Source organism: Haliotis cracherodii, unplaced genomic scaffold, assembly GCF_022045235.1.
Source record: "Haliotis cracherodii isolate W230 unplaced genomic scaffold, xgHalCrac1.p SCAF_13, whole genome shotgun sequence".
NCBI lineage: Eukaryota > Metazoa > Mollusca > Gastropoda > Lepetellida > Haliotidae > Haliotis > Haliotis cracherodii.
The window spans coordinates 26,247,278-26,319,366 of NW_027266268.1; the positions used below are offsets into that span (position 1 = coordinate 26,247,278).

The 72,089-nt window shown below is 42.0% G+C and overlaps 1 protein-coding gene and 1 pseudogene across 1 annotated transcript; both read right to left on the reverse strand.

Moving 5' to 3' along the window:
• Nucleotides 1-9,492: 9,492 nt before the first annotated feature.
• LOC139458556 (cdc42-interacting protein 4 homolog) lies at nucleotides 9,493-37,600 on the reverse strand. Its single transcript, XM_071239985.1, has 13 exons — nucleotides 37,539-37,600; nucleotides 34,217-34,267; nucleotides 27,112-27,259; nucleotides 26,384-26,446; nucleotides 25,491-25,595; nucleotides 25,143-25,271; nucleotides 22,337-22,483; nucleotides 21,761-21,976; nucleotides 13,058-13,170; nucleotides 11,977-12,109; nucleotides 10,980-11,128; nucleotides 10,154-10,239; nucleotides 9,493-9,656 (listed from the first exon to the last, which is right to left on the reverse strand). Exons 1-13 carry the CDS (start codon nucleotides 37,598-37,600, stop codon nucleotides 9,493-9,495), a joined length of 1,566 nt encoding a protein of 521 aa, XP_071096086.1.
• Nucleotides 37,601-69,662: 32,062 nt separating this feature from the next.
• Nucleotides 69,663-72,089, reverse strand: part of LOC139458557 (cdc42-interacting protein 4 homolog) — a 22,170-nt pseudogene continuing 19,743 nt past the window's right edge.

Below are 72,089 nucleotides of genomic sequence, written 5' to 3' on the forward strand. Positions count from 1 at the left end.
CCTGGGCAAGCGGAAGAGCACGGTGGCACACTTTAGGGCACCTTCAAACCTATTACTTAACCAACACTTATTGCTTTGTTAGTTTTATAGAAGACGCTGAATTCCGAGAAGCGTCCAACGCGCCAGCCATCTCCCTTTAAAACAGTTCCAAGTTTCTATGTGGCATCGCAGGTACCATCTGTAGGGAATTTACTTCTTGTTGACTCTATCAGGGCTATGACTTTCGACTCACTGTAGATGTGAATTGTCAAACGATTGTTTCACTTCGACTGCTTTATAATCGCCCCAGTGGGCATTCTCGGTTACACTTTGCAAGAGCGGGTGGAGATTCTGTTGTCAGTCAAGGTCCCAGCACTCCAACCGCCGTCATATAGCTGGAATATTGCCGAATGCAGCGTAAAACAACCAACCAACCACTCCATATTTGCAAGAGTGGGTAGAGATGCCATTGTCAGTCAATGTCCCATCACCAAACGGTTTGCAAGAGCGTGTGGATATTCTGGATCAGTCTAGCTTCCAGAACCCCATGTTTGTAAGAGTGGGTAGAGGTGCCATTGTCAGTCAATGTCCCAGCACCTAACGTGTGTAAGAGTGAGTGGAGATTCTGGATCATTCTAGCTCTCAGAACCCAATGTTTGCAAGAGTGGATGGAGATTCTGTTGTCAGTCTAGGTCCCAGCACACCATGTTTGTAGGAGTGGGTGGAGATTGTGTTGTCAGTCTAGGTCCCAGCCCCTGTTTTTGTAGGAGTGGGTGGAGATTCTGTTGACACCAGAAATGGGCTTCACACAGTGTACCCATGTTGGGAATCGAACCCGGGTCTTCGGTGTGATAAGCGAACGCTTTAACCACTTGGCTACCTGAGCGCCCCCGTGTTTGTAAGAGTGGTTGGAGACTCAGATCCTGATGTTCCAGTTCGTAGGTGAGGTGAGGTGAAATGGAGTTTAACATCGCGTCCAAGATTATTGCACTTACATAGCAACGTGCATGCACACTGTGTGTGTGTGAGTGTGTGTGAATGGCGTGCGTTTGTGCGCGCGCTTGTACTAGTCCAGACTGATGCTGATTTATAGTGCTAGCCCACTGAGATACCAAGCCTCAGTTTAACATGAATACCCCACTCAGACACAGTATACTCACTCCGAGCAGATCAGTCCTTGTTTTCGCCCCTTAATGCAGAGCGCCAGACAGGGTAACATCAAGTACCATCTTTTAACGTCATTTGGCATGACAAGGCCGGGAATCGAACCCCGAACCTTCCGCTCTCTGGGCGGACACTACCACTAGGTTCCAGTTAGTAAGGAACATAGGATGACCAGAATGAAACAAAGAGACAAGCAACACGGGCAATATGATGAGGCTGGGCAGTATTTATTATGTACAGAAGTCTAAGAAACAATGTTACAATTATTTACCCTTTATACAGTAAGGTTCCGATTAGTGCTAGCTTTTGATCAGGTCTATATAGAATCACCACGGTATAACAAGAACAGCATTATGCAAAGCCAAGTAGAGCCATCCAGCACAGCCTGTACACTGAAGGGCAAGGATTCTTTACAAATTACAAGTATCTGTCACACTTATACACTGAATACTGCCACCTGTCAAAGTTAGTATATAGATTCAATCATTTTCTACAAATTGTATCAAAAAGACTTTCAATTAGAACCAGTTTACAGAAATTAAACTAAGGATGTCATTTTATCAAGCCTGTAATGACAAACTTGACCACCATCTTTAACAATGGCTGATCAATAGTGGTATATCATGACATGAAATCAAGGAAAACATATTACAGAAATCTGTATGTTACTTTAAAAATCTTAATCGATCTCAGCGAAATAAACTGGTGTAAATTACAAGGTAGAATCAAGAGTTCTCTACAACATTAGTAGTGCTACAACAATAAACACAGAGGAATTTCTTTGGCACTGGTCAAATTGGATGATGGAAGCTTAACACTAACAGCAGCACATGACACTTAGTGTGAATACATGACATCAATGTGTACCCACACAGGACATCGTCATGATACAGCCTTTGGAGAGAGAGCAGATGAACACATGCTGTAAATACCCACAGAATCTCAACCTGTTCAGTGTGGTCCAGCAAATAAATAATGCTTAAGTGAAACGGTAGAAACTAGTGTGTTGGTAAGCTACAATGTCAACCATACCCCTGTTGAGCTGGAGCTGGAGCTTCTACAGAAAACATTCATCTCGGAAATAAATCTGAGAACATTCAGGATTTAGAAAACATTGCACAGCACAATATTTTGAAGAAAAAATGTATTAAAAACACATGTATAGGAAATAATGTAGGCATCTTTTGTGGAAAAGCAATCTTGTAGCATTAGTAACACTTGAAGGAATACTGACAAACAAGTTTGAAGACTAGAAGTGTTACAATGAGTGTAAAGTGTACCAGTAACAGTCAATACAATTCTTACAGCATCCACGGCCTAATAAAGCATCATACCCAAGACAGGCAGATATGTACACATATTGCAGTGTCTGGCGCTATCATACTGTGAATGCCTACACTGGCATTACAATGACATTTCTAACTTGTTGTAATGCATAGATGAATAATTAAGATGAAATTTGATCGATGAAGATCTGCATTTAAGATAAATTTCTTATTGTTTCCATTAAGTGTTAAAAGACTGAAAAAGTTATTGTCTTAACCTTGATGCCCCTAACCTTGACCTTGATGTCTCCTAACCTTGACATTGATACCCTTTGCAGTGGACAAAAGGAGCATCCTGACTGTGGCCTACTTACAAGTACTGATAAACCCCGTTAATCCAGATAATACCACATAGTGGAAAAACATGCAGCAAAAAACAAGCCTTGAGTACAGTATCATAGGAAAAGAGTAATGCCCCTATTTACATAGACCTTCTTTCCCTGAAAAAAATAATAGCAACATGGCAAAAATAGGATGACAATGTTGCTTTGACAAACGCCTGTGTGTTGAATAGACAAAAATCAGACCCAAAGAAGTAATGAAAAGGCTTCTTTCCGTGACCTCCACGTGACCTTCACCTTGCCTCACAAAGCAATTGTCAGTAAAGTCTACCCTTTAACTTCAACATGGACTTGCGTTAGTTATCAAACATTCCATGCTAGGTTCCAGTACTGAAGCTCCAATGGACATTCTAACAAGTGAGTGAGCATGTATGGTAGCATGTTGGCTTCAGTCATGTCCCAGCAATATGTTGGCAGGGGAAGTAAAGAAAGGGTTTCCTATATTAATCAGACCAAATGCCTCAGCCACCAGGCTATCCCACCACTCCAGCACACATGGTTTTGTGAAACAGGACCTATTTACCACAAGGCGTATATCAGCATGAAGCTCACCCACATTTCCCCAAGCTAACAACCATCTTCCTCAGAACCAGGAAACACACAATCACAAATCTCACATTTTGTACCCAATTGTTGCCTACAGGTAATAATCCTGAACAATGTTCATTACTAACTTCTCAACTCTATCCAGTAACACTGGTATTAATTCTATATGAGCAATTTCACTACTTTGAATACACATAATTCAATGCCAGTCAATTCTGTAAATAGTTTTATCCCAGGTCACAAGGAGGCGAGAATGTCAATGTCATGAGAGAAATGCTTAAAAAACAACAACTGGAATATCACTATAAGAGAGACTGTGGGGAGACAGGGAGGTCAGACAGATCCGGAGACTATTCACAATCATAAGGAACACATTATCTAAGTATGAGATCTGCAAAACAGGCTGATTGAAAGATAAAAGTTGATATAAGTTGAGTGTACCTTAACCTGCTTCCCATTGGGCCCATACAGAGGTGGTTGACATTCACTGTGGCCGTCAACATTCACCTTGAACAACATTCAACACGACTGTTGACTTTCACAGGGGTTGTCGACTTTTACCGTTGTTGTCAACATTCACTGTGGTCGTCAACATTCACCTTGAACGACATTCAACACGATTGTTGACTTTCACAGGGGTTGTCGACTTTACCGTTGTTTTCAACATTCACTGTGACTGAGTGTTGTGATATTACAGTGTTGTGAAATGTAGTGGTCGACAGTCACAATTTGAAGCAGACTGTGACATAAAAAAGGTTGTCCACCTCAGATGCACACCCTTGACACACTGACAGAGAAGTGAAAACAACAAAAACAATCAATTTGTTTCATATTTTAAATTTTTGGGGAAGGAGCAATTGTAAAACAAAATTGGTGTGGCCTGAACAGTGTAGCCCCACAGCATGGAGAAAGAAACACTATCCAATCAAAGATCCCGATTTACAGATTAATCATGGCCGTATACAACTGTTTCTCTCCATTAGACTCAGAAGTCCAGGCAATGGGCTAGAAATCACACTAGAACTCATTCCATTAAGTGATGACTCAGCACAATGTCTATTTTTACCACGCAGAACTCTTACAGACATATATTTTCAAAATTATTATTAAATATTATTACTAAGGTTAAGGTTACAATTGAAGACACTGATCTAATAGATAACAGATTGAGCAGTTGCCCTCAAGTATAATCAGAGATGTCTCATTAAAGTAAAGGGTCACAGTCTCATAAGTAATAGGTTGGTGAAAAAACCCAGAACTATCAGCAATGTCCTGAAATGGAGATGAGCTGATACACTTGTTGGAAATGAATTGCTCTCAGACAGTGACATCATAAGGGGACAAAGATACACAATGACTGACAGTGGACAAAGAGCCCTACCAGCAACCATGCTGCATCTCTAACAGAGGCATGATAATGGTAGTTAGAGTGCGTTGATCACTTTGTGGAGTGAGCGAGTATGGTATTGCACCGCCTGTAGGACTATTCCAGCAACATCATGGCGGGGGACACCAGAAATGGGCTTCACACACTGTACCCATCGAACCTGGGTCTTTGGCGTGAGCAGCAAATGCTTTAACCAGGGATGAGAACGGATATTTTCGTTTCCAGCTGAAACTTCTTTGCAAAGGAGCATGGTCCATAATTTGTGGGAGTTTATGAGGGAAAGCCATCAGATTTTAAGAAATTTGTTGTCACTAAGACTTGTGGAAATTTGCGGATCCGCGGACGATTCTCACCCCTGTTTAACCACAAGGCTACCCCACCGTTCCCCCTTTGTTGAAGGGGCCCAAATGGGTTGAGACGGAATAAACAAAGTATACAATAATTATCATTACACATACAAATGTTGCACCTTCATCACAGATCAATGCAGTAGAAAGACCCTACTGACGATTTCAAACAAACAGCAGAAAGCTCTAGCAAACGACTATATACACACTGCTGAGAGGAACGGCTCGGGTATATAGATCTGTTCAGGAGTTCAGCTTCTTGACATCTGCTTTTTGCAAATGTTAGACAATTGCACAACGTGATCAAGTAAAACAAGTTGTAAACATTAGCAATAAAAATAAGAACATTTCGTTCTCTAGGATTTAACTTACAATTTAGCGCAGATGACCTACATTAGTTCAGGTATTCTACATATTAGTGTAGATAACTTACAATTTAGTGCAGGTGACCTAGATATTGTTGAAGTGAGTAAACTTAGACCACAATTTTCATCTTTGACGAAAAGCAGGAGTGTTTTGTACATGATAAGTACCCAAGAATAAAAAACAACTCGTTTCTTCTTCCTCATTAGCTAATTAAGGGTAAGGCTTAATTACGATGCCTCATTCACAGAAATCATGCATTTTGCGAACCCATATTGTTGCATAGCACAGGTAAAAGCCACACTGATGGACAAGCAAGTATTTGCAGGAAGGAAAGGGAAATGTCAGAGTGAGGTCACTGACCTCATGCTTTGTATACAATCAGGAAGGACGATATTGATCTAGGTTATATCGACGTAACAATGTAGGAATCTTTCTCCCCGTATAAACAAATAATATACAGTGATAACAGCTTCTGCAGAGAGTAACAGGCAGGGAGTCTTCAGTCCGCAACTCTAGTGCAGGCAACTTTACAATACGCTTTGTGATATATTATCAGTCAGTCAAGCAGTGGCCCAACTACTCCATGTGGGTGAGTGTTAGAGTGTCAGTGTCGGTGGGTGGGTGGGTTTATGAGTATCTGTGAGTGGGTAAGATAGGTAGTGAGTGAGTGAGTGAGAAGGGTTTAACTTATTATTCTAGCCACATGACAGTAGGGGGCACCAAAATGGGCTTCACACATTTTACCCATACGGGCAATTGAACAGGGTCTTCAGCATGGATGCCCATGAAGATCCGGGTTAGAATAGGTCTTCAGCAACCCATGCTTGCTGCTTGTCGTAAGAGCCGACAAACGGGATCGGGTGGTCTGGCTCGCTGACCTGGTTGATGCATGTTATCGTATACCAGTTGCGTAGATCGATGCTCATGACATCAATCACTGGATTTTCTGGTCCAGTCTCCATTATTTACGGACCGTCGTCATATAGCTGGAATACTGTTGAGTGAGGCATTAAACAGAAACAAAACTTGGCTAGTGAGTGAGGGTGTGTGGATGTCTGGAAGATTGAGTTAATGGGTGGGTGGCAATATTGTGAGACTGACACTGAGTTACATCCAACTTGGCGGGAGGGTGGTACTCAGTGGATGGGTGGAATATGTGTGGGTGGGTCGGTGGTAGGGTGTGGATGAGAGGGAGAGATTGATGGGGGTTTGGGAGTAGGAGTAGGTGGGTGTTTGGATGCTAGTGTATTTTACTTCAACATTCCAGCCACATGGTAGATAATGTCCTGGGCTTGTCATCGCAACACACACTATTGAACACATCTGCTCTGTCATAGCAGCTAAAAACATGCTGATGTTTTAAATGATGATATGTCACAGATGGCTGTCAAGTCAATTTTATTGACAGTGAGAGTGATTATGATTTTCATGTACAAAATGAATTCACTTTCTCGAAATCTAATTCCAAAATCCTTTCAGGTTCTGATAAGTTTACAAACACATAAAAACAAAGCCCAGACACTGTCTGTTGTCGTTCAGAACAAGCCCTCAAGCAAACAATGAAAGTATGACAGGAGCAAGTGTCAGTAAGGTGCACCAACATAGTGATGAAAGAAAGGAGTTTGGTTTGGTTATGGTCAAGTTGCATACATTCAGTACTTGCTGGACAAACCAAGGATCATGATGTTAGTGGATCTGCTATTCCAACCCACACTGAAACTCTCACTTAGACTACACTTAAAAGTGGGTCCAAAGTGTCAGATGGATGTCAAAAGAAACACCAAAGGCAATCCAACAGGGAGTCAAACCTGGACTTTCTAGGTGAAGGAGCAAGTGCATGAACCATTAGGCTACCTTACCAGTACACCAGGACAGGCCAAGGCTGAATCCATCAGGGAGTCAAACCTGGACCGTCTAGGTGAAGGAGCAAGTGCATGAACCATGAGGCTACCCTACCAAACCACCCAATGTCACCAACACAAGACATTGTTGCTACTGGGCTAACCACAAAAGCTGTATGTTACCAGATGCCTGCACTGCCGGGGAGGAATCATTAACAAGCACAAACAGTAATGATTTAAATAATATAGCATCACAAATTACAGCATGATATTATACACAACTGCATCCTCGTCAACTAAGAAGTTATGTGCATGCTGTACATGACACAGAGCTAAAACAAGATCACAAGGGAAGGACAAAGGGCTAAAAGCAAGTCTATGTTGTCGGGATACCAACGTGGACATTCCTCAGTAGGGGATATTCCTGTAGTGTGTATGCTGTCCATATATATTCCTACATTAGACAAATGTCTATCAAGACTGTTGACTTCAGTCAACACAATAAAGGCCTTTTTTCTTAATCAAGTTGTGTAGATACTAAAACAATATGATGTTGTGAAAATGATGTTTTGAAGAATTTCACAACATGACAAGAATTCAACATATTAATCATCCAGCTACATAAAAGCACGTGCTCAATTCAATTCATCGTTACAAAGGTGCCTTCCTTTTTTCAAATTTGAGTGCATAATTCTATCAAATTTCTCGGCCTTCATTGGAAGAGCATCACTACTATAGAGTTACTTCCCCTACTTTCACAGGCTTCTCCAGCAGTCAACAGGTGCCCTTTGCTGTATCCCGACTGAATGCTGATGATCTGTGCAGGCAGCGGCAGCAGCAACAACAGCGTACAGCAAGCCAGCATAAGTACATTAGTATCAAATATATACAACATGAATGACTACATATATCAAACAGATTAAAAAGGTATAAAGTGTACCTTGATCGTTTAAAAAAGTTGATCTGTTTATCTCCAGCCAGAGAATTTGATTGCACGATTTAATCATCAGCGTAACATGAACCTCTCCCCAAACTACAGTCGGAGATGAAGCCGAAAGACAGCCCTTTGATGTTGCAGCATTAATATCCAATCTGACCACCAACACATGGTAAACAGCACACAATGTAAATGCATTGTCAGCAGTCTTCTAATATCTGTTACCAAAGAGCTGCCTTTCAAACATCAGCAAGATTAAACCTTACTCCATTCAAATCTACATCAAGAGGCAACTGTCTTCATTCAATCCTCTTTTGTCCATTATCAATACGTTTCCTCGACAACTGTGTGACTCTTGTATACGTACATTCTTTCTAGAAAACTACAGAACACATTTATATCAAATCGCATCCTTCTTCGGTCTTGCTCAGGGTCCATGATGTTGCGGTCAGCATTTGAAGCAGGTGTTATACATGATGTTGATGAAGCTGGGTGGGCGATGTGTTGCAGGGTTAACTCAATGCAGTGTTGGACTCCGATGGGTAATCTCACCGCGTGAAGTAATGACACCATCAACCCTACCCTACATAGATCTGACTGACCTAGTTACTAGATGAAGCAGATGGACACTGGACAGCAATGGCGTGACACAGCATCATGGACCGTGGACTGTAGTGGGAGAGGCTGAAGCTGCTTCAGGCAGATACTGCCCAGTGGAAGGTATCATCAGTCATCTCCGGTACCCACAAGGTCACAAGGTGAATCTTACTAGCTTACGAACTGATGCAACCCTGTCCCGTACAAGGTCATAAGATGCATCTATGTAGCTTGATAATTGATGCAATCACAAGGTGAATGTTACGTAGCTGTGTAACCGATGACAACGCAAGCTAGGGCTTCTCCATCACCTGATGGGCCTGCGCAGGCATCTGACTGATTGCAAGCATGGAGCTGTGGACTGACCACCTGAAAGATGACCTAGGTTACCTTGTCACCTGATGATAGTACTTTCACACATTCCAAGTCGGCTCTCAGTCTGTTAAAACAGGACGGTGCATTTTCTAGCATGGCTTGATGAAGGAACTATGGAGACGGTCTGTTCCAAACACTAGTGGGATTTGCCCGCTCCAGACACCTCAATGTTCTCCTGGTTATGAAACACGACACTCAATCAGCAGCTTGCATCCTGGAGATCTCGTTTTAACAACCGACAGTGACATCTTTCAGGTCTGTGAACTAGAGTAATGCTATATGGTGTGCTAGACTTGATCCTGATCGTACAGGTGGACCTCTATGTAGGATGTCGGCACGAAGCCCTCGGAGGTATCGTCCCGCTTGACCCGCGTCCACCCGTCGCCCTGGTCAGCCTCTATGATGTTGAACTCTTCATTCTCCAGCATGGAGATCGACCCTTCGCTGCTTCCTGAAAACCACAGCAACAGGGTGAGTTTATTTGGGAGAGGTAATGTAAAGTGAAATGGGGGTAATGTCATGTTAAAGACTATTGCACTTATGTAGCGACGTGCATGCGTGTGCGTGTCTTCCTGTATTAGTCCGAACTATTGCCAGTCTTATAGTGCTAGCCCACTGGGAAACCATGCTGCAGTTCAACATGGACACTCCACTCAGACACAGTATACTGACTCCGAGCCAACCAGTCCTTGTCTTGTCCCCAAACTACTGAGTGTCAGGCAGGATAAAAACAACTACCTTCTTTTAACGTCTATTGGCATGACGTCTCCGGGCAGATGCTGTTTCAACAAGACCATGGAGGCGGTCTTATTTAGGAGGACTGTGTTTTCTGCTGTCTAATGACAGATGGTCAACACGTGTACATAAAGATAAATCAGCATCAAGCTAGTTTGGAACGGATGTTGTGATGAAAGTTGGCATGGGCTTTGCTACAGTTGTAGAACTCACCATCAAAAGGATATAATGCCCGACAGGTTCCGATGATAGGAAACGTTTCAAACTCATCCTCCCCCTCCTCATCTCCATCAATAGGCCTGAAACAGAAGGTCAGTATGAGACGTTAGCAGTGAGAGGGAGGCAGTTTCATATTACGATACAGTGAAGTTTCCACACAGAAACATAAATATCAGAGGTACATATCATATGTAAGGTTCAGCTAGATGTTTGTTTTCTATGGATGTGAAATGAACATTGCAAATATTCAGAGTAACATTTGCATCAACATCAAAACAATTGTTATTGTTGATAATTCTTGGAATACTACCTCTATTACATCACTGCCATAATATTGTATTCAGGCTGCGACCACACTAAAACTAAACAATCAGATTTTCATCAGAAGTCCTCCTCAATGTCAACTATACATCATTAGTCGTATCCCTAATAGCACTCTGGACGACCTCTTCCATGTGCAGAGGCAGGTCATTTCGGGTCTAAATGACTTCATTTCCTTTCTAGATGTCATTTCCGGTCTCTCAAAGGTCATAAAGGTGTCATCTATGACGTCACTTCCGGTATTGGTTCCGGTCGTGACGTCACTTATTCCACTTGTGATGTCACTTCAAGTCAGGAGGAAAGCCCGAAGTGATTCAGGTCTCAGAAGTTACCACTTTGGTGAAACCCACAAGCTCGGGTGTGCTGCTCACAAATCTAGAAACATTACCAGGGCGAACCAGGATTCAAACCCACGGCAAACTGCGGCACCTTAGACGACTGGGCACCCCGTGCCCCCACAACAACCATGATGTGACAGACACTGACAGCATATACTTACGCATACACATTATGCTGCAGGTTTGGTGTTCCTGGCTCGGAGACCTGCTGTTGACTGGCTGGGGTACTGCCATCTGACACACTTGGGGACAGCGACTCGTTAGACGTACTGTGGCGCCGATGTTTACCATCAGCCTCACCTAGATAATTCTGGAACACATAACACAAACACTCATTTCATCACTCAATATGTCCACACTACCTAGTAAGTTGAATGCTGACTTTCGTGGAACCTCGATAGCCTGAAAATAATTCAGGGACAATGTTGAACATGAAACTCATTATTGACGGACACTTGTTTATCCAAACAACTAATTTCAGCAAGCAATTCATCTCTACGAACACAGTAGGTAGATTTACGTAGTCAGTAGTGATGGGTATTGGCCTTTTCTATAGCCATAAATTGCAGTAATGATTCATGTATTGCGATACATACCACAATATATTGCATGCCTTCTTTCACTTGTAATTTGTAACAAAATACTAAAAAAGGTCACATACATCACACTTCCCCTGCAGTTTTTTGACAACTTTGTAGTAGTCCACCATTTTGTTGGATGTTACTCTGACCACAACACAAACGTAATAGACAGATCCTATACAGGAGGCTGGTGGTGAATAATTTTGCTTCTTCGATCACAGGAATCAGATGCTAATTTCATAATTTCAACTGGAGTTGTCACTGATGTACATTTTGCCAACAAGATGAAAATATGCATGATTTTGAAAACCCAATATACACCAGTATTTTCCAAACATATTGTCGGAAGTATAAATACGTAATTCAAATCATGGTATACTGGCAACACCTATAGCAGTCAGACACAGCAAGTAAGGTGTTGGGACAATCCTTAAGAACTCTCCAGTATAATGTTATATGTTTCAGGACCTACTGATTGACGAGAGTGATCTAACTGACGTGTCTGTGTGTCCACCTGCCCCCTGTGTCTGTACTTGGAATCATATTGTTTAAATGGCATCAACGTGTTTTCACTCACCTCAAACTTTTGCAGATCTTGCCGTAGATCATCTATCTTTTGAGCATTTTCTTCTATTTTCTTATCTAAGGTACTTGGATCTCCTAGAGCCGGGTTGTTTGCATAAACATCTTTCATCTTCAACATGCCTTCCCTGTAACAGCAAGCCATGTATACAGTCAAACACCGTTGTGTTGGAGTTGATAGACCTATGTCATTACTGAGGTTCCACACAACCGAAAATGATAAATAAAGAAGGAACATGCAGGGGCAATGCTTTTACTTCGAGACAACAGTAAGTCCCACATAATCTCAAGCTGAATTAGAGCTATCACTGTAACAGCAAGTCCTATATAATCTCAAGTTGAAACAAAGCTATCCCTGTAACAGCAAGTCCTATATAATCTCAAGTTGAAACAAAGCTATCCCTGTAACAGTTTAACTCTACATTACCTCCGTCTGTCCTACCCCCAAGGACTACCACCCTCCCACAGCCCTACAGTTCCTCTCTGCCTGTCCTACCCCCAAGGACTACCACCCTCCCACAGCCCTACAGTTCCTCTCTGCCTGTCCTACCCCCAAGGAATAGACTACCACCCTCCCACAACCCTACATTACCTCTCTGCCTGTCCTACCCCCAAGGACTACCACCCTCCCACAACCCTACAGTTCCTCTCTGCCTGTCTTACCCCCAAGGACTACAACCCTCCCACAACTCTACATTACCTCTGTCTGTCCTACCCCCAAGGACTAGACTACCACCCTCCCACAACCCTACATTACCTCTGTCTGTCCTACCCCCAAGGAATAGACTACCACCCTCCCACAACCCTACATTACCTCTCTGCCTGTCTTACCTCCAAGGACTACCACCCTCCCACAACCCTACAGTTCCTCTCTGCCTGTCCTACCCCCAAGGACTACCACCCTCCCACAACCCTACAGTTCCTCTCTGCCTGTCTTACCCCCAAGGACTACCACAACCCTACAGTTCCTCTCTGCCTGTCTTACCCCCAAGGACTACCACCCTCCCACAAACCTACAGTACCTCTCTGTCTGTGCTACCCCCAAGGAATACCACCCGCCCACAACCCTAGAGTACCTTTCTGCCTGTTCTTTGGCCATTTCCTTCTTGATTGCATCAATCTTCTGCTGCAGCTTCTTCCGACGCTGATTGGGAGGCAGGTCACTGAAGTCTTCCTTTGGGTCATCCACCTGAAGACAATCAAACCAGTCATATCTCACTCTAAACTGGTCAATATCCATGTAAACGCCCACCATCAAGCAGATATGTCACAAGTATCTTTAACAAATTGTTTCTAACAAAACATTTCGTATTTACCACAAAGCATGTCATTCACATAACAATACTCTACATGATCATTAAGCAAAGCGAAATAAGCTGCTAAATTTGCGTTCTTTATCTGTGGGATCATGCCATGTTACACAAAATTACTCAATGTTAATTTCATGGCAGGTCACAATTCATATACAATGATATGGCTGTATGTCACTGAAATGACCGCACATCATCATCACCATCATCATTCCTAAAGGACGACTGTATTAATGACAATGCCACAACGAGGTCAAGGGACCTCATACTAGCATCTACCACTGATAACCCTCAACATGCACGCATGCAATACCAAAGCATACCACAGCATGCAATTTCTACCACTGCTGTTTATAACCACCTAAAACCGTTTTGGTATTCCACTTACTCATTTGTAAGCACGAGACAGCGATTAAGCTGTCTATACTGTTTCATTACAAAATGTTATCAGATGAAATACTTAAATTAATCTTTTTGTTCTGTTTGTTGTTTAAGACCGCACTCAGCAATATTCCAGCTATATGACGGCGATCTGTAAATAATCAAGTCTGGACCAGACAATCCAGTGATTGATATCACAAGCATCAATCCATGCAATTTGGATACGATGACATCAATCAACCGAGTCAGCGAGCCTGACCACCCGATCTCGTTAGTCACCTCTTATGACAAGCATAGTTGCCGTTTAGGGCAAGAATGGGTTGCTGAAGACCTATTCTACCCCGGATCTCCACCGGTCAGTTAAATTAATCAGTAGATCGTAAAGAGCATTTACTGAGCACAGCAAAAATGTAAATAAATATCCCAGGCATTGATTGAATGGTGCCTCAGTCCATCAAATATCAAACCTGGACACTTGCTTAGGAAAAGTAAAGCATATCCTGCAAATGTAACACATTAAATCAACAAAAAATAATTCCAGGCAAAAAAAACCCACTGCGAGCCTAAGGACAATGTAATGTTCTGTTATGGACAACATGCAGAAAACACTGGTGAGAACGCAGGGAATGTTAAGTAGCCTCTTACACCAGTGTGAGGACGGGGTTGAGGAAGTCAACCTGACCCGCCTACTTGTGAAGTCAAGTGTTGATATTGTGCAGCAACACTCCGATGACCACATGGCTTGATTTACAGCTTCTGGCACAATAACAATACTCACTAACTCTAATTGCACCTTGTAAACAAAGTCGTACCAAATAGTTGTCACATACTGTTCTCGCTTAGAATTCATAGCCTGAACTTCATGTAATACAAATTGATTTCGTTATTTGTCAAGTAAACTGTAGTCTTCCATATTACAGAGCACCATGTTATCAAGACATTAATCCATCCTCGTGGACAGTTGACATTAATGTATAGTTGCATGTTAAGTCAAATTAACATTTACACAAGAATATTTGTCAACTGTGGTTTGTATTCTGACTTTATGACTGCCCCGTGGCCTAGTGGACAGAGCGTCCGCCTGGAGAATGGAAAGTCAATGGTTGCGTCCTTGGCCATGTCATACCAAAAATGGTACTTGTTGTTGCCTTGCCTGGTTCTCTGCATCAAGGGGATAAAACAAGGACTAGTCAGCTCAGTCTGTACACTGTGTCTGAGTGGAGTATCCATGTTATACTGCGGCATGGTATCTCAGTGGGCGGGCACTATAAAACCAGTTTTAATCTGGACTAGTAGTACAAGCAGCCATACACACTCATGCATGTACGTTTATATAAGTAAAACAATCTTGAACACGAAGCTAGACCCCATTTCACCTCACATCAAACTTTAGAGTTAAATGAAGCATTTGCACATTTCAGAGTGAGTGAGAGAGTGAATGTTGTTTTTCGCTGAAATATTTCAGCTATATGGCAACATCCAGTAACTGAATTTCACACAGGAAAACCAGTGGTTGACAGTATGAGCAACTATCCACGCCAGCTAGAGCCATAGTATCAGAAAGATCCCAGGTTTAGAAGTGCTTAAGACAAACATCAGATACTTGGAATCCCCACCGACATGTCAGAGGGTATCATTGGGTATCAATGGGTATCAATGGAGATCCACTTCAACATCACTCCGTGGACATGTCATTTGTTTGCTTGCTGTCAAACCCCACACTCAGCAATATTCCACCTCATAGAGTCTGGACCAGAAAATCCAGTCATGACATCATGAGCATCCATCTACACAAATGGGATACATCAACCAAGTCAACAAGCCTGACCATCTGAACCTGATAGTGGCCTCTTGCGGCGAGCATGGGTTGCTGAAGACCAATTTTAACCCGGATCTTGACAGGGTTGAATTCTGAATCAAATCGCAGCCACAAGAAATAACTTTACATGTTGTCGTACATTTGGGCACCTCCAGGGCACAGCCATGTTGTATTAGTAACAGTGTCATGTTAGAACAACACTGATGGTAATTAGAGTTCCCGGCCACCAACATCCAAAGGTCAAGGTCATCATGGTAGTTAAGTACAACAGAAATCATTTGGTTAATAACTCACAAAACAGTGCTGGAGATGGAACTAAATGGGACGGTTTGTTTGCTTTTCTTCCTTGTTTCTAAAAAAAGTATAGTTGCATCTATCTTTTTCAAAAGTTAGGGGAGATAATTATATAAAACATGGTGCTCAGGCTGGTTGCTTGTGACAATGGACGTATCATCTAAAGAGATGAAGATTTACACACGGTCACACTACGTAGCAAATTTGAGTTAACTTTCTCGAATATTTCTCTCCATAGATAGATATCCATATTTCTGTACCAACACTGCTTTGATGGAACAATTTCCTGTTATATACAATAGATAGACATGCATCTTTCTTGATGACATCACAGAGTCGCTACATGTTCTCTAAGACAGTTACCATGGTTACATACTGAAGGAAGTACATCTAGGACTACAAGTTGTAAACTTGTAACCTGGGCATGCCCTCTGTGAAACTTTCCCAATCATTATGCTGTGCTGTTTGTTAAAGTGCTCTTTGACAATGATTAAGAAAATTTCCCAGACCATCCCACGTTTTATATCCCCATCTGGTGTTGTACAAGGGAGAAATATGTTCTTAAACAATAGCCCACAAGTGAAAATCAGATGCTGAAGCTGTTTTTTCAACCTATATAAGATTTGTTCCTCTCTGAAAATCCTGTTTTCAAACAAGATACAGCATCACAAGTCTACATAACTCACCTGTCCGGATTAATTTTGATTGTATTCCATGCACTTTAAACAGTTGCAACATAAATGTATTTCCTTGGGACTCTTCTGCAAAGATGCCCCATGCCAAACATTGTTGTTTGCGTATTTGATAGCACTACATGTTTGATAAACATCGGATCTTGACAACTATGTGAAAAGAAACTGGCATCTATCTTCACTCATAAAAGAAATTTGTTGGAGGTGCAATCTTCTGTTTGAGAACATGTTTCAAATATTTCTGGATGACAGATTCAACAGTCTTGACTGTTTGCTCAGAAGCCAGAGTGTGATGAATTATTTCCCCTTGTATATATACACCAGACAGGGTGGTAGATTCACAGTATATACCACAGATCCAGAAGTCTATGGCTAACCCAGTTGGAATCATATTACTTGTCATTCTGCTGCCATTTTTCAAAGCAAATGTCATCATGCTATACACATTCAGAGGAAATACAATTTGTTCCTTCCTGAGTAAAAGGATGCAAACACAATTCTTACTTCACAGAGCTCTCAAAAAAATGAATTCTTGTATTCGTTAAACAGGAAAAAGCCCATTGTGCAATTTCCGACATTTGCTTTGTAAAACAGGCAACAGAAAACATTGTGGAGCAGATTTGCCACACAGTGACAACTAACAGGCTGTAGTTATGACATTTCATTAACTAGTTTAACACTGTGTATACAACTGACTACACTAATCCTAGACATGACCAAATCAACTGTCACAGTGTGTTGCATCTGCTAACTCTAGGAACTGAGTAAGATGCAGGCTCAGTAGATCATCATATCAAACCATATCTGCCCAGGCCAGGATTGACAGCTCCATAATGAATACCAATAATGGTATCAATATAATCGGGTCAAGAAAGAGACGTCCTTTTGTACATGGGATTCAAGGGTCTATTTAAAGGGAATTTGGGACGCAAATAAAATCTATTTGGTACGTATATTCAACATTTACCAAAATATATACATAATAATTCCCTTTACCGGTATGTATTCTATTTTTAAAATATTTTTCTCAGTCATTCAATTTCAAATCATACCCTTTCATGAGCTAGGAATGAGTTTGAAAGTTTTTCGTCTGCGATCTGGATTCTGCCTTCGTAGAGTGAATTTTAAGAATTGTGTTAAGTAGTCTTTGGGATTCAGGGGTGAACAAATGAGACCGAGTGAAAAAAATTAGAGGGGATTTGGGATTCAGGGGAGCAGGGCATGTTTTCTGAAATGCCATGTTCTGATATGATCATCTACTCAGCCTGTTCTGACACCTGGGTCTGGATGCTACAAGATATCATAGACACGGCATACCTGGATCTAACCTTGATATACACTGGGTACATGTGTGACACATAGCATACATATGTGACACATTGCATACATCTGTGACAAGTTGCATACATCTGTGATGTGATTGCAATATATTCCATACTTTAAGCTATGTTAGTATTAAATATATGCAAAATGTTACTGGGATATAAAAAATGATAATTTCGAAATGGTGTAAAAGTTGTTTGTTACAGGGCACAGGGATTACGTTTTAGAAATTGGTTTAAAAAAAGATGTGGGTTGCTAAGAAAGTGGACACTGTCCTATCAGAACGAACAGTTATCACACTTAAACATGACAGGTTGTCATGGTGACAACTTAACTTTATCAGAAGTGATGTTTTTGTGAATTTGGATGATACTTATGAAACTTTGGATAGCTATTTTTCAACTTGAAATCTAAATTATAACTTTTTAAAGACAAGAAATTCAGAATTTAAAGGGAACATATTTCCTGCATTCCAACATAGGAACACCTAGTTTCTGAGAGCAAACATAGGAGTACTGTGTAGAGTGATTGTCTGTGGCTGTAATGCATGGTCTGTCTATGACATAGTGCAGTAGATCCAGTGAGAGAGACTGACGGACGACGGACAGTGACACAGACATACGAGGTGGGCGACATATTTACCGTGGTAGAGATTGTGGGTAACTGCGATAACAGCTAGAAACAAAATAAATACACACATAGCCTTCAGTTCCAAAGTATCTACCTGGATGAGCATCTCTAGCGCTCTATGCTTATATGGATTCAACTCTCTCTGTATGAAGCTACCCAAACTAAAACCAACCACTCTTCATATCAGACCGAAGTTGCAATTCATAGAAACATGTACGCACATTGTACCAAGTTGGGATACATTATCGTTAAAGAAGATGGATTAATTTTGAATTTTTTCACCAAGTCAAATAATAATTAACGCATCGAGATACTTTCTGGGTGTTGATGAAATCATCCAACTTGATTCCAAGTAGGCCTGGAAAACGTGCTGAAGAAGGTGAGGTTTCTAATAAAACTGTGCCAACCATCACCTCAGTTCGTCATAGTTCCAAACAAATGAGAAATGTAAAATTCTATTGTAATAAATCTTTGTCCTGGAAAAAAGCAATGTAAACAGTGACGCACAAAAGAACAAAATTAACAAAACAATACCTGGAAGCAATCTGACCATGCACCTTGACAAAGATACCCAGCATTATGCCATGATCAGCAGCTACCTCTAGTGTTCCATGGACTTATTGACTTCATAAAAGGGCTCCATTTCAGAACTTTAATTGTTGACTTATTATTGTGGTTTACCATATCGCTGTAGTAATCCTATCTCAGTGCTGCCCCCTTAAAACAATTTAGATTTGGACTTGTTGCTACACGGAGCTGCTGACTGTGCCAGTGTTTTCCTAATAGATTCCCGATCCAAATGTGCATCGTACTTTATAGGCTTCAGCAAAGTGCCAGCGTCATGATCTAACGACAAAGGCAACATGATTTACTTCATGAGACACTCGTCTTCACATACAAGTACTTATATTGTAGATGGAGCAACAATATATTTACTTATGGAGTTGGAAATCGGACTGGTAAAGATTTTTTATCTGCAATAGCTCTCAACGATGACAGCCATAAATCTGTACCTTCTCGAGGATCCATACCCGGTAAGTACATAGAAAGCTGCATGATGGAAAATAGATGTACACATATTTGAAGGCAAATCTATTAGGAAGCAAATTGTCTTGTGGTCTTCATGGGGTTATGATTCATGTACATACGGCAGGGTTGTTAGTGCCGATGTTCCAAATCGGGAGTCTATTAGGTAAACATGATGGGACAGCCCGTAGCTGTGCATAGCGACATGTCAATATCAAGGCAGCACAGAGATACACTTACCTCAGCTATCTTTCCATATAGCTTTTAAAAACGCATTCATAAAATTAAAGTAATGTGACATTATTCGGATGCTACAAAACTACATGGAACACAAGGTGTCCTCCCCATCTGGCCGATGCTGTCAAACTGCTTGCAGCACAACTACTCACACACCTACTCATGCCATGCTGAAAACATAGGACTGGGTACTAGACAGGAAACTCAGGGGAAACTATAATGCAGGATGGAAAACAGGACTGCATTCTTTACATACCAATAATCCAATGATCTTTAACATGAGGAAAAACAAATAATAACGGCTGGCTAGAAAATAAAACTTTGGTACAAAATTCTCCCGAGAAATTCTGTTGGTTGTTAACACTCACACAAATACACTGAAGAGAAACCTACAAACAAATTGAGTCAACAGTCAGACACCAAGCACTCAAATCGAAAAGAATATATCCTGACGAAAAATTGGAAGCGTCATAACATTAATACGTCTCTTGAGTTAAATCAGTTGTCAGGAAAGATGTATGCAATTCATGAAAATGAACTACGGTGAAAGGTCTGCTACGTGAGACATGAGAATACATGTGAATACATGTGACTTGATGTGATGAACGTTATGTGCCCTTGAAGAATGAAGCCGACGATGAGGCAAGATGAAACATGTCTGACAACTGATCTAACACAGGAGCTTCACTGACATCCAACATCTAGTCTAACTGCCATCAAACAGACCTGAGATTTCTGCAGCAACAGTTAATAAAAATGTTCAGTCAATGTTTAAGAAGACAAATCATCTTTAGAAAACAAACTTGGAAATTCCACATATTTATAATTACAAATTGGGAATAATGGTAACAACAACTGAGCACAACATATCTGTAGGAATGACTCCATTACGCCCCAAATGTTTAAATAAAAACCTTTTAAAAAAATTAAAAAAAGAATCTGCAAAAGTAACACCTAGAGTAGACCGTACAATGAAGTGCATGATAAATATTCACTTTACACATGATACAGTAGGTCAGATGACCATATGCAAGAGGTTGTGAAATACATCCGAGTGCATACCACACAGTCTCTACAGTGAAAGCTGTATTATAATCTAGCCTATCTGCCAATGCAACAAACACTCTAGCTTGGGTTAGTGGCATATGGCTGCCTACACATAGTTAAGAATATTAGGAATAAAGAAGATTTGCTATAGTATGGATAAACATCTTGTCTTTTTTTTAAAGTAAGACAAACGTTGAATTATTGTAAACAGAACGAATTCCCTCCCTGGTAAATCACATCTACTGACAATAATACCTCGCCCTACAATAGTCAAAAACACATCTTACAATCTAGCAGTACTACCAACACAGAGTAAGGGAACAATAAAGTGGGCGAAATATTTTGGCGTTCTTAAAGTTCCTAATAGTGTACCACCTGCTAACATTTTGTGAGTTCACACACACAGCTTGAGACTGAATACTTACTGATCAATTACATCTGTGAAATAAAAGGGGGCTGGCAACGGTAGGATATTGTATTATGTGGGTCTTTTGGTCAAAGGTTCAAACACAGGATTTGAAACAGATATGTAGGATGCCCTATTCACTTCAAAAGTTTCTTTAAGTCTAGATGAGCCAACATGAAATAAAGCTTGGAAAACACCAGCAAAATCAGTAGACATGTGAGATGAGATGTCACAGTCATTACATTTAAAAGAATCTCTGAGTCTAGTTTACCTAAAGGATTACAACAAAATGTGGACTAACATCTAGACTCTGAAATGAAAATATTTTACAGATAAATTATCATCTTAATAAAATACAACAAAAAGGAGCCCAGGGACTTCATTTTGAGAAACTGCAGTAATCTAGACTTGCCAAATATTACAGACCAGCATGGGCTGTATGGGATCAATTTGTTTTCAGGTCTGTATGACAGACAAAGCAAAGTGCATCGTTCCCTTATGTTCGGTTGGTAGTACATGTGCTTCCTAAAAGAACAGTGCACACTCCTGTTAATATGCTAATTCATAAAGACAAATATGTTAGTAGAGAGACCAACAATCTGAACATGACCTACCTTTGATGACTGAAATAAACCAAATATTCCCCCTCGTTTCCGACTCTTGCCAGAAACAGTGGATGTCTTATAGGTATTTTTCATGTCTGAAGGCGCTGATTTGGGTGTGGAGTGGTTCGAGTTTTCGGTGGCCTGCATGTTGCTCAGATCTTCGAATGGAATGTCACTGGGGACCTGAAACCCTGACTTGTGCCTCTCGATAACCATCTTTGAATCCTGAAAACATAAGATGAGGTCCGATGAAATGGAGTAAACGCCACGACCAAAAGTATAGCACTTAAATAGCGACGTACAAGTGTGTGTGAGTGTGAGTGTGAGTGTGAGTGTGAGTGTGTGTGTGTGTGTGTGTGTGTGTGTGTGTGTGGTCTGGACTCAATTATTTACAGACCGCCGCCATACACTGGAGTATTGCTGAGTGCGGGGTTAAACAAACAAACAAACAAACAAACAAACAAACAAAGACTCTAACTCTGTCATCTACTTCCTGGTAAGCATAAATATATTCTTCTCTACTAGCAATATTCAACACTACATTCAGACATTAAACAATTGTGCATGGTTGTATTGAAGTCTCACTTCTTTTGCATTTATGGCTGCTGCAGCCTTCTGCATGCCGTCGATGCAGGTGTTGATGATGGGGATGACATTCCTGTCAGCCTCTGCACTCTGACCTATAGCTGACTGGAGGCGGTTGATTCGCTTCTCGTCCATATCTTGTAAACCCTGAAACACACACAAATAAGCTTGTACTTGTAAAAAGATGAAAGGGTAATATGACATAAAAAGTTGATTAAGATTTTTGATTTGATCTGTTTGTTGTTTAACGCCGCACTCAGCAATATTCCAGCTATATGACGGCGGTCTGTAAATAATCGAGTCTGGACCAGACAATCCAGTGATTGATATCATGAGCATCGATCCCAACAATTGAGATATGATGACATGCAGTGAGCCTGACGACCTCTTACGACAAGCATAGTCGCCTTTTACGGCAAGCATGGGTTGCTGACGTCCGACAGATTTGTTCTTGGGCTAATAGTTTATATAAGTAAGTAATTATTAATTAAGTATTTTTAAAGTAATGTGATAAACATGACATAACTTTCATATTTATAAACAGTAGGATTAGACCTTTCAAATGGTGTATGACATATAGTCGCAAACATGTTTTACAAGCTGATACTTTCCTTGATAAATGAGTGAGTGAGTGAGTTGGGTTTAACACCACTTTTAACAGTATTCCAGTTATATCATGGCGTGTCAGCTTAATGTGGGAGGAAAGCCCAAAGTGATGCAGGTATCAGGCGTCTACCACTTTGGTGAAACCCACAAGCATGGGTATGGTGCTGCCAAACCTAGAAACATAATTGGGGCAAACCGGGATTCGAACCCACAAACATAGGTTTCTAGCGAGTCCAAGGGACGCAACTCTGCACAGTGAATTGTGGTGCCTGAGACGAGTGGGCCACAAGTGGCCTCCCTTGATAAATGAAGGCTTCATCTATCACTACTTAATCTCTGGGAACTCGGTGTGATAGCAGTAAAAGCTTCTGTTGGACTGGTTGTGTTTTGTAATTGATATTGCAAGTGTATGTCTCCCTGCTTCATCAAAAATGTTTGGGTCGAATAGGACTGGAACAAGTCCAAATTTACTCCCCGGGTACCCACCCCTCTACTACCCGGGTACCCACCCCTCTACTACCCGGGTACCCCTCCCTCTATTACCCGGGTACCCACCCCTCTACTACCCGGGTACCCACCCCTCTACTACCCGGGTACCCACCCCTCTACTACCCGGGTACCCCTCCCTCTACTACCCGGGTACCCACCCCTCTACTACCCGGGTACCCACCCCTCTACTACCCGGGTACCCACCCCTCTATTACCCGGGTACCCACCCCTCTACTACCCGGGTACCCACCCCTCTACTACCCGGGTACCCACCCCTCTACTACCCGGGTACCCACTGTGGGTCTCAAGAGACAGGTACAAAATTCCAATTGGCAAAACGTATTAAGATACATGTATCAAACAATCTGGTCATGTATACAATAAAGTTGACTTAAGTTATATCTTTATTCAACAATAGTCCGAAAGAATGGGTGCATAGTCAGAAAGAAATGCGAACATTAGTGACTTGTAGCGTAACCATAGAGTTTTAGAAATTTTTGGCTTTAAACAATACATCACGTGACTAACCACAAGTCTGGGTTGTCCTGTGGGTACCCGGGTCCTACTCGTTACCCCCTCGACCCGGGTACCCGAGTTACCATTTTTAAATGTGCTGGCCCTTAAACATTTTCAACATCATTCGTAAAGGACTATTCTTTCATAGACTTTTCAAACAGAGAGTCATCCAGCTGTACATAGTTGATAAGGAGATCACTCAATTCACTATATTTCATACGTTGTACTCATGGTCAAAGGGACGATGCAGTTTACCGGGTGCAGGCTGATCTCTACCATCTCGCTCAATTACTGCGCTATAGTGTGACCGCTGTCTCGCAATACTACTCCAGTGACTCTCGCTTCACGATCCTTCAACACCCCTTTTCGGTCTTAGGGAAACTTACACATCTTTACGATCCAACACCCCTTTTCGGTTTTAGGGAAACTAACACATATTTACGATCCAACATATCTTTTCGGTCCTTAGGGTTAGCTTGCTTAGGGCAAGGGTAGGCCATAAATTCTTACCTTTTCAAGAGTTAATCTGATTGGTCGGTCATGTTGACATAAACAATAGCGGTTGTAGTTTCGAGAAAAGATTAATGGGACATCACACGCATGCGCAAGTCATTGTTTACTTAATCGCGCATGACTGTTATAATTTTGGTAATAAACTTAAGATAACTTAGCACTAAGACAGATTCAAGAAACGTAGCACTAAGACAGCTTCAAGAAACATAGCACTAAGACAGATTCAAGAAACGTAGCACTAAGACAGCTTCAAGAAACTTAGCACTAAGACAGCTTCAAGAAACTTAGCACTAAGACAGCTTCAAGAAACGTAGCACTAAGACAGCTTCAAGAAACGTAGCACTAAGAGAGCTTCAAGAATGGGCTTAGATAAGATCTTTTTCACTATGAGACATTTATGACAATCTTAGTAACAGGACTGTGAACAGGCTGCCAGGTGAGCTACAAAAGGTCCTTGCTCAAACAAATTGCATACAGTAAACTACATTTATAACCAAGACGTTTATAACCAACTGACGGATATAACGAACAGTTAGTTTTTTTGTCCTGTCCATAAGCTGTATATGCTGCATACATGCTTATAACAAACTACGGTTATAACAAACTCAAATAAGTGATCCCTTTGAGTTGGTTATGACTGTAGTTCACGGTATGTTGTGAATGATGAAGACGGATGTACTACCTGAAATACTTGTGGCATGCCGGTGGAATAATACTCTCTCTGATGAGCATTGGTCTGCTGGAGCTGGGCAGCGTACTCGTTTTTGCAATCCTCACATTGAGAAGCCTTCGTATTCATCACAATTCGATGCTGCAAAGTTAAGAAATAAAACATGGGAAATTTTCACAACTTTCAGCTGATAACAGTATAAACATAACACTTTTACCTACGTTCCAGGACTAAAAGTGCTTTACTCATTGTATCACTTGAGGAACAAACCTGGAGCCTCCCTGTGACAGGAAAATGGTTCCCCCACTACACTAGCTCCAGCTCTTCTCACACAAGACTGACACACAGTGTGATAATTACCTTTTCCACTTCAGCTCGGGACAGATTGATGTCTGCATCAGCCTTCCTGTAATTGTCTAGAGCCTTTTCACTGTCTTTGAAAGCCCTTTCGTACTGTCGTTTTGACTGAAAGGTGTAGAAATAATGTCAACACCATGTAAAGTTATTCTTATACCTCAGAAACAGTACACAACATACCTTTAACTCAGAGATATTGCATCAATCTACATTTCTTCACTTGAGAATATACAATCAATACAAAAATGTCCATGTCATATTTATTTTTACTACAATTTGAAAGCATTAATTACTTTCAAGAAATGCCGGATGTCATATTTGCATGCAATGTAATTACTCTGATCAGTTGTTTAAAACAAATTCCTCTGCACAATTTTTGTTTGTTTGTTTGTTGTTTAACGCCACACACAGCAATATTCCAGCTAAATGACCAGACAATCCAGTGATTGAAATCATGAATATCGATCCATGCAATTGGGATACAATGACATGCATCAACCAAGTCAGAAAGCTTGACCACCCGATCCCTTACGTCGCCCCTTCCGATAATCATAGTCGCCTCTTACGGCATGCATGGGTTGCTGAAGACCTATTCTACCCCGGATCTTCACGGGTCTCCTCTGCACAAACATCACTTCAAGTAGTGTAGCGTCTACCGCTGAACTGTGATAGCTGACACACAGTTTTGAGAGTTACCTCTCTTTGTTCAAGAACACGGAAGCAGGCAACCACATGGCATATGTAATTGAGACAAACACCTAAGAAAATAGAGCTTGCATAGCCTTGTACTTATTCTACAAGTTGGTATCTAACAGTACTCCCAATTGTCTCCCCTTGCTCAGGTGTCCCAACCTGTTGGTAACTCCCAACAGAGAAGTCATGGCCATGCATCTCACCTTATCTAACTGTTGGTATGACTGTTTAAGTGAATCTTGAATCCTTGTTCCTTCATGTAAATGCTGAAATGATAAACACACATCCATGAACACCCCACAGGAGCTAAGACATGAAAATGTGGCAGATTTTAATCATTATCACACACGCTTTATGGGGATTGTTTCCTGTTCGTAAATGTGTGGCCATTTCTATATTAAGTGTGTACATATCCTATAGTTTGGTTGATCCCTGTAGGTTGGGAAGTAGGCCTGTAAGGGATGGATCTCTCCACCATTTGGAAATCTATAACTAATGTCTATATGACACCTCTTTATATGTATCAATTATAAACAAAAGGGTTTCTATGAGTTTTGTAAAAGCATGAAAACAATAGTCCATTTTTAAACATCTTTTAATGTGTGCATCTGTCAATAAAACAACTTAAAAAGGATTTGGGGGGTAAATTAACCAATGATCAACCAGACATTCTAACTTCTTAATTTGCATTGCATCCAGCTTCACTTTAAAATACAAAATTTGGTGTGTTATGATTAAGACTGTGTTATGATTAAGACTGGTTTTACGCCACACTTAGCAATATTCCAGCGATATCATGGTGGTGGAAACCAGAAACCCACATCACACCCATCTAGGGAATCAAACCTGTGCTTGCGACATGACGAGCCAATGCTTAACCACTTGGCTACCCCATGCCCCTACTAAGACTGAGTCTGAAACAAGCAATCACCCTTTTCCTCTCCTGTCTGAGCTCCCCAATGAGAGCCTGCAGGTCTTTAAAGACGGTGCCCTGCAGGTTCTCAGCCACCATCTCATGCTGGCCCGCGATGTCATGCAGCTCCTTCACCATGTCCACAAACGCCCGCGACCACGTAAACCTGAAACACAAACCCACGGATTAGTTACATCAGCCACCAGCTGTTTACTTGTGTAATGTTTGTTGTAAAGTAGGACCATTTTTGTCTTCACTGTAAAGTTTTCCCCAAAAACCAGCATCACATGGCTGCAGTATTCCTTCCATGTAAAATAAGACCTGTTTTCCCCCAAACCAGCATCAAATGGCTAAACGGATTTTCTTCAGACCCGACAAGAGCTGTTGAGATAAAAGACTACAGGATGGAAAGAGCTGGAGTCCCTACCTGACTGTCAGGTATATAAAGGGGATGTCATCCACCTGGGAGGGAGGGAGGGAGGGGGTAATACACAGCCCCACCCACACCTCCGGACAGTTGCCAGGAAACACAACTTTACACAGGTAGGTGGGTAGGATCATGCAGAGTTGCCATAGATGAAGCCAGGTAGGATGAGATAAACACACTGGGGCAGCTATAGATACTGGTTACACCCTCACAGGTGAGATGTCAGTATAGAAGGACTGTCTGTGTCATTCCTTTGGGTCAAAGCCATTCCAGGAAGAATAAAGATCCTATTGATGATTAGATGCAAGATGGAATGTTACTTAGTCACTGTCATAGCAGTGTGAGAAATTGGCCTTGACTAACTGCCCAATAGTTAAGGTATCATAAGGACTAGTACAAACTTGCCCTTTTTAAGGGTTTTGCTAGATGTAATCATTATAAGGACTAGTGGACGAAAACTGTTAGTTTCTACCGCTGCATAGGGTCAAGTCATAGGGTAATAGACAAGTGCGTGACCATGTCTGTATTATTACGAACTTTGGTATGAACAATCAGCCAGTGTTTAATTGTCCTCACATACTTAACACATTTATTGCTTAGCAGGAGCAGTGACTGAGTCAGTAAGTGAAAGTTGTTGCATGGTACAGATAGCAATACTACACCTCTACCAGTCTGTAATAAACTGAAGGTTAGACAAACCAGAGGTTGATAGCATGAGCACCAATCCATGCCACTGGGCATACTGACACTCAGCCAGGTCAGCTCTCATGACAAGGAGGGCATGGAATTAGTTCTTAAACCTGTTTCTCTGAGATCACTCACAATGTATGTTTTACTGGATTACACCTCTTCAGCCCAGTGAAGTCTCCAGCCCATATTCATATGTAGCAGCCATTGTGATCACCCAATCTCCAAAATAGTCCTTTTTGTTTGTTGTTTAACACCTCACTCAGCAATATTCCAGCTACATGACGGCGGTCTGTAAATAAGAGTCTGGACCAGACAATCCAGTGATTGACATCATCAGCATCAATCCAAGCCATTGGAATACGATGACATGCATGAACCAAGTCAGTGAGTCTGATACCGTTAGTCACCTCTTACGACAAGCATAGTCGCCTTTTATGGCAAGCATGCCAAATTAGTCAGTTCATACAACACAGGGTACTGAAGGCCAAAGCTCAAACCTCCACTGCACCACTGTTACAAAGCATTGCATGTTCCTGTAATCATGGTAATGTTCTGTCAATCATGTATTTTCTTTGTGTCGCACACACTTAGTCTGATTACACCATCACAATCTATCAAAACCAAAACCTAAAGCCCGTGTGTTTTATTTCATATGAAAACAATCAACAAAGAGGACGAAAGAAGCCAGCATTGCCTAATCACCAGCCTACTACACAAGATAAACAGGATTAAATTGCTTTTTATGATTACGCCGGTGTGGAGACTGTACTGGATGCCAGGCCAGGTTCACCAGCTGTTTCTTATCATAGCCTGGAGTTGGTAATAATGTAGAAGGCACAGAGCTTCGGGTGACTATCTGCCCTGGCAGGGAGGAGGAGGAGGTATCTTCAACACAAAAACCTGTGTCAGCAGTTTCTGGTTGACTGCAGCTAGACATGATATGGGTGTTACGTGGCTTGTCTTCCAGGTTGTTTAAGCATATCAGGCCAGTTGAAGGCTTTTCAGAGCTTCTTGGTGAGAATGAGTGAGGTGGGTTCTACACTACTTTTAGCAATATTCCAGCCATATCACAGGAGGGTACACCAGCAATAGGCTTCACATACTGTACATGCATGTGGGGAACCCAGCCTTGGCCTTTCAAGATGGACCACCTCCGAGGTCTTGTGGTAGAAACTACGCCCGGAGAGCAGAAAGTCTGGTGTTCAATCCTAGCCGCGTCATACCAAAAGAAGTTAAAATATGGTACTTGTTGTTACCCTGCCTGGTGCTTGGCATTAAGGGGCTAAAACAAGGACTAGTTGGTTTGGAGTCAGTATACTGCGTCTGGGTGTAGTATTCATGTTAAAACTACAGCATGGTATCTCAGTGGGCTAGCACTATAAAATCTGCATTAGTCCTGACTAGTACAAGTGTATGTGCACGCTCTCACACAGCGATATAAGTGCAATCATCTTGGACTCGACGTTAAACCCCATTTCACCCCACCTTTCAGGATGACAAGTGAACACTCTAACCACTAGGCTACCCCACCAGCCCTAGTATGGTAAGAGGCAGGATACAAACTGTGGGAAGGCATGTCTGTAAACAAGGAAATAAAGTGGTGTGGCCTTATGTTGACTGCATGTTGAAAGGGACCAATAGATAAGTAGGTCAACAGGGGTTAATAAGAATATTCATCATCAACTGTTCTTATTGTCCTCCATTTTCAACTTTTAAAGTACACACCAACATTGTAACATAATGAGGCAAGGTACGTGCTAATCCGCAGCACACATGGCTGTCACAGGTAAGCTGATTGTGGTCACTCCATGAGGTCAAATTCTCAGCCAGATAATCAGGACCTCAGGGAGTCGCCTCTTTCTATATATCATTGTACTTTACATGGGCCAGATGACCATGTGACCTTGGGGAAACGCCCCCTTTTTTATACCATTGTACTCACATGGGAAAGCCGAACTATACAATAGGTGTAAAATGTTTATTCTGATTACCAGCAGGATGCAGTTTACCTGCATACCTTATCTGTTTGGAAATCTACCTCAGCAATTGTACAATAAATACGGTTATTCTGTATATTAGCTGCATTTTCACTACAACCCATGTTGTTTATTTTCAAACACAATTGTGACTACAATGTCAACAATACTGTGGATAGATATCTATCTGTTTTTAACATGACACAGATTATGAATCATATTTGATTTATAACCTTCACATACCACTAACACAACCACCTTTCTTGGCTGACCACTTGCTTGTCGTGTGCCACGCCCCCTTTTCACCATTATGGTCACAATTACAGCTGACCACTGGGGATCCAAGCGCCACACCCCCTTCTCACCATTATGGTCACAATTACAAGAGACCACTGGTGATCCAAGTGCCACACCCCCTTTTCACCATTATGGTCACAATTACAGCTGACCACTGGTCATCTAAGTGCCACGACCCCTTTACATGACTTTTTGCATGGGTGCCTCCTTATCTGGGCTGCCATTCCTGTGACTGCATTCTATATGGTAATGAACAGAATAAGCTTGCTCTGTGATCACCTGTGTGATGGAGAGATTGTTGTTATCCTACAGAGATCAGCAGTGGGCCATGCAATACTGACATCTGACACCTAGTGCTGCTAACACACCAGGATGTATATCACAACAGTTCTGTGAACAAGAAAATAAAGTGAAATGGCCTTATGACTGTTGACTGCATGTTGCTAGGGACAGATAGACAAGTAGGTCGACAGGGGTTACTTAATAAGAATGTTCATGACCAAGTACTGTTTCTCATTTTCTTCCATCTTCAACTTTTAAAGTACACACCAACATTGTAACAGGTCAGCCAATTGTGGTCACTCCATGAGGTCAAATTCTCAGCCACATAACCATGTGATCTTGGGGACACGCTCCTTTCTATAGATCATTGTACTTTGAGTGAGTGAGTGAGTGAGTGAGTGAGTTGGGCGTAACGTCGCTTTTAACAGTATTCCAGTTTTATCACGGCATGTCAGCTTAATGTGGGAGGAAAGCTCGAAGTGATGCAGGTCTTAGACATTTACCACTTCGGTGCTGACAAACCAAGAAACATAACTGGGGCAAACCAGAATTCGAACCCACAATCATAGCTTTCTGGCATGCCCAAGGGATGCAACTCCGTGCAACGAATTGCGGCGCCTTAGACAACTGGGCTAGATGGGCTAGATGACACGCCCCTTTCTTTATTTTATTGTACTTCCAACATGGGCTAGATGACCATGTGACCTTGGGGACAGGCCTCTTTCTATCCTTTTTTTTCCCTTTACATTTTTATTGGATGTAGGTCATTCCAACAATTACATGAAAAGCATATGACATGTTGACCAGAAGTTGTAAAGTTTATCGATATTGTCGGTCATAGCAGGTGCACATTTTGTTACATAATAGTATTCTGACTGTTTAAGTATTATTGGACTCACATACTGCCATACATCTGACACCCGCTGTACCCAATACACCGAGCTGTACATCAGAACAATTCCTGTATCTGCATCAGTCAACAAGATTTCCATATCAACACCAGGTGTTAATGGCCAATGTTAAAGTTGATTAATGCATTTAAATAATCCATAAAGTAAACATCAATACTGACTAAGTGGCAACCCATCTGCTGGCAAATTGTTGTCGGCAGTGTTATCATCAAGTATAACAAATACTGATTCAGTGGTGCCACTGTCGGTTGTCACGTACAGCATGGTGACGGTGATGTGGTGGTGGTGTGATGTGGTGGTGTGGTGATGTGGTGGTGTGATGGTGTGGTGGTGTGATGGTGTGGTGGTGTGATGGTGTGATGTGGGGTAACAGAGTTGAGTTAGGTAGGTCCGACATGGAATGTTGTATGACAACAGTCTGTATATGACAGCGGTCTGTAAATAATCGAGTCTGGACCAGACAATCCAGTGATTGATATCATGAGCATCGATCCATGCAATTGGGATCAATGACATGCATCAATCAAGTCAGCAAGGCTGACCACCTGACCTGATCACCTGACCACCGACAAGAGGTCGTGTCTATCCCCAAGTGTGGGGGGGTCTGTATTGGGGTTGTGTAAGGTGAGGTGTGATAATGCCATGGTGAGTTGTGTAGTGTGGGATCAGTGTATAAATTCAGATAAACTCAAGTCAGGCAGCTGAACTGGCAAGTCTAATAAATATGCCTTAAAGAAACGTGTTAGTTTCAAAAAGGTGCAGTGAAAAGCCAAGTGTCAGGCTTGATAACAAAGTACCCACTTCTAATGTCTTTTGTTATGACATGGCCTGGGAATCAAAGTACTGACCTTTCACTTTCCAGGCTGATGCTCTATCAATATGCCATAGCTTTTGATTGTCTATTTAAACTTCAAAAGCATACCAAAGTCGGCATATTATGCATCCTGCTCGAACCACAACCCTACTAAGAACGAAAATTTTCATTGAAGTCCACATTTTACTGTCTATATTACATTTTTTTTTTTAAGCTTATAAGGGGTATATAATTGGTTAGTAACTCTTATCCAAAAGGTTTAGTTTCAACGAAGTTTGAACAGCTTAATTGCCACCCCCTTAAAAAAGCATTTCAGTTATATCCCAATGTGTCAGCTTCAGGCAGAAGATGCAACATCGCCTGGCATCTCAAGTGGTCTCTCTCTTCCCCATCTCTATGACGTGATCTAACATGGTTTTCACATAAAGTCAAGGTAACAGATCGTACAGTATTATTGTGTCGATATCTAGCAGAAAATAGTGTTGATACGATTGGGTATCATGTCACGATTACATTCTATCGATATGAAACGCTCATATGCAAGAGCCATATCTCAAACCACAAACCAACACTTTTCTGCACGAATATTCAAATCTGTCAGGTTATTGGCACCATCTATAAAATGTCCACTCTTTAATAAAGCAACCCTATCAGGTCTAAAATCGTGTTGTTCCTGCCATGAGATTGACTCGGCTAATTGTTGAACTTGCGATCAATACACTGGAACAGACGGAACCATGGATAAAACTGCAGTCTTTTAGGCCATAAATCTTCCAAGAATATTGGCTTTACTTCATCCCACCAGACCTCTAAAAGACATATACTGATTTCATTAGATTTTGTCCCTTGTGAATTGACATTCAACTGGAAAGTCATAATGAATTCTTCAAAGGAATAAAGGTGACAGAAACCTTTCGATATGACGACGAGTTCCATTGTATGTTTCAGTGTAGTATTTACTCTTCATGGTCGTCTTGACATGGCAGTTGAGTGTTCCACACTATCTTCCTAACAACCAGTGTCTGAAATAACTGCCTGCACGTGGCTGGTAACCTTTTTGCCAGGCTGCATGAAATTTTCCTCCACCTGCCTGACTTTCTGGCACATAAATATATGACTACTTTCGTATTCAGTTTTATTATGACTCCTTGTAGATTCTCCAGTAATTGGTTGCATTATTTCAACTGAATCGAGACACTATTTGTCTCATATTTTGTTTGGGGTGATTTTTCATTATTTATTATGTCTGAGTGTGGGCAGGTAACTTTGAAGATGGGCAGGAAACACTGATGGGTCACCTGCCTGACTGTCCTGGATGGGTTTTAAAATAATTTCAAACAACTGAAAAATCTTTCTTCATGACAAGCTATTACCCTCGTTTTCAGTATAATAATACAATAAATAATAAATAATTAAAAATCCACATTCAGGGCACCATTGAAATGGAGACAGGCAGTGATGGAGCTGATAATCTGACCAAACAGACGGTTCAAGTTGGTGTAGGAAGGACGTTTACCACTAGACTGATCAGTATAGCCAGAAATATTCAACAGTTTAAGAGTTCTGCTCTGGAAATGGAAAACGGACAGCTGACAGACGGTGATTGTTACACAGATTATGATAGGTAATGCATGTCACACAGGGGTACAATGATTGCATGTGAGCCCACCATCAGAGCATGGCTCCTCGCATGAACAAAGTACAATTCCACACGTGTCATACTTACACATAATCATCTTCTTCTTTCTTCCGTGGTTGATAACTCTTCACTAGTTTTCTGAAACAAACAATGACAACAATTACATGATTATATCAATGTGGTCTCAGTTGAAGTCATAACACTCACAGCAATATTGAGGAACATCAAGGCTGCAGACATTTGGGTTTCACTACGGCAGTTTGCGACTATATTCAAGTATGATTATGTCATGCTTCAATAAGGGGTGGTCGGGGAGCCTAGTGGTTAAAGCGTCTGCTCGTCATGCCAAAGACCCGGGTTCGATTCCTGACATGGGTACAATGTGTGAAGCTCATTTCTTGTGTCCCCCGCTGTGATATTGCTGGAATATTGCTAAAAGCTGCGTAAAATCAAACTCACTCACTCATGCCTCAATACAGGATACATGTATATATACTGAACCAAAAAAGTTGGGGGATCATGAATATTTTGGGGGATAGTGAAATTGTATGCTCAGTCTTAGACTATAGAGATCGATAATTGTTTGTTCCAATCTGATTTTGAATACATTTGTTGTTGAATTAGTTGTGAAAGCATCATAAGGGTATGTACAAGGAATAATGAGTGTAATTTCTGAAATGAGTCAATATGTGATGTGTGCTTAACTATGAGTCAGACACACAGGATGAGACAGTGCTCAACTGGATTAAACATTGAACAAAAGCAGGGCTCCCTTTCACAAAGTGAAGTGTTGTTAACAACGTACTCATCAATATTCCAGCTATATTCCAGCTTGACCACCCGATGACGTTATCGCCTTCAACGTGACCCATTGTAACCCAGGGCTCACAAGTTACAAATTATATCAATTACAAAATAAAATTTCACTATGAATCTAGTCCAGTAGTCAGAAAGGAATATGCACTTGGCCACTCCTGAAATGGCATGGTTCAATAGTAAAAATATACTTAACCAATGATTAGTGCTATAAATGGCTATACAAAGTCATTATTGTTCAAGAATGAGATCGGAAAATGAGTGAGTTGGTCAGCTAATAGTTGAATTGACCAGGCTTCAAGATGGTGTGCAGTGACGAGGACACCATTAATCAATCAGTGGGAGTACACGCTGTCACCTCGCCATGACGGCTTGCACCTACATCAAACACACCTACCCCTGCAGGGCTCTCCCACAGCCTATCAAATACCCAGGAGTAGTAACTGATTGAGTACTGTGTCAGTCCACACAGAGATCACAGAGTGTAGTAATTGTCACCTGCATCGGAAGGGTTTCCAAAATCAAAAGACTGCCCTTATCAATAAATGGCCTGTATTTTAACAAGCTGGAGTGAGTGAGTGAGCATTGCTCCCCGCAATTGGGATCCATGACATGCATCAACAAAGTCAGCAAGCCTGACCACCCAATCCTGTTAGTCACCTCTTATGACAAGCATAGTCACCTTTTACGACAAGCATTGGTTGCTGAAGATCTGTTCTACCCCGGATCTTCAAGGGTTTCACTGAAACCACGATGCTAGCTAACCCCTTTATCGTGTTCTGGTTAATACCATTGATGACCATTAGGGTTAGTTGTGAGTTAGGGTTGGCTATCCCACCTCTTGTAGCGAATCTTTCCTGAGGTAATCCAATGAAACCCATTGTAATCCGGGGTAACTCTGTATTCTTATCAACAAAAAATATGTACCTCTGGAACATTCTAATTGTATTTCTTCTGGCTCCAACAGCATTGATGACTGTTGGAATCACACAAATCAGACAACTATCGAAATGCATCAATATGAAATAGCCTTCAGAAATAAGGTACAAGGACCAAAATTTTCAATTAATTATTTCAAAGAATGACTTTGCAACAAAATCAATATGATGGCATCAAGTGACTCTCAAATTCCCCTCTTCTGAACATGCAAACTCCTCAGGCATTTCTAAATCGGTACAAAATTACAAATTAATTCTATTAATCTACAATTTCTTTTCCTTTTCGATTGTTCAGCCAATGGCCACCAAATACTTCCACTCCATTCTGGAGATGCCTGGCTAAGAAGCAAGGACAACAGAGAATGAATATCATCTGGCTGAATACAATTGCAGGTGTGGACTACATTCCAATAGTGGCCAGACAATGGAGTGTGTTCCTGCGAGGTGTACCAAATTTCCAGAGCCCATCGGCTTCAGCATGGTGCAACCAGCCATATTGTATTGGCTGAAGGCCACACATAGTCAGGATGCTCCGCCATTACGACCACTTTCACTCGGACCCCCAGTGGCCATACTAGATGTATGGCAAGGTGTTTGACTTGGTCACCCATATTTGTCTTGGCCTCCTTTAACAATGTTGATTATGCTAAAACAAAAGCTGTATCCCTCTGGGAATATAAAAATAATCCACAGTGCTAACATGCTTCTGATCTGTCCATCAGGTAGTGTTGATTCACAAGGCTGTGAAGTATTGGTCAAGTATTACAATAGAGTCATACAATAACGGACAGTGTGTTGTCCGATCTCACTTGACAATATGTCAGCCTACCATGGTGGGTTGGTAATTCTGGGAGAAAGACCTGAAGTTACCATGTATTGAACATAGGGTGAGTTGAGTTGAGTTGAGTTGAGTTGAGTTGAGTTTAAACCTGTTTCAAATTGTATATCATGTTATTATATGTGCCAAATTATTACTGTAATGTTTGCATTGTTCTGAGTGGGCACTTAGTTCAGAAAATGTTCTTCTTTCTTCTTCTTCTATCTATCAAACATATTTTCAGCCAGAACTCTTCAGACAAAATGTGTGAATAATAAGCATGAAAACAACTTGAGAAAATATGCCCAGAGTTGATGAGAAGGCTATATTTGTGCCGTGACAGCAGTAATTAGACTTGCGCAAGTCTTGGAGGAAATAACTTTCAGAAATCATAATTTCTAGATTATATAAATAATAAGAGCAAGTTGTCCCTAGAAGAGACTTGCTCATTGATGTACTATCCGCTCATCAAGACTTGCCTATAAGGATATAATAACTATACACCCGTGGACTTGTCATTCAGCACAGCCATGGAGCAAGGCTAGGCAATGATGTGAATCATGACTTATGACCCCAGGCACAAGCTAACCAACCCATCACCAGGTCAGTCATGCAAGGAGCCTGTGGTCACACTTGATGCTTCAACCCAAATATCTTTGTCCAAGGACAGTCATGTTTGTTGTGTAAAACATCGTAACTCCAGGACACATTCTCCATGTTGAACAAAGGTGTTTTGGCTGTATTGGGTGGGTCCAAACAGCAAAGATACACAACTGATTTTAATTACAAATCTTGCATATGGTAGATGGTTCTTGAGCGGGTTTAGAAGCTCGGCTACCCTGCAGCGATGTACATCCAAACCAGCTGCTCCGGTCCCCCAAAGCTGGGTTGAGCCGACATCGGTCCAAGATTACACACACACAACATTTTCACTCAAATCTCAGTGTTGTTTAGAATAAAAATTAGAAAAGTACGACAGGAAGGGCGGCAATGGCTTTTTCAAAGTTATGTCAAATGGAAAAGTTGACATATGGCACCAGAGTGGGGAAAGGTAAACCTCATGATGGCCAACCGCTGTTCAAATATTGGACCAATGTGTAGAAGTGGTCCATCGTCAGCACACTGCGATTGGGAGGATGAAGAGATGCTGTTCGTCTGTTTATAAAAAAGCAATTGTATTTATTTTCCACGGCAATGCCATAGCAGTGGGACTCTGACTATGACAGTGTGTATTTATTTAAACACAACTACACTTCATCAGTGGGGAACAAGTATACTTTGACAATGTGTATTCATATGCCACCATGATCATGTTTCTATGTTGAACGCCCACCCGGAAATATACCAGCTATTTGATGGTGGCCTGTAAATAATTACCAAATACAACTAGAACAGATCCTAGTTTAACCCGGAATCCCCAAGGGGGTAATAGCTTTCAGCCAGCACAGGTTCTATTCTAACCCGGAATCCCCAAGGGAGCAACAGCTTACAACCAGCACAGGTTCTATTCCAACCCGGAATCCCCAAGGGGGTAATAGCTTTCAGCCAGCACAGGTTCTATTCTAACCCGGAATCCCCAAGGGAGCAATAGCTTACAACCAGCACCTTCTTTTATCCCCTTAATACCACTAGACCATGGAGGCGGTCACAACGAGAAATATGACCCACAATGTGCGACATTAACCTATTAGGTCTAGTAAGCTCAACTAGTAATAGTTCATAAAGTAACACTAAATCTGAATATGGTGCTTTATGCTAGTTCGGGGCACTAGCTCAAAAGTTATTGCACAGATTGCTTCCATGTCTTTTTCCATGCACTTATCCATGCAGTACTAAAGGGCATGATTATTCCTTATCAGCTCAGTAAAACCTGCACCCCGCCAATCAAATGTTACTCTAAAAGTGTGACCTATCAACATAAACACATTATTATGTCTTTTAATTTTAAAAACCTACTTAATTATCTGCATCTAGTCAGCAGATGGTTGCACAGGAGTCATGGGCAGCAAGATACTATTAATTGCACAACTATGTATGGATAGTTAACTATGATGAGGGCTTCTGTTGAAAAACTTCAATAACAGCACTTATGGCGATGATGTAATAGAGGTTTTATATTCGGGGAAATTATTCTAAAAACACAAATATATTAGACTAAATAGCCATGATAATGAATGTAAACTCTCTTTCCAAAATTGTCAGTTCAGCAAAAAATCTGATATTTGTGACATGTCTGTATGATATGAAGCATTTTCACACACAATTTCAAGAAAAGATCTGAGGAAAAGTTAAGTCTACTGGCAGACCAGCAAGCCAGTGACAACAGACTAGTATTGTTTGGATGAGAGAGTTCATGGCGTCCTAACAAAAACACCTGTGCGCACCAGGCTTTCTGCAGAGACGTGTGTTGATAAGAGGGCTCTTCTTCAGGGACTTCAAGCTTAAAGGATTCCCTTCCTCTGTAGCAAGATTACCGTAGCTTGTATTCGTCTTCGCTCACATTTGCAAATCTCCTTTCGTGTTTAATTTGTATATTTGTAAACTGATGATCTGTCATTTTCGACAGGAGGGCTTCATTTTAGCATGTGTTAAGAGATGCAACTAATGGACAAGGGATATGTGTCTTTATGTCTTGGTGCTACAGACAGTACGTCTTTGGCTATTTGAAGATGGATGCTTGGACTGTGTCAATTCTTTCATTTGAGCTGCACACATCTGTCTGGATAGAAGCTGGAACATCATCATTTATTCTGTGTGAAGATTAGGAACTGATAAAAATAATCCACATTTCACAATGGATTACCCAAAACAGAAATAGACAATATAAACCTGAACATTAAAACAGTCGCATTAATAAGAGATAACTTTTTCATACCTGGCTTTACAAAACTTGGAATGTTCAAATAAATCTGAACATTAAAACAGTCACATTTAATAAGAGATAACTTTTTCATACCTGGCTGTGCAAGATTTGGAATATTCTAAAGCAATAACAACAAAGATGTCTTTGGTGCTTTGATTACAAATTCCTAATTGAATTAACTGTTGTTGTTTTTTTCATGACAATGGCAGGCATCCAGATAAACCACGTTCAAAGCTGGTGCCAAACTTACATGAACTGAATTACAACTGGACTTGCTTCAGGAAAAATAATTCCAGAGTAGCTTGATTGAGACGCATGCAGAATTGTATATACTTAACACATCTTTGTAAGAAAAAGCCACCTAATGCTTGGGTAAAAATCCAACATCCTTAGTTTAATGTAATTAGTTTTGGGGGCATAGCTGCTAGTCCTTACAATTTGTCATAAGGTCTAACCCTGCAATACAAGGAAGATGTTACTCTGTCTGTTGTGATATAAATTATCAATGTTATAATCACAATGAACTGCCACACTGTCCCTAATAATCCTTCTGAAATCAAATGTTACACCTGATCTAGATGCTCAGATGTTTTTACGACAGAAAATTAAGGTGGTCTCTGGGGTGCTTGAAGGTTTCTGTTATAGTGCATTTATCTGGGGATCCCTTATTCAGGAATCTTGAACATTTGGGTTTTGACAACATGGAAAAGGGCACCCTGACTTTTAGAACACTGATGATAATCTATCACTAGTATCATAAGTGCCTCTCACAACAGTTTGTGAGGTCTTCGGGGTCCTTGTTAGACTAAAGCTTAGTCTCTGAAAACAGTGGTAGACACTAACATTTTTAGTCCACTAGTCCTTATGATGATAACAAATAGCAAAACACATAAAAATGGCATATTTCTACTAGTCCTTATGATACCTTAACTATTGGGCAGTTTGGCAAGAACTACAGGACTAGTGCCAATTTCTAACCCTGTGAAAATATATCAGTTTGATAGAATCTACATTTAAATTGAAAAGGAAACCCACAGTAGTTCTTGAACCTGTGGAAAATCTAGACTTGCTTCATTTAGGGTATAACATCACAGAAGGACTGAGTGGAAGGGACAATACAATGGTTCCGGACTGTCGGACAGACTAGGCCTTGTCATAATTCTAAAACAAAAGATTTAGAAGTCATCAGATTCAAAAATGATCATGACCCAAGCAGCAACCTTCAATGTTCCCCTGACCTTCAGTCCACACACCATCAAGGTAATCTTAACACTTTTTGTCAAGCACGCCACAAGAGCATTACACTGATTCAATGGAAAGTCAAACCTACTAATCAGCATTTGGGCTCGTCAGGCAGTAGTGCTAATCCATATCCCAGACTGCGCCAGACAGCCTGTGTACACACACCCCTCCCCTACATGCATTTAGCTGTGTAGAGGTACCTCCTTTATCCCCCCACATGGGGAAGCAAACACAGCTTGTGTTTCACAACATCGTTCCTAACGGCAATCATCTCCACCCCATCTGTTGCTGCAAGTGAGCCATCTCACCTTTCATAAGGTTGAGGTGAGGTGAGGTGAGGTGAGGTGAGGTGAAATGATGTTTAATTTCACACAAAATATTATTGCACTTATGCAACATAATGTGTGTGAGTGTTTGTCAGTGTGTGTGTGTGTGTGTGTGTGTGTGTGTGTGTGTGTGTGTGTGTGTGTGTGTGTGTGTGTGAGTGAGTGAGTGAGTGAGTGAGTGAGTGAGTGTCAGTGTGTGTATGTGTGGGTGTGGGTGTGGGTGTGGGTGTGTGTCAGTGTGGGTGTTTGTCAGTGTGTGTCAGTGTGGGTGTTTGTGTGTGTGTGTGTCCTTGTACTAGTTCAGACTAATGCCAGTTTTACAGCCCTAGCCCACTGAGATACCGCATTCAGACACAGTAATCTTTGTTTTATCTCATTCAATGCCGAGCGCTAGGCACAAGTACCATTTATAACATCGTTTGGTATGACATGGCCAGCGATCGAAGCACCAACCTCCATTCTCTCTTCCACAAGGAACAACATTACTTTCTTTGAAAAGCCAGATACAACTCATTCCAAGTCTCTAATCACAGGCATTAAACATGTTACATGGCGACTTACAGAGCAACTGAACCAACTAATACTAAGCAAGCTTGTATATATCAAGAAGAAGAATCAAGAATGTTTATCGTACAGAACACCCTCGTAGGGCAGGGTACTAACTATCTACATATGGACATAAATATAACTATCAACATGAGAGGTAGATATACATAATGTACATTATCATTACAGTATATCATGGCAGCGTATACTAAGTGTTGATACTGTATTGATCATAGAATAGAATTCTTTGTAGAAAAACACCCACTTGGGACCTGGTACCAAAATGGTGAATTTGTATGGTACAGAGATGAGAACATGGTATATATATATATACACACCATAGATGCATGAATTTATCTTATCACTCAGCAATATTCCAGCTATATGATGGCTGTCTGTAAATAATTGAGTCTGGACCAGACTATCCAGTGATTGACATCATGAGCATCGATTCACGCAATTGGGATCGATGACATGCATCAACCAAGTCAGCAAGCCTGACCACCCGATCCTGTTAGTCGCCTCTTACGACAAGCATAGTTGCCTTTTACAGCAAGTATTGGTTGCTGAAGATCTTCATGGGTCTTATCTTATCAAATTTGGGCCTCATGGTGGTCTCAGCTTAAACAAGTGAAATACAGTCCTGGCAACAAGACTTGACCATTCATGCATTCTTTTGGAAGGTTCACAAATTGTTTTAGGAGGTTGGTTTTATCAGTCTGGGAAGGGTCGCCTGTTTCGAACAGTGTCATGAGAAGTCTTGTGCTGGGAGTGGAACACAAAACAATCTTTCTCTTTCAAATCTTTTTTCTTTAGACTTTGAAAAAACAGTACCTTATATCCTTTTTAGTCAAAGATACCAAAGTGAATTTACATCAAATATTTTCTCCATCTACATCCTTTTCAACTTCAGTGTAGCCGAATGAGTTTATTGACTGTCAGCATACACCATGTTGATAATAAACAACACATGTAGCAAGACCTCTGCCAGTCTGGACGGACTCTCTTTAATGAAGGAAATAGTACACGTCCATCTGTCAGACTCCAGCAAGAACATCAATGATTGATGCTCACTAATACTAGTAATAGGCCTCTCACTCACAACCCTTTCCAGCAGCCAGAGTGCAACTGCTACAGAGTGTCAAATATTCATGTCACTGACTTGAGAAATCAATTATTCATACTCAGCACTCAACAACGAATTAAGAAGCTAAATTTGTCACTATGTTCTATATTCATGGTATCACAATGAAGTGTGTTCTAAGATTTTATTAGTAATATATTTTCCAACAACCCATGAAAAAACCCAAATGATTCAATTTCTGAGAAATATTGGTCCCTCAGTGCTGCAGTTTGATTTGAATAACCAGTGGTCAACTGACCTGTGAATACATGGACCTAGTATCCACACTCTCCAACACAAGTGTTACATACTTTTCAAAAATAGACAAAAACGGTATTAATTCCGAGGTCAATGAACCTGAATCACAAATATCTGTGAAAACAATACACCTTGGACCCATGCTGTTCAGAAGTGGATGGTCACTGTTCTCCCAAAACATATCCTTCTTTTTCACAGGTAAAGGGTTACAGGGATTCCAGGTAAGAATATAGGTCACCAGCCACTTATGCTTGTCCTAAAAGGTAACTAAATGGATCAGCTGGACTTTGTTGAATGCATGTCATCGCATCCCAATTACATGGATCAATGCTCATGATGTCAATCATGGGACTCAATTATTTACAGACTTCCATCATATAGCTGGAATATTGCTGAGTGGAGCATTAAACAAAATCTAACAACAAATTGGCCCATAAGTATTATGAAGCTCAACATTGAGCACAGCTACTTTCCAGAGCTCCCAACACTTGTCAAGACTCTAAAGTGCACCATAAAATGTGCCCTATCCATGTCCTACAACACCCCCCTGATACCAACATAAGTAATCTATGTGTGCACCTGGCTACCTGTCAGCATGGCGAACCAGGAAGTAAGGGGTATAGAAACCAATTGTGGGACACACAGTACAGCTAAATAGCACTTGGCAGTTGAATGCAGCCTGTTGATTTACAATGATAGTTAATATTGATATGACCTTAACTTTTTCAATGGTTTGTCAACATGTGTGATTGTATCGCCTGTTCAATAAAGCAGTATCTGAATGCATGGTTGAGTGAATGTGGGTTCACTCCATGGTCTGCATAATCTCACAGCTATAGTCCTTTATCTCACAGCTATAGTCTTTCAAGGACACAGACAGCTCTAATTACTTACTACCAAACAAGCAAACAGAACACTTCAACTGTGTTTTGTAAAAAAAAAAAACATTTTTTTTTTTTTTAAATCTGATGTAAATGATTAATAAATGAATCGAAACAAAATATACAAAAGAAACCAGAAGATTGAACGGTGTTTGAAATTAAGCCTTAAAGAGGAAGGGCCTTCATTAAAACCCAATTGTCAAAATAATAAAATTTGCTGGCCCTTTGATTCAAATAACATAGGATCATCCCTTTTGGACCCCAGAACCCCGTTTTGAACAGTGTCAAAGATAACAATCTGATTGGAATGTTAAGAAAGTGTACTACGGTATATTCAATAATTCTAAAACAAAAGATCCTGGGCTGACTGGTCTTCAGAGTAAATGCCACACTAACACAGCCCAACTGCCACAACAGCCGGTCCTCCACTATTTCAAAACACAATTCAAGTTTCCTGTTTCTGAAATTATGCACCTCTCTTGTAAAAATCCCATTATTTTTTTGTTCCTGTTCAAATGTTTTCAGAAGATAATTTAATCAAACAAGGATGTAAATGTGGCTTAAACTTTAAAATGTCGCTCAACCCTCACCCTAACAACAAGTACCATCCTTGACAATCTTTTGGAATGACACGGCCACCAGGGGATTGAACCCTGGACCTTCTACTCTCCCAGTCTTATAAGCATGTGTATGAGTGAATGAAAGTTGCAGCAATATTCCAGCATCACCACAGCAGTAAATAATCAAGTCTGGGACATGGTATATGGACATGGTATATGGTATATGGACATGTAGTGCTGAAACACTTAGGATGATGGTGTTATACTGTGTGAGGAACAACAGCAATCGTCTCTCATACAGACACTGAAGAAGAAATATCGGAAAGCTCCCAAGCAAGTCTACAAAACCATGGCAAATGTAGATTTCTCTTGAAAATGAAGCCGTAGTAAGCACCCTGGGTGCTTGGCGAATTGACAAAGTGGGGTGCTTATTGAAACCATCCACAAGTTACACATGTTGTCAGAGATCAAGCGGTGCTTGAAACTTGATAAAAATGGTATAGATTTTCCCTAAATTACTTTGAATCAAGTACAAGAGATAGCTAACCCATGCCCTTCCACATAACTAACCCTAATGATCGTAAAGGGGTGTTTGATCGTAAAGGGGTACCCAACCCTAATGATGGTAAAGGGGTGTTTGATCGGAAAGGGGTACCCAACCCTAAGGATCGTAAAGGGATGCTTGATCAGAAAGGGGTACCCAACCCTAATGATGGTAAAGGGGTGCTTGACTGGAAAGGGGTACCCAACCCTTGATAAAAATGGTATAGATTTTCCCTAAATTACTTTGGATCAAGTACAAGAGATAGCTAACCCATGCTCTTCCACATAACTAACCCTAAGGATCGTAAAGGGGTGGTTGATCGGAAAGGGGTACCCAACCCTAATGATCGTAAAGGGATGTTAGATCGGAAAGGGGTACCCAACCCTAATGATCGTAAAGGGTCGCTTGATCGGAAAGGGGTACCCAACCCTTATGATCGTAAAGGGCTGCTTGATCAGAAAGGGGTACCCAACCCTTGATACAAATGGTTTAGATTTTCCCTAAATTACTTTGGATCAAGTAAAAGAGATAGCTAACCCATGCCCTTCCACATAACTAACCCTAAGGATCGTAAAGGGGTGTTTGATCGGAAAGGGATACCCAACCCTAATGATCGTAAAGGGGTGTTTGATCGGAAAGGGGTACCCAACCCTAATGATCGTAAAGGGGTGTTTGATCGGAAAGGGGCACCCAACCCTAATGATGGTAAAGGGGTGCTTGATCGGAAAGGGGTACCCAACCCTAAGGATCGGAAAGGGGTGCTTGATCGGAAAGGGGTACCCAACCCTAATGATCGGAAAAGGGTGCTTGATCGGAAAGGGGTACCAACCCTTGATAAAAATGGTACAGATTTTACATAAATTACTTTGGATCAAGTACAAGAGATAGCTAACCCATGCCCTTCCACAAAACTAACCCTAAGGATCGTAAAGGGGTGCTTGATCGGAGAGGGGTACCTAACCCTAAGGATCGTAAAGGGGTGTTTGATCGGAAAGGGGTACCCAACCCTAATGATCGTAAAGGGGAGTTTGATCGGAAAGGGGTACCCAACCCTAATGATCGTAAAGGGGTGTTTGATCGGAAAGGGGCACCCAACCCTAATGATGGTAAAGGGGTGGTTGATCGGAAAGGGGCACCCAACCCTAATGATGGTAAAGGGGTGCTCGATCAGAAAGGGGTATCCAACCCTAATGATGGTAAAGGGGTGCTTGATCGGAAAGGGGTACCCAACCATTGATAGAAATGGTATGGATTTTCCCTAAATTACTTTGAATCAAGTACAAGAGATAGCTAACCCATGCCCTTCCACATAACTAACCCTAAGGATCGTAAAGGGGTGCTTGATCGGAGAGGGGTACCCAACCCTAATGATCGTAAAGGGGAGTTTGATCGGAAAGGGGCACCCAACCCTAATGATGTTAAAGGGGTGCTCGATCGGAAAGGGGTACCCAACCCTAAGGATCGTAAAGGGCTGCTTGATCGGAAAGGGGTACACAACCCTAAGGATCGTAAAGGGCTGCTTGATCGGATAGGGGTACCCAACCCTTGATAAAAATGGTATAGATTTTCCCTAAATTACTTTGGATCAAGTAAAAGAGATAGCTAACCCATGCCCTTCCACATAACTAACCCTAAGGATCGTAAAGGGGTGCTTGATCGGAGAGGGGTACCCAACCCTAATGATCGTAAAGGGGAGTTTGATCGGAAAGGGGCACCCAACCCTAATGATGTTAAAGGGGTGCTCGATCGGAAAGGGGTACCCAACCCTAAGGATCGTAAAGGGCTGCTTGATCGGAAAGGGGTACACAACCCTAAGGATCGTAAAGGGCTGCTTGATCGGATAGGGGTACCCAACCCTTGATAAAAATGGTATAGATTTTCCCTAAATTACTTTGGATCAAGTAAAAGAGATAGCTAACCCATGCCCTTCCACATAACTAACCCTAAGGATCGTAAAGGGGTGTTTGATCGTAAAGGGGTACCCAACCCTAATGATCGTAAAGGGGTGCTTGATTGTAAAGGGGTACCCAACCCTAATGATCGTAAAGGGGTGTTTGATCGGAAAGGGGTACCCAACCCTAATGATCGTAAAGGGGTGTTTGATCGGAAAGGGGTACCCAACCCTAATGATCGTAAAGGGGCTCCTTGATCAGAAAGGGGTACCAACCCTTGATAAAAATGGTACAGATTTTCCCTAAATTACTTTGGATCAAGTACAAGAGATAGCTAACCCATGCCCTTCCACATAACTAACCCTAAGGATCGTAAAGGGGTGCTTGATCGGAGAGGGGTACCTAACCCTAAGGATCGCAAAGGGGTGTTTGATCGGAAAGGGGTACCCAACCCTAATGATCGTAAAGGGTCGCTTGATCGGAAAGGGGTACCCAACCCTAATGATCGTAAAGGGGCGGTTGATCGGAGAGGGGTACCCAACCCTAATGATCGTAAAGGGTCGCTTGATCGGAAAGGGGTACCCAACCCAAATGACCGCAAATACGGTACAGCACATGACAAATATTGTTGAGAACAATGAGACCAAGGAATAAAATGACCCACCTTTCACAATGTTCAATAAAGATGAAACTGTCAGGGGCTGTGGTAAGTTGTATCAGGAGACTGTGTCGGCAGCCACCGAGCCATGTTGGTGAGGATCTGCAACAATGCCCAACACAATGAACACAAGTGATTAAGGTTTCAACAAATGTGACTTTTCCGGTACTGGAATAATTACAGAACTGTTACCATGGTTACGATGAAGTGGTAACAAAAAGAGACTAATGTGAAGAATGTTATTGACTTTTTGGTTAGGTTTTTAGACGAAAAAAATAGCATGTGTTTAAGGAGCAAGAATAATGGATGATACAATTAACTTTTTCCTTTGCATTTTATGCAGCATGACAGGATTGGGAGGGAGAGCCGGGGGGAGAGGGCCGGGGTCGCGTGACATCGGCAGGCCTGTACAGGAGAAATGGAATAAAGACAAAAAATCAGTGAATAAAGTGCCGTTCTTTTGTCGGTTTTGAAGGTAGGCAATTTATCACACGTACAAGAATACAGGAAGCACGCTGCCTGCTCCTTGGCCACGATAACACTTGCAACGTGCACCAGAGAGCGGCCAAAACAGGTGACATTTTGTGTGGTGAAAGAAGACGTTGAAATGAAATGGCCAAGGGTGGACAGGGTTTGGAACATTTGGAATTGCCGATCTGTTTGGGAACGAAAGAGACGTGGAGTGAAATATATGAATGAACTTACCTTCAGATCGTCCCCTCCACCGATGCAGACGCGACAAGACCGAGCTCGCCAGCTCGCGAGCTCGGGCGGGGTGATGCCAGCCATCCAGAATACAAGAAACGTGGTCCGCCATGGCGAGCTTGCCGATGGAGGAAATGACGTGTTCTCGCTTGTGATTGGTGCTTTGCCGCTTCCTTCCGGGTGGCTTGGTGCCGGCTGTCTAAACTGCGTTTTTTGGCGGTCGGTGCAAAGCCCAGATGCTCTCTTAGCTCAGCCGCTTACTTCCGTGCGGCTTGGTGCCGGCTGACTTAAACTGCGTTTTTTGGCGGTCGGTGCAATGCCAAGATGCTCCGGGTGTAGCCGGTGCTGTCGGTTGGGTCATTTGGTTGATTTGTGTGAAAAGCGGAAAGAAGTCGAAAAAATGGAACTACTACATGTACGATGTTTATTTGAAAAATAAAGTAGAATAATGCATTAATTTTAGGAGATGTATTAAACCTGAAGACTGTGTGTAAAATACATGGTGAGAAATGGAAAGCAAGAAACAAATACGTCCCGCACGTGCAAGAAGTGAAATGACTAGAAGTAGAGAAGTAGATTTTTTTTGGCCAAAAATGTAAAGAAATGAAAGAAAAGATGGAAGAAAAGACAAGACAAGACGAGTTAATCTTGTTTGAAAATTGTAGTGGAAAGCAGAATGAAGTCGAAAAAAATGGAACTACTACATGTACGATGTTTATTTGAAAAATAAAGTAGAATAATGCATTAATTTTAGGAGATGTATTAAACCTGAAGACTGTGTGTAAAATACATTGTGAGAAATGGAAAGCAAGAAACAAATACGCCACGCACGTGCAAGAAGTGAAATGACACGAAGCAGACTAAAGAAAAATGAAAAAGTGGTTGTAGTGATATTTTTTTGGCCCAAAAGGTAACGAAATGAAAGAAAAGATGGAAGAAAAGACACAAGACGAGTTAATCTCGTTTAAATGTTGTTGTGAAAAGCGGGGAAAGAAGCGCGTTAAAATGGGGCGGAAGCGGGGCGAAAGCGAGGCCCGGGTAATGGAGGCCGAAGAAGAGAAAGGGAGCAAAGCGATCAGTCGGCCGGGGAAAAGGGAGCGATCGGATTGGCGAGGGTTGAGGGGTGAGAGTTGAGATGGGGGTTCATGCAATAGGTAAGAAGTTCCTTCAAAACAGAGTTCTTAGTAAATAGGGGGTTTGCCCCGACTCAAGGAGTGCCTGGGCCACAATGAGCGGTGCCGAGCCACTGCAGACCGAAGCTGGAGGCATGAGCACTTTTCCAAATGAGCCCAAAGTACCCCAAAGTGGATTTACGGACGGGGGGTGAATTGTCTGGAAAACACCCTTTCTATTAATAAGTGTTCGGATATACCGCGAGATTACTATAAGATTACTGGTGGCCACATTAGGGTTGTGAAGTAACACATTCAAGCTCGTGTGTGTACTGGATCGTTTGTCCGGCTATGGGGTAATTTATTTGCAGGTTACGAGCTCGCAACATCCCCCGTTACCCGCCCCCAGTGCAGGTTTTCTTCCTGGGGCCTGCATTGAACGTACCATACGTACGTTGCACGTTGCATGAAATTTCAAGTTTTGTAAACAGGCAAGAGATGTCTAAACCACAAAGACATGTGCTATTGATTAATTTGAAAGCAGAAAGAACAAATCTATTTGTTGGATATGAATAATATTTCTGGAATGTTATATGATATATTTATATTGATCTTACCATATCGCAGCGCACTTTTTGAAATAGGAATTAATAATTAGTGCACGAGTGTCCTGACACACGCTGTGTATGCATTTCACGCTCAGCCCATGAATGCCCATGCGGAATGTGAATGATGTCATATGCTGAGGTGTCAACCGATAGCAACGCTTTTCATGACGTTGAAACAGTGTGTTACTGATTAAAGACGGAGCGCACTTTTTGAAATAGGAATGAAGAAATCGTGCAGTGGGTTCATGATAAACGCTGTGTTTGCGATTTACGCTAAGCCCATGGAAGCCCGTGTGGAATGTAAATGAATTAATGTGCTTAGGTGTCTGTGGCGAAGCCATGGTCTGTGGGCTGTCAACCGATGGCAAGCCTTTTCATGACTTTGAAACAGTGTGTTACTGATTAAAGACGGATGATCTGAGAATGTAACATTGAAACACTTTGTTGTTGCAGTCATCTAGTGTTACATACAGACATGTGAGGTCGTGTGGTTTGGAGTTACCAGACAGGCAACAGGACATGAGGTACACTAGACGTTGACATCAAACACACCGGAAGTGGATATCAGGTACAACGGAAGTGGACTTCAGGCGCACCTGAAGTGGCACAATGAGCTGTGTGAGCTGCAGGCAGAATGGTATGTAGGCGAATGACATGTAGGCACAATGAGCTGTTGACAGAATGAGCTGCTGGCAGAATGACCCGTAGAAAGATTGGGTATAGACACAATGAGCTGCAAGCAGAATGACCTGCAGGTAGAATGAGCTGAAGGCAGAATGAGCTGTAGACACAATGAGCTGCATGCAGAGTTACTTGTAGGCACAATGAGCTGCAGGCAGAATGGGTGGTGACACAATGCGCTGTATACAGAATGAGCTGTAGACAGAATGAACTGTAGGCAGAAGGATATAGACACAAGGAGCTCTGGGCAGAATGACCTGACCTGAACAATGAGCTGTAGGCAGAATGAGCTGCATGCAGAATGACCTGTAGTCACAATGAGCTATAGGTAGAACGGGTGTAGACACATTGAGCTGTAGACAAAATGAGCTGCAGTCAGAATGAGCTGTAGGCAGAATCACATGTATACACAATTGTATACACAATGAGCCGCAAGCAGAAAGGGTGTAGACACAATGAGCTGTACTCAGAATGGGGGTAGATACAATGAGCTGTACTCAGAATGGGGGTAGACACAATGAGCTGTACTCAGAATAATTGCAGACAAAATGAGCTGTACTCAGAATGGTTGTACTCAGAATGGGCTGTACTCAGAATGGGGATAGACACAATGCGCTGTATTCAGAATGAGTGTAGACACAATGAGCTGTACTCAGAATGAGGGTAGACAAATTGAGCTGTACTCAGAATGGGGGTAGACACAATGAGCTGTACTCAGAATGGGGGTAGACACAATGAGCTGTACTCAGAATAATTGCAGACAAAATGAGCTGTACTCAGAATGGTTGTACTCAGAATGGGCTGTACTCAGAATGGGGATAAACACAATGAGCTGTACTCAGAATGGGGGTAGCCACAATGAGCTGTACTCAGATTGAGTGTAGACACAATGAGCTGTACTCAGAATGGGGGTAGACACAATGAGCTGTACTCAGAATGGGGGAGCCACAATGAGCTGTACTCAGAATAGGGGTAGACACAATGAGCTGTACTCAGAATGAGTCAAGACACAATGAGCTGTACTCAGAATGGGGGTAGACACAATGAGCTGTACTCACATTGAGTGTAGACACAATGAGCTGTAACCAGAATTGGAGTAGACACAATGAGCTGTACTAAGGATGGAGGTAGACACAATGAGCTGTACTCGGAATGAGTGCAGACAAAATGAGCTGTACTCAGAATGAGGGTAGACACAATGAGCTGTACTCAGAATGAGTGCAGACAAAATGAGCTGTACTCAGAATGAGTGTAGACACAATGAGCTGTACACAGAATGAGTGCAGACAAAATGAGCTGTGCTCAGAATAGGGGTAGACACAATGAGCTGTACTCAGAATGAGGGTAGACACAATGAACTGTTTTCAGAATAGGGGTAGACAAAATGAGCTGTACTCAAATTGAGTGTAGACACAATGAGCTGTACTCAGAATGATTCTAGACACAAGGAACTGTACTAAGGATGGGGGTAGCCACAATGAGCTGTTCTCAGATTGATTGAAGACACAATGAGCTGTACTCAGAATGAGGGTAGACATAATGAGCTGTACTCAGATTGAGTGGAGACACAATGAGCTGTATGCAGAATGAGTGTAGACACAATGAGCTGTACTCAGAATGAGGGTAGACATAATGACCTGTACTAAGAATGAGGGTAGACACAATGAGCTGTACTCAGAATGAGGGTAGACACAATGAGCTGTACTCAGAATGAGTGTAGACACAATGAGCTGTACTCAGAATGAGTGTAGACACAATGAGCTGTACTCAGAATGAGTGTAGACACAAGGAGCTGTACTCAGAATGAGGGCAGACACAAGGAGCTGTACTCAGAATGGGGGTAGACACAATGAGCTGTACTCAGAATGAGTGCAGACATAATGAGCTGTACTCAGAATGAGGGTAGACACAATGAGCTGTACTCAGAATGGGGGTAGACACAATGAGCTGTACTCAGAATGAGGGTAGACACAATGAACTGTTTTCAGAATAGGGGTAGACAAAATGAGCTGTACTCAAATTGAGTGTAGACACAATGAGCTGTACTCAGAATGATTCTAGACACAAGGAACTGTACTAAGGATGGGGGTAGCCACAATGAGCTGTTCTCAGATTGATTGAAGACACAATGAGCTGTACTCAGAATGAGGGTAGACATAATGAGCTGTACTCAGATTGAGTGGAGACACAATGAGCTGTATGCAGAATGAGTGTAGACACAATGAGCTGTACTCAGAATGAGGGTAGACATAATGACCTGTACTAAGAATGAGGGTAGACACAATGAGCTGTACTCAGAATGAGGGTAGACACAATGAGCTGTACTCAGAATGAGTGTAGACACAATGAGCTGTACTCAGAATGAGTGTAGACACAATGAGCTGTACTCAGAATGAGTGTAGACACAAGGAGCTGTACTCAGAATGAGGGCAGACACAAGGAGCTGTACTCAGAATGGGGGTAGACACAATGAGCTGTACTCAGAATGAGTGCAGACACAATGAGCTGTACTCAGAATGAGGGTAGACACAATGAGCTGTACTCAGAATGGGGGTAGACACAATGAGCTGTACTCAGAATGAGGGTAGACACAATGAACTGTTTTCAGAATAGGGGTAGACAAAATGAGCTGTACTCAAATTGAGTGTAGACACAATGAGCTGTACTCAGAATGATTCTAGACACAAGGAACTGTACTAAGGATGGGGGTAGCCACAATGAGCTGTTCTCAGATTGATTGAAGACACAATGAGCTGTACTCAGAATGAGGGTAGACATAATGAGCTGTACTCAGATTGAGTGGAGACACAATGAGCTGTATGCAGAATGAGTGTAGACACAATGAGCTGTACTCAGAATGAGGGTAGACATAATGACCTGTACTAAGAATGAGGGTAGACACAATGAGCTGTACTCAGAATGAGGGTAGACACAATGAGCTGTACTCAGAATGAGTGTAGACACAATGAGCTGTACTCAGAATGAGTGTAGACACAATGAGCTGTACTCAGAATGAGTGTAGACACAAGGAGCTGTACTCAGAATGAGGGCAGACACAAGGAGCTGTACTCAGAATGGGGGTAGACACAATGAGCTGTACTCAGAATGAGTGCAGACACAATGAGCTGTACTCAGAATGAGGGTAGACACAATGAGCTGTACTCAGAATGGGGGTAGACACAATGAGCTGTACTCAGAATGAGGGTAGACACAATGAGCTGTACTCAGAATGAGGGTAGACACAATGAGCTGTACTCAGAATGAGTGTAGACACAAGGAGCTGTACTCAGAATGAGGGCAGACACAAGGAGCTGTACTCAGAATGGGGGTAGACACAATGAGCTGTACTCAGAATGAGTGCAGACACAATGAGCTGTACTCAGAATGAGGGTAGACACAATGAGCTGTACTCAGAATGAGGGTAGACACAATGAGCTGTACTCAGAATGAGGGTAGACACAATGAGCTGTACTCAGAATGAGAGTAGACACAATGAGCTGTACTCAGAATGAGTGTAGACACAATGAGCTGTACTCAGAATGAGGGTAGACACAAGGAGCTGTACTCAGAATGAGGGTAGAAACAATGAGCTGTACTCAGAATGAGTGTAGAAAGAATGAGCTGCAGTCAGAATGGGTGAAGAGATGTTGGCAGAATCGATGTAGACACAATGAGCTGCAGGCAGAATGAGTGTAGCTCATTGTGTCTACACTCATTCTGAGTACAGTTCATTGTGTCTACACCCATTCTGCTTGCAACTCATTGTGAATAGAGCTCATTGTTTACACCCATTCTGCCTACACCTCATTCTGCCTACAGCTCATTGTGTCTACACTCATTCTGAGTACAGCTCATTGTGTCTCCACTCATTCTGCCTACAGCTCATTGTGTCTACCCCCATTCTGAGTACAGCTCATTGTGTCTACCCTCATTCTGAGTACAGCTCATTATGTCTACCCTCATTCTGAGTACAGCTCATTGTGTCTACACTCATTCTGCGTACAGCTCATTGTGTCTACACTCATTCTGAGTACAGCTCATTGTGTCTACACTCATTCTGCCTGCAGCTCATGGTGTCTACACCCATTCTGCATGCAGCTCATTGTGAATAGAGCTCATTGCTTTCACCCATTCTGCCTACAGCTCATTGTGTCTACACACATTCTGCCTACAACTCATTGTGTCTATACCCATTCTGCCTGCAGCTCATATTGAATAGAGCTCATTGTTTACACCCATTCTGCCTGCAGCTCATTCTGCCTGAAGCTGATTGTGTCTACACACATTCTGAGTGCAGCACGTTGTGTCTACACACATTCTGATTACAGCTCATTGTGTCTTCACCCATTCTGCCTACAGCTCATTCTGCCTGCTGCTCATTGTGTCTACACACATTCTGATTACAGCTCATTGTGTCTTCACCCATTCTGCCTACAGCTCATTCTGCCTGCAGCTCATTGTGTCTACACCCATTCTGCGTGCATCTCATTGTGTCTACACTCATTCTGCCTGCAGCTCATTGTGTCTACACTCATTTTGAGTACAGGTCATTGTGTCTACACTCATTTTACCTGAAGCTCATTGTGTCTACACCCATTCTGCCTGCAGCTCATTGTGAATAGAGCTCATTGTGTCTACACCCATTCTGCGTGCATCTCATTGTGTCTACACTCATTCTGCCTGCAGCTCATTGTGTCTACACATATTCTGATTACAGCTCATTGTGTCTTCACTCATTCTGCCTGCAGCTCATTGTGTCTACACTGATTCTGCCTGCAGCTCATTGTGTCTACACTCATTTTGAGTACAGCTGATTGTGTCTACACTCATTTTGCCTGAAGCTCATTGTGTCTACACCCATTCTGCCTGCAGCTCATTGTGAATATAGCTCATTGTTTACACCCATTCTGCCTACAGCTCATTCTCCCTACAGCTCATTGTGTCTACACACATTCTGAGTGCAACACATTGTGTCTATACACATTCTGATTACAGCTCATTGTGTCTTCACCCATTCTGCCTACAGCTCATTCTGCCTGCAGCTCATTGTGTCTACAATCATTCTAAGTACAGCTTATTGTGTCTACTCTCATTCTGCCTGCAGCTCATTGTGTATACACTCAATCTGCTTGCAGCTCATTGTGTCTACATCTATTCTGTCGAGAGCTCATTGTAAATATATCTCATTGTGTTTACACCCATTCTGCCTACAGCTCATTCTGCCTGCATATCATTGTGAATAGAGATCGATGTGTCTACACCCATTCTGCATACAGCTCATTGTGTCTACACTCATTCTGCATACAGCTCATTGTGTCTACACTCATTCTGCTTGCAGCTCATTGTGTCTATAATCATTCTGCCTGCAGCTCATTGTGAATACAGCTCATTGTGTCTACATCCATTTTGCCTGCAGCTCATTGTGAATACAGATCTTTGTTTCTACACCCATTCTGCCCACAGCACATTGTGTCCGCAAACATTCTGAGTGCAGCACATTGCGTCTAAACACATTCTGATTACAGCTCATTGTGTCTTCACCCATTCTGCCTACAGCTCATTCTGCATGCAGCTCATTGTGTCAACACTCATTCTAAGTACAGCTTACTGTGTCTATACTCATTCTGCCTGCAGCTCATTTTGTATACACTCAATCTGCCTACAGCTCATTCTGCCTGCAGCTCATTGTGTCTACACTCATTCTAAGTACAGCTTATTGTGTGTACACTCATTCTGAGTACAGCTCCTTGTGTCTACACTCATTCTGAGTACAGCTCATTGTGTCTACCCCCATTCTGAGTACAGCTCATTGTGTTAAAAACTCATTCTGAGTACAGCTCATTGTGTCTACACCCATTCTGCTTGCAGCTCATTGTGAATAGAGCTCATTGTTTACACCCATTCTGCCTACAGCTCATTCTGCCTACAGCTCATTGTGTCTACACTCATTCTGACTACAGCTCATTGTGTCCTTACCAATTCTGCCTACAGCTCATTCTGCCTGCAGCTCATTGTGTCTACACTCATTCTAAGTACAGCTTATTGTGTCCAAGCTGATTCTTCCTGCAGCTCATTGTGTATACACTCATTCTGCTTGCAGCTCATTGTGTCTACATCCATTCTGCCGACAGCTCATTGTAAATACAGCTCATTGTGTTTACACCCATTCTGCCTACAGCTCATTCTGCCTGCATCTCATTGTGAATAGAGCTCATTGTGTCTACACCCATTCTGAGTGCAGCTCATTGTGTCTACGCTCTTTCTGAGTACAGCTCATTGTGTCTACCCCCATTCTGAGTGCAGCTCATTGTGTCTACACTCTTTCTGAGTACAGCTCATTGTGTCTACTCTCATTCTGAGAACAGCTCATTGTGTCTACAAACATTCTGAGTGCAGCTCATTGTGTCTACACTCTTTCTGAATACAGCTCATTGTGTCTACCCTCATACTGAGTACAACTCATTGTGTCTACACTCATTCTGAGTACAGCTCATTTTGTCTGCACTCATTCTGAGTACAGCTCATTGTGTCTCCCCCATTCTGAGTACAGCTCATTGTGTCTACCCCCATTCTGAGTACAGCTCATTGTTGCTACCCCCATTCTGAGTACAGCTCATTGTGTATACCCTCATACTGAGTACAGCTCATTGTGTATCCCCCATTCTGAGTACAGCTCATTGTGTCTACCCTCATTCTGAGTACAGCTCTCTGTGTGTACACTCATTCTGAGTACAGCTCATTTTGTCTGCACTCATTCTGAGTACAGCTCATTGTGTCTACCCCCATTCTGAGGACAGCTCATTGTGTTTACCCTCATTCCGAGTACAGCTCATTGTGTCTACACCCATTCTGCTTGCAGCTCATTGTGAATAGAGCTCATTGTTTACACCCATTCTGCCTACAGCTCATTCTGCCTACAGCTCATTGTGTCTACACTCATTCTGACTACAGCTCATTGTGTCCTTACCCATTCTGCCTACAGCTCATTCTGCCTGCAGCTCATTGTGTCTACCCCCATTCTGAGTACAGCTTATTGTGTCTCCCCCATTCTGAGTACAGCTCATTGTGTCTACCCTCATTCTGAGTACAGCTCATTGTGTCTACTCTCATTCTGAGTACAGCTCATTGTGTCTACTCTCATTCTGCCTACAGCTCATTCTGCCTGCAGCTCATTGTGTCTACACTCATTCTAAGTACAGCTTATTGTGTCTCCCCCATTCTGAGTACAGCTCATTGTGTCTACCCTCATTCTGAGTACAGCTCATTGTGTCTACCCTCATTCTGAGTACAGCTCATTGTGTCTACTCTCATTCTGAGTACAGCTCATTGTGTCTACTCTCATTCTGCCTACAGCTCATTCTGCCTGCAGCTCATTGTGTCTACACTCATTCTAAGTACAGCTTATTGTGTCTACGCTCATTCTTCCTGCAGCTCATTGTGTATACACTCATTCTGCTTGCAGGTCATTGTGTCTACATCCATTCTGCCGACAGCTCATTGTAAATACAGCTCATTGTGTTTACACCCATTCTGCCTACAGCTCATTCTGCCTGCATCTCATTGTGAATAAAGCTCATTGTGTCTACACCCATTCTGAGTGCAGCTCATTGTGTCTACGCTCTTTCTGAGTACAGCTCATTGTGTCTACCCCCATTCTGAGTGCAGCTCATTGTGTCTACACTCTTTCTGAGTACAGCTCATTGTGTCTACTCTCATTCTGAGAACAGCTCATTGTGTCTACACTCTTTCTGAGTACAGCTCATTGTGTCTACTCTCATTTTGCCTGCAGCTCATAGTGAAAATCCTTAATAAAATATTGGGTCTTAGGGAAACTTACACGTCTTCACGATCCAACACCCCTTTTCGGTCTTAGGGAAACTTACACGTCTTTACGATCCAACACCCCTTTTCGGTCTTAGGGAAACTTACACGCCTTCACGATCCAACACCCCTTTTCGGTCCTTAGGGAAACTTACACGTCTTTACGTTCCAACACCCCTTTTCGGTCCTTAGGGTTAGCTTGCTTAGGGCAAGGGTTAGCCATAAATTCTTACCTTTTCAAGTGTTAATCCGCTTAATCTTATTGGTCGGTCATGTTGACATAAACAATGGCAGGTGTGCTTTCAAGTAAAGATGAATGGGAGTGCGGACCGCAATTCATTATTCACGTAATTACGCATGTGTGTTAATGGGATGCCAAACACCTGTTAAACGACCACTCGTTACATGTGATAGCGCTCTCGGGCCAGTGGTAAAGCGTCCACTAATTAACGCAATAATTAGCAAAGCCAGTCAGCAATATTGTTCTTTAGGGCTTCCTACGATTATTTAAAGATCGCCGTCACACAGCTGCAATATTGCCGAGTGCGGCGTTAAACAACAATCAAGCAAACAAACATTCTGATGGAGTAGTGAATTGTTCTCTTTTCCACCCACTGATATTATTTCACTTACCTAGGCAAAGGCATGTTCCAGGCTGAAGAAAGCACAACTAAGTTAACTTCTGATCGTAAGGCGGATATCTTATATTCAATTGATGATATCAAAGTAGGATTTAAAGATATCAAAAATCACGGATTACTTACAGACCGCCATCATATAGCTGGTAGTAATTGCTGAGTGCGGCGTGAAACAAACAAACATGGACTGACTGACTGAAGGGGCTGGCAAACTAAACAAATAGCCGTTTCGGTACCCTGTAGACTGTTCTTGTGGTGAGAGGGGCTGAATGTGGTGTTCAATAGGATACAACTGACTGAAGCGGCAGAGGAATATTTCAAAACAGCCCTTCACCGTAGCCATCTTGAAACTCGGGCTTCAAGCCTGATCCCAGGTATGAGGTACAGCAAACAAATAATTTACATTGCTTCTCTTTTCCACGTGCTCTAATGGAGTCTTTCAAAATTTTAACGCCCCTTAAAACATTCATTCAGCTAGGCTTGTATACATCTCTAAAAGATAATTACAAATATTGTTTCAACCAAGGATTCCAACTCACAATCTCACTTTTCAAAAACTGTCAGCGCTGCCGACTGCACCACGAACACACGCATAATCGGCAATGTCATTTTCCAAGTCAGACGCTTCCCATGGTATCTTTGAAAAAGGGTCCATTTTCAATGCTTCAACAAATGTACAGGCGTACTGAAACACTTTGTAGTCATCAAATCTCCATGTGGATTCTTTCAAACGCTTGCTTCTCTAAGCAATCTTGGATGGGTTTGTATACATCCGAAATCAAAGACAGACTGGCTTTCTCTAGTCTATATTGGTTTTATATATCCTCATACAACCCAAGCTTTCAATCTTAGCCGTTTTCTTGGAAACGATACGTGTGCTTTTCAATCCTTCGCTGGAATTTGTTTATCATCATTGAAATTATCACATGGGCTGTCCAAACACCCTGGTCCTGGGCAAGCGGAAGAGCACGGTGGCACACTTTAGGGCACCTTCAAACCTATTACTTAACCAACACTTATTGCTTTGTTAGTTTTCTAGAAGACGCTGAATTCCGAGAAGCGTCCAACGCGCAAGCCATCTCCCTTTAAAACAGTTCCAAGTTTCTATGTGACTTTCGACTCACTGTAGATGTGAATTGTCAACTGATTGTTTCACTTCGACTGCTTTATAATCGCCCCAGTGGGCATTCTCGGTTACACCACTTTGCAAGAGCGAGTGGAGATTCTGTTGTCAGTCAAGGTCCCAGCACTCCAACCGCCGTCATATAGCTGGAATATTGCCGAATGCAGCGTAAAACAACCAACCAACCAACCAACCAACCAACCACTCCATATTTGCAAGAGTGGGTAGAGATGCCATTGTCAGTCAATGTCCCATCACCTAACGGTTTGCAAGAGCCTGTGGATATTCTGGATCAGTCTAGCTTCCAGAACCCCATTTTTGTAAGAGTGGGTACAGGTGCCATTGTCAGTCAATTTCCCAGCACCTAACGTGTGTAGGAGTGGGTGGAGATTCTTCATCATTCTAGCTCTCAGAACCCAATGTTTGCAAGAGTGGATGGAGATTCTGTTGTCAGTCTTGGTCCCAGCACACCATGTTTGTAGGAGTGGGTGGAGATTGTGTTGTCAGTCTAGGTCACAGCCCCTATGTTTGTAGGAGTGGGTGGAGATTCTGTTGACACCAGAAATGGGCTTCACACAGTGTACCCATGTTGGGAATCGAACCCGGGTCTTCGGTGTGATAAGCGAACGCTTTAACCACTTGGCTACCTGACCGCCCCCGTGTTTGTAAGAGTGGTTGGAGACTCAGATCCTGATGTTCCAGTTCGTAGGTGAGGTGAGGTGAGGTGAGGTGAGGTGAGGTGAGGTGAGGTGAGGTGAAATGGAGTTTAACATCGCGTCCAAGATTATTGCACTTACATAGCAACGTGCATGCACACTGTGTGTGTGTGTGTGTGTGTGTGTGTGAATGGCGTGCGTTTGTGCGCGCGCTTGTACTAGTCCAGACTGATGCTGATTTATAGTGCTAGCCCACTGAGATACCAAGCCTCAGTTTAACATGAATACCCCACTCAGACACAGTATACTCACTCCGAGCAGATCAGTCCTTGTTTTCGCCCCTTAATGCAGAGCGCCAGACAGGGTAACATCAAGTACCATCTTTTAACGTCATTTGGCATGACAAGGCCGGGAATCGGACCCCGAACCTTCCGCTCTCTGGGCGGACACTACCACTAGGTTCCAGTTAGTAAGGAACATAGGATGACCAGAATGAAACAAAGAGACAAGCAACACGGGCAATATGATGAGGCTGGGCAGTATTTATTATGTACAGAAGTCTAAGAAACAATGTTACAATTATTTACCCTTTATACAGTAAGGTTCCGATTAGTGCTAGCTTTTGATCAGGTCTATATAGAATCACCACGGTATAACAAGAACAGCATTATGCAAAGCCAAGTAGAGCCATCCAGCACAGCCTGTACACTGAAGGGCAAGGATTCTTTACAAATTACAAGTATCTGTCACACTTATACACTGAATACTGCCACCTGTCAAAGTTAGTATATAGATTCAATCATTTTCTACAAATTGTATCAAAAAGACTTTCAATTAGAACCAGTTTACAGAAATTAAACTAAGGATGTGATTTTATCAAGCCTGTAATGACAAACTTGACCACCATCTTTAACAATGGCTGATCAATAGTGGTATCTTATGACATGAAATCAAGGAAAACATATTACAGAAATCTGTATGTTATTTTAAAAATCTTAATCGATCTCAGCGAAATAAACTGGTGTAAATTACAAGGTAGAATCAAGATTTCTCTACAACATTAGTAGTGCTACAACAATAAACACAGAGGAATTTCTTTGGCACTGGTCAAATTGGATGATGGAAGCTTAACACTAACAGCAGCACATGACACTTAGTGTGAATACATGACATCAATGTGTACCCACACAGGACATCGTCATGATACAGCCTTTGGAGAGAGAGCAGATGAACACATGCTGTAAATACCCACAGAATCTCAACCTGTTCAGTGTGGTCCAGCAAATAAATAATGTTTAAGTGAAAGGGTAGACACTAGTGTGTTGGTAAGCTACAATGTCAACCATACCCCTGTTGAACTGAGGTATGGGAATGAAGCAGCACTGACTGCTTGAGTCCGAGCTGGAGCTGGAGCTGGAGCTGGAGCTTCTACAGAAAACATTCATCTCGGAAATAAATCTGAGAACATTCAGGATTTAGAAAACATTGCACAGCACAATATTTTGAAGAAAATATGTATTACAAACACATGTACAGGAAATAATGTAGGCATCTTTTGTGGAAAAGCAATCTTGTGGCATTAGTGACACTTGAAGGAATACTGACAAACAAGTTTGAAGACTAGAAGTGTTACAGTGAGTGTAAAGTGTACCAGTAACAGTCAATACAATTCTTACAGCATCCACGGCCTAATAAAGCATCATACCCAAGACAGGCAGATATGTACACATATTGCAATGTCTGGCGCTATCATACTGTGAATGCCTACACTGGCATTACAATGACATTTCTAACTTGTTGTAATGCATAGATGAATAATTAAGATGAAATTTGATCGATGAAGATCTGCATTTAAGATAAATTTCTTATTGTTTCCATTAAGTGTTAAAAGACTGAAAAAGTTATTGTCTTAACCTTGATGCCCCTAACCTTGACCTTGATGTCTCCTAACCTTGACATTGATACCCTTTGCAGTGGACAAAAGGAGCATCCTGACTGTGGCCTACTTACAAGTACTGATAAACCCCCCGTTAATCCAGATAATACCACATAGTGGAAAAACATGCAGCAAAAAACAAGCCTTGAGTACAGTATCATAGGAAAAGAGTAATGCCCCTATTTACATAGACCTTCTTTCCCTGAAAAAAATAATACTAGCAAAATGGCAAAAATAGGATGACAATGTTGCTTTCACAAATGCCTGTGTGTTGAATAGATAAAAATCAGACCCAAAGAAGTAATGAAAAGGCTTCTTGCCGTCACCTCCACGTGACCTTCACCTTGTCTCACAAAGCAATTGTCAGTAAAGTCTACCCTTTAACTTCAACATGGACTTGCGTTAGTAATCAAACATTCCATGCTAGGTTCCAGTACTGAAGCTCCAATGGACATTCTAACAAGTGAGTGAGCATGTATGGTAGCATGTTGGCTTGAGTCATGTCCCAGCAATATGTTGGCAGGGGAAGTAAAGAATGGGTTTCCTATATTAATCAGACCAAACGCCTCAACCACCAGGCTATCCCACCACTCCAGCACACATGGTTTTGTGAAACAGGACCTATTTACCACAAGGCGTATATCAGCATGAAGCTCACCCACATTTCCCCAAGCTAACAACCATCTTCCTCAGAACCAGGAAACACACAATCACAAATCTCACATTTTGTACCCAATTGTTGCCTACAGGTAATAATCCTGAACAATGTTCATTACTTAGTTCTCAACTCTATCCAGTAACACTGATATTAATTCTATATGAGCAATTTCACTACTTTGAATACACATAATTCCATACCAGTCAATTCTGTAAATAGTTTTATCCCAGGTCACAAGGAGGCGAGAATGTCAATGTCATGAGAGAAATGCTTAAAAAACAACAACTGGATTATCACTATAAGAGAGACTGTGGGGAGACAGGGAGGTCAGACAGATCCGGAGACTATTCACAATCATAAGGAACACATTATCTAAGTATGAGATCTGCAAAACAGGCTGATTGAAAGATGAAAGTTGATATAAGTTGAGTGTACCTTAACCTGCTTCCCATTGGGCCCATACAGAGGTGGTTGACATTCACTGTGGCCGTCAACATTCACCTTGAACAACATTCAACACGACTGTTGACTTTCACAGGGGTTGTCGACTTTTACCGTTGTTGTCAACATTCACTGTGGTCATCAACATTCACCTTGAACGACATTCAACACGATTGTTGACTTCCACAGGGGTTGTCGACTTTACCGTTGTTGTCAACATTCACTGTGACTGAGTGTTGTGATATTACAGTGTTGTGAAATGTAGTGGTCGACAGTCACAATTTGAAGCAGACTGTGACATAAAAAAGGTTGTCCACCTCAGATGCACACCCTTGACACACTGACAGAGAAGTGAAAACAACAAAAACAATCAATTTGTTTCATATTTTAAATTTTGGGGAAGGAGCAATTGTAAAACAAAATTGGTGTGGCCTGAACAGTGTAGCCCCACAGCATGGAGAAAGAAACACTATCCAATCAAAGATCCCGATTTACAGATTAATCATGGCCGTATACAACTGTTTCTCTCCATTAGACTCAGAAGTCCAGGCAATGGGCTAGAAATCACACTAGAACTCATTCCATAAAGTGATGACTCAGCACAATGTCTATGTTTACCATGCAGAACTCTTACAGACAGATACTTTCAAAATTATTATTAAATATTATTACTAAGGTTATGGTTACAATTGAAAACACTGATCTAATAGATAACAGATTGAGCAGTTGCCCTCAAGTATAATCAGAGATGTCTCATTAAAATAAAGGGTCACAGTCTCATAAGTAATAGGTTGGTGAAAACCCCCAGAACTATCAGCAATGTCCTGAAATGGAGATGAGCTGATAAACTTGTTGGAAATGAATTGCTCTCAGACAGTGACATCATAAGGGGACAAAGATACACAATGACTGACAGTGGACAAAGAACCCTACCAGCAACCATGCTGCATCTCTAACAGAGGCATGATAATGGTAGTTAGAGTGCGTTGATCACTTTGTGGAGTGAGCGAGTATGGTATTACACCGCCTGTAGGACTATTCCAGCAACATCATGGCGGGGGACACCAGAAATGGGCTTCACACACTGTACCCATCGAACCTGGGTCTTTGGCGTGAGCAGCAAATGCTTTAACCAGGGATGAGAACGGATATTTTCGTTTCCAGCTGAAACTTCTTTGCAAAGGAGCATGGTCCATAATTTGTGGGAGTTTATGAGGGAAAGCCATCAGATTTTAAGAAATTTGTTGTCACTAAGATTTGTGGAAATTTGCGGATCCGCGGACGATTCTCACCCCTGTTTAACCACAAGGCTACCCCACCGTTCCCCCTTTGTTGAAGGGGCCCAAATGGGTTGAGACGGAATAAACAAAGTAAACAATAATTATCATTACACATACAAATGTTGCACCTTCATCACAGATCAATGCAGTAGAAAGACCCTACTGACGATTTCAAACAAACAGCAGAAAGCTCTAGCAAACGACTATATACACACTGCTGAGAGGAACGGCTCGGGTATATAGATCTGTTCAGGAGTTCAGCTTCTTGACATCTGCTTTTTGCAAATGTTAGACAATTGCACAACGTGATCAAGTAAAACAAGTTGTAAACATTAGCAATAAAAATAAGAACATTTCGTTCTCTAGGATTTAAATTACGATTTAGCACAGATGACCTACATTAGTTCAGGTATTCTACATATTAGTGTAGATAACTTACAATTTAGTGCAGCTGACCTAGATATTGTTGCAGTGAGTAAACTTAGACCACAATTTTCATCTTTGACGAAAAGCAGGAGTGTTTTGTACATGATAAGTACCCAAGAATAAAAAACAACTCGTTTCTTCTTCCTCATTAGCTAATTAAGGGTAAGGCTTAATTACGATGCCTCATTCACAGAAATCATGCATTTTGCGAACCCATATTGTTGCATAGCACAGGTAAAAGCCACACTGATGGACAAGCAAGTATTTGCAGGAAGGAAAGGGAAATGTCAGAGTGAGGTCACTGACCTCATGCTTTGTATACAATCAGGAAGGACGATATTGATCTAGGTTATATCGACGTAACAATGTAGGAATCTTTCTCCCCGTATAAACAAATAATATACAGTGATAACAGCTTCTGCAGAGAGTAACAGGCAGGGAGTCTTCAGTCCGCAACTCTAGTGCAGGCAACTTTACAATACGCTTTGTGATATATTATCAGTCAGTCAAGCAGTGGCCCAACTACTCCATGTGGGTGAGTGTTAGAGTGTCAGTTGGTGGGTGGGTGGGTTTATGTGTATCTGTGAGTGGGTAAGATAGGTAGTGAGTGAGTGAGTGAGAAGGGTTTAACTTATTATTCTAGCCACATGACAGTAGGGGGCACCAAAATGGGCTTCACACATTTTACCCATACGGGCAATTGAACAGGGTCTTCAGCATGGATGCCCATGAAGATCCGGGTTAGAATAGGTCTTCAGCAACCCATGCTTGCTGCTTGTCGTAAGAGCCGACAAACGGGATCGGGTGGTCTGGCTCGCTGACCTGGTTGATGCATGTTATCGTATACCAGTTGCGTAGATCGATGCTCATGACATCAATCACTGGATTTTCTGGTCCAGTCTCCATTATTTACGGACCGTCGTCATATAGCTGGAATACTGTTGAGTGAGGCATTAAACAGAAACAAAACTTGTCTAGTGAGTGAGGGTGTGTGGATGTCTGGAAGATTGAGTTAATGGGTGGGTGGCAATATTGTGAGACTGACACTGAGTTACATCCAACTTGGTGGGAGGGTGGTACTCGGTGGATGGGTGGAATATGTGTGGGTGCGTCGGTGGTAGGGTGTGGATGAGAGGGAGAGATTGATGGGGGTTTGGGAGTAGGAGTAGGTGGGTGTTTGGATGCTAGCGTATTTTACTTCAACATTCCAGCCACATGGGAGATAATGTCCTGGGCTTGTCATCGCAACACACACTATTGAACACATCTGCTCTGTCACAGCAGCTAAAAACATGCTGATGTTTTAAATGATGATATGTCACAGATGGCTGTCAAGTCAATTTTATTGACAGTGAGAGTGATTATGATTTTCATGTACAAAATGAATTCACTTTCTCGAAATCTAATTCCAAAATCCTTTCAGGTTCTGATAAGTTTACAAACACATAAAAACAAAGCCCAGACACTGTCTGTTGTCGTTCAGAACAAGCCCTCAAGCAAACAATGAAAGTATGACAGGAGCAAGTGTCAATAAGGTGCACCAACATAGTGATGAAAGAAAGGAGTTTGGTTTGGTTATGGTCAAGTTGCATACATTCAGTACTTGCTGGACAAACCAAGGATCATGATGTTAGTGGATCTGCTATTCCAACCCACACTGAAACTCTGACTTAGACTACACTTAAAAGTGGGTCCAAAGTGTCAGATGGATGTCCGAAGAAACACCAAAGGCAATCCAACAGGGAGTCAAACCTGTACTTTCTAGGTGAAGGAGCAAGTGCATGAACCATTAGGCTACCTTACCAGTACACCAGGACAGGCCAAGGCTGAATCCAGCAGGGAGTCAAACCTGGACCGTCTAGGTGAAGGAGCAAGTGCATGAACCATGAGGCTACCCTACCAAACCACCCAATGTCACCAACACAAGACATTGTTGCTACTGGGCTAACCACAAAAGCTGTATGTTACCAGATGCCTGCACTGCCGGGGAGGAATCATTAACAAGCACAAACAGTAATGATTTAAATAATATAGCATCACAAATTACAGCATGATATTATACACAACTGCATCCTCGTCAACTAAGAAGTTATGTGCATGCTGTACATGACACAGAGCTAAAACAAGATCACAAGGGAAGGACAAAGGGCTAAAAGCAAGTCTATGTTGTCGGGATACCAACGTGGACATTCCTCAGTAGGGGATATTCCTGTAGTGTGTATGCTGTCCATATATATTCCTACATTAGACAAATGTCTATCAAGACTGTTGACTTCAGTCAACACAATAAAGGCCTTTTTTCTTAATCAAGTTGTGTAGATACTAAAACAATATGATGTTATGAAAATGATGTTTTGAAGAATTTCACAACATGACAAGAATTCAACATATTAATCATCCAGCTACATAAAAGCACGTGCTCAATTCAATTCATCGTTACAGAGGTGCTTTCCTTTTTTCAAATTCGAGTGCATAATTCTATCAAATTTCTCGGCCTTCATTGGAAGAGCATCACTACTATAGAGTTACTTCCCCTACTTTCACAGGCTTCTCCAGCAGTCAACAGGTGCCCTTTGCTGTATCCCGACTGAATGCTGATGATCTGTGCAGGCAGCGGCAGCAACAACAACAGCGTACAGCAAGCCAGCATAAGTACATTAGTATCAAATATATACAACATGAATGACTACATATATCAAACAGATTAAAAAGGTATAAAGTGTACCTTGATCGTTTAAAAAAGTTGATCTGTTTATCTCCAGCCAGAGAATTTGATTGCACGATTTAATCATCAGCGTAACATGAACCTCTCCCCAAACTACAGTCGGAGATGAAGCCGAAAGACAGCCCTTTGATGTTGCAGCATTAATATCCAATCTGACCACCAACACATGGTAAACAGCACACAATGTAAATGCATTGTCAGCAGTCTTCTAATATCTGTTACCAAAGAGCTGCCTTTCAAACATCAGCAAGATTAAACCTTACTCCATCATTCAAATCTACATCAAGAGGCAACTGTCTTCATTCAATCCTCTTTTGTCCATTATCAATACGTTTCCTCGACAACTGTGTGACTCTTGTATACGTACATTCTTTCTAGAAAACTACAGAACACATTTATATCAAATCGCATCCTTCTTCGGTCTTGCTCAGGGTCCATGATGTTGCGGTCAGCATTTGAAGCAGGTGTTATACATGATGTTGATGAAGCTGGGTGGGTGATGTGTTGCAGGGTTAACTCAATGCAGTGTTGGACTCCGATGGGTAATCTCACCGCGTGAAGTAATGACACCATCAACCCTACCCTACATAGATCTGACTGACCTAGTTACTAGATGAAGCAGATGGACACTGGACAGCAATGGCGTGACACAGCATCATGGACCGTGGACTGTAGTGGGAGAGGCTGAAGCTGCTTCAGGCAGATACTGCCCAGTGGAAGGTATCATCAGTCATCTCCGGTACCCACAAGGTCACAAGGTGAATCCTACTAGCTTACGAACTGATGCAACCCTGTCCCGTACAAGGTCATAAGATGCATCTATGTAGCTTGATAATTGATGCAATCACAAGGTGAATGTTACGTAGCTGTGTAACCGATGACAACGCAAGCTAGGGCTTCTCCATCACCTGATGGGCCTGCGCAGGCATCTGACTGATTGCAAGCATGGAGCTGTGGACTGACCACCTGAAAGATGACCTAGGTTACCTTGTCACCTGATGATAGTACTTTCACACATTCCAAGTCGGCTCTCAGTCTGTTAAAACAGGACGGTGCATTTTCTAGCATGGCTTGATGAAGGAACTATGGAGACGGTCTGTTCCAAACACTAGTGGGATTTGCCCGCTGCAGACACCTCAATGTTCTCCTGGTTATGAAACACGACACTCAATCAGCAGCTTGCATCCTGGAGATCTCGTTTTAACAACCGACAGTGACATCTTTCAGGTCTGTGAACTAGAGTAATGCTATATGGTGTGCTAGACTTGATCCTGATCGTACAGGTGGACCTCTATGTAGGATGTTGGCACGAAGCCCTCGGAGGTATCGTCCCGCTTGACCCGCGTCCACCCGTCGCCCTGGTCAGCCTCTATGATGTTGAACTCTTCATTCTCCAGCATGGAGATCGACCCTTCGCTGCTTCCTGAAAACCACAGCAACAGGGTGAGTTTATTTGGGAGAGGTAATGTAAAGTGAAATGGGGGTAATGTCATGTTAAAGACTATTGCACTTATATAGCGACGTGCATGCGTGTGCGTGTCTTCCTGTATTAGTCCGAACTATTGCCGGTCTTATAGTGCTAGCCCACTGAGAAACCATGCTGCAGTTCAACATGGACACTCCACTCAGACACAGTATACTGACTCCGAGCCAACCAGTCCTTGTCTTGTCCCCAAACTACTGAGTGTCAGGCAGGATAAAAACAACTACCTTCTTTTAACGTCTATTGGCATGACGTCTCCAGGCAGATGCTGTTTCAACAAGACCATGGAGGCGGTCTTATTTAGGAGGACTGTGTTTTCTGCTGTCTAATGACACATGGTCAACACGTGTACATAAAGATAAATCAGCATCAAGCTACTTTGGAACGGATGTTGTGATGAAAGTTGGCATGGGCTTTGCTACAGTTGTAGAACTCACCATCAAAAGGATATAATGCCCGACAGGTTCCGATGATAGGAAACGTTTCAAACTCATGCTCCCCCTCCTCATCTCCATCAATAGGCCTGAAACAGAAGGTCAGTATGAGACGTTAGCAGTGAGAGGGAGGCAGTTTCATATTACGATACAGTGAAGTTTCCACACAGAAACATAAATATCAGAGGTACATATCATATGTAAGGTTCAGCTAGATGTTTGTTTTCTATGGATGTGAAATGAACATTGCAAATATTCAGAGTAACATTTGCATCAACATCAAAACAATTGTTATTGTTGATAATTCTTGGAATACTACCTCTATTACATCACTGCCATAATATTGTATTCAGGCTGCGACCACACTAAAACTAAACAATCAGATTTTCATCAGAAGTCCTCCTCAATGTCAACTATACATCATTAGTCGTATCCCTAATAGCACTCTGGACGACCTCTTCCATGTGCAGAGGCAGGTCATTTCGGGTCTAAATGACTTCATTTCCTTTCTAGATGTCATTTCCGGTCTCTCAAAGGTCATAAAGGTGTCATCTATGACGTCACTTCCGGTATTGGTTCCGGTCGTGACGTCACTTATTCCACTTGTGATGTCACTTCAAGTCAGGAGGAAAGCCCGAAGTGATTCAGGTCTCAGAAGTTACCACTTTGGTGAAACCCACAAGCTCGGGTGTGCTGCTCACAAATCTAGAAACATTACCAGGGCGAACCAGGATTCAAACCCACGGCAAACTGCGGCACCTTAGACGACTGGGCACCCCGTGCCCCCACAACAACCATGATGTGACAGACACTGACAGCATATACTTACGCATACACATTATGCTGCAGGTTTGGTGTTCCTGGCTCGGAGACCTGCTGTTGACTGGCTGGGGTACTGCCATCTGACACACTTGGGGACAGCGACTCGTTAGACGTACTGTGGCGCCGATGTTTACCATCAGCCTCACCTAGATAATTCTGGAACACATAACACAAACACTCATTTCATCACTCAATATGTCCACACTACCTAGTAAGTTGAATGCTGACTTTCGTGGAACCTCGATAGCCTGAAAATAATTCAGGGACAATGTTGAACATGAAACTCATTATTGACGGACACTTGTTTATCCAAACAACTAATTTCAGCAAGCAATTCATCTCTACGAACACAGTAGGTAGATTTACGTAGTCAGTAGTGATGGGTATTGGCCTTTTCTATAGCCATAAATTGCAGTAATGATTCATGTATTGCGATACATACCACAATATATTGCATGCCTTCTTTCACTTGTAATTTGTAACAAAATACTAAAAAAGGTCACATACATCACACTTCCCCTGCAGTTTTTTGACAACTTTGTAGTAGTCCACCATTTTGTTGGATGTTACTCTGACCACAACACAAACGTAATAGACAGATCCTATACAGGAGGCTGGTGGTGAATAATTTTGCTTCTTCGATCACAGGAATCAGATGCTAATTTCATAATTTCAACTGGAGTTGTCACTGATGTACATTTTGCCAACAAGATGAAAATATGCATGATTTTGAAAACCCAATATACACCAGTATTTTCCAAACATATTGTCGGAAGTATAAATACGTAATTCAAATCATGGTATACTGGCAACACCTATAGCAGTCAGACACAGCAAGTAAGGTGTTGGGACAATCCTTAAGAACTCTCCAGTATAATGTTATATGTTTCAGGACCTACTGATTGACGAGAGTGATCTAACTGACGTGTCTGTGTGTCCACCTGCCC

Coding starts and splice junctions, on each gene's coding strand:
- LOC139458556 (XM_071239985.1), bottom strand. CDS start 37,600: ATGTCGGCTCAACCCAGCTTTGGGGGACCGGAGCAGCTGGTTTGGATG. Junction 25,272..25,490: donor CCCGAGCTGAAGTGGAAAAG/GTAATTATCACA, acceptor TTAACTTTGCAG/CATCGAATTGTGATGAATAC. Junction 13,171..21,760: donor GTTTATTTCAGTCATCAAAG/GTAGGTCATGTT, acceptor GATTGTCTTCAG/GTGGATGACCCAAAGGAAGA.